At 41.0% G+C, this 72,089-nt stretch overlaps 1 protein-coding gene and 1 long non-coding RNA gene across 2 annotated transcripts; both read right to left on the reverse strand.

Annotated features, from left to right (window-relative positions):
- Positions 1–372: 372 nt before the first annotated feature.
- Positions 373–37,174, reverse strand: TOPAZ1 (testis and ovary specific TOPAZ 1). The gene is made up of 20 exons (XM_068674478.1): positions 35,803–37,174; positions 31,834–34,294; positions 27,856–27,923; positions 26,209–26,339; positions 24,976–25,037; positions 22,959–23,071; positions 20,570–20,640; positions 19,907–20,044; positions 15,227–15,290; positions 14,060–14,211; positions 13,760–13,852; positions 13,395–13,510; positions 11,844–11,910; positions 10,402–10,576; positions 8,760–8,860; positions 5,219–5,384; positions 4,526–4,690; positions 3,463–3,666; positions 3,002–3,185; positions 373–1,303 (listed from the first exon to the last, which is right to left on the reverse strand). The coding sequence occupies exons 1-20, from the start codon at positions 36,920–36,922 to the stop codon at positions 1,090–1,092; spliced, it is 5,865 nt and encodes a 1,954-aa protein (XP_068530579.1). The 5' UTR covers positions 36,923–37,174; the 3' UTR covers positions 373–1,089.
- Positions 37,175–68,222: 31,048 nt separating this feature from the next.
- Positions 68,223–69,525, reverse strand: LOC137852597 (uncharacterized). Its single transcript, XR_011093950.1, has 2 exons — positions 69,298–69,525; positions 68,223–68,816 (listed from the first exon to the last, which is right to left on the reverse strand). It is a non-coding gene; the product is annotated as an uncharacterized lncRNA (long non-coding RNA).
- Between the last annotated feature and the right edge of the window lie 2,564 nt (positions 69,526–72,089).

Genomic DNA, 72,089 nt, shown 5'->3' on the forward strand with positions numbered 1-72,089 from the left:
TAATTAGCAAAAATGACTTAGTTTCTTACTGCTGACTACATTGCCAGTTTTAATTTGTTGAAATCTCCAAAATTGCTCTTGCCTGTAATGCTGGAGTGGCTGGCAGAACGTCAGTTCAGATTTCTCATCTGAAACCTCGTATCCATCATATCCAGCACTCAGCTACTAGGGAACAAAGCAGCAGAACGCTACTGGATTTGCCTAAGTGGATAGCCTTACAAATGGGAGAGCCATCTCAGAGAACACCGAGTGGTAGAACCCAAACTCTGAGCTAGTGTCAATTGTTTCTCAAGGACACGGATTTTAAAGAAATGCCATCTGATTGTTACTACTGAACCTGCTAGTTTTTATGAGGAAAGCAGGTGAGATCCCGACAGAAGAACGATAAGCTGCAAAAACGTAAGAGCTTCTATCCCAGTATTTTTCTGTACAGGTGGGACAGTGATCTCAGAGGTCATCAGACTCGAATCTTCCTTCCTCCAGTAGCCTCCTCTAAGACAGACTGGATGAGCAGTGGTATCAGATGGAAGAATTCCTGAAGAAATAGGAATGCTACAAGCAGCTTGCTACAAGCCTCCAGCTCATCATATAGTTGGCAAAAAACTTAAAACGGTAAAGTCAATTATCAGATGTGAAGGCAGAAAACACTTTTCTCTAAAAGCACCATCAAGGGAGAGAGAAAGTTTTCCTTTTCAGTGAAAATGCACAGATACACAAATGGGAAGCCATATACAGGCAGTTATCTAGACACAGCCAAACCTTCAGCTGTGAGCGACTTGTGTAGACTCTCAGTTCTGTGAAGGAAAGGTATCCTAAGTCAGGCACGTCTCATGTGGGAAATGATTTTGAAGGTATTTTATTCTCACTGCTTTTTACTGTGTGTAAAATGCTCTTTTCGTCCTACTATCTGCATCATCATCGATATTAAATACATAAAAATACAACTTGAGTTTTGAAGCCCTGCTCTAAGTCAGTAAGGCTGAACACAGTGGCAAATACCTTTAGTAATTTTTATTAGTTTTAACAATGATCGCTTAAACCACTGAACCCCCTCCCCCAAAGTCTTTATTTTTATTTATTAATTAATGACTACTGAAACAGCCAGACCTTTCCAGCCCATTTCATATTCTCCTGAAGCCACTTTAGAGCAGATGTATGCTCCAAGCTGTAAACTTCTTCCATATTAACATTCACTGTCATACGCTTAAGAAAAAGCCTTGGATCAGACACATGAGCAGCCAGGCTAAGTCTCTCCATTCCTGCTTGATAGTCACTGTTATTCTGAACTGTCTGGTCTTCACATCTGTAAGTGAATTTTCACAAATACAAAATTATGCAATGTGCAGGCCCTCCCTCTGCCATTTGCCTCATGGTTTATACTGGCAACAAGATCACAAAAACATTAAACTAATGCCTTGTGTTCATTTATGATAGATGTTAACTTCTAGACAAATTTTAGCTGATTATTTTGAAGAATTTAATAAGACTTTAGAATTTAAGAAGTTAAATTTAATAAGTTAGACATCTTTTTAACATATTTTGCAGTACTGAAACGTAATAGGATTTAATGCCAGTGCAAAGCAGGTCTGCAATATTCACATTTCATGAAGAAATGCTCTAGTCAGGGCTGGCAAATTCAGTAAAGGAATGTAAACCATTTTATGAATTGGATATTCCAAGAATTTATATAACATGCTTGAATCCAAAAGGATTACTCATGCTTGGCATGTAATCACTTTTGGAATAAGGATGTGCCTAAGTGACATGCCTATGTTTTTGCAAGAGCAGAATTTACTCTTTAAGCAGACAAGCAGAGGTATGACAGCATACTAGCAAAACTGTCATCTAGTATAGGCTGCAACTTCTACATCAACAAATATTCATAAATAATAAATCCCTCTATGGCGTTTAATTTCCTTGAGTGTCAAATTAGCTGAAGAATATATCCTAAGCATAATCAGAAAAATTCTTCTGATGAGAAAAATTCTCTAAACGATACTGTTGTTCTGGCCAGCACTGTTCTCCTAATAATCTGATCATACTTAAAACTGAGTGTGATTTGTCTTTTCTGCTGCATGTAACATATACGTTTCTTTTTTTACAGGACATGATTATTTTGACCTGAAGTAACCACTGTTCCAAACATAAATTTAACATTCCTTTAAAAGACAGCACAAAAACTTAAACAAATTGTGTGTCTTTAAAGGGAAGATTTTCAAAAAAGACAAGGTAAAAAAAAAAAACACACCAGAACAACAACAACAAAAAACAACCACCATCTAATTTATCCAAAAAAGCCCACAAAATTAAGAGATGTATTTCTCAGGATGGGTAGAGCTGAAAGAAGACATAGCACTCAAGTTTGAGATGCCCTCATTCATCCTTCTTAACAAATGCAGCTTTGCTATGCAGTTTCACATCTTGATTCTGAGCCAAACACTCCCAGAGAAAATAGGGTCTTGAAAAACAAATTACAGGCATAATCCAGTGACAGTGGTTGGTGGTTTATGGACAAGAAGGAAAAGCAATGAAACAAATTTTTATCTTGCAGTTACTCAGTCTCACAGGAAGGGAAAAAAATCACACTTAATACCAAGATACTCCCTAGAGAGAGAATCAAATAAAATGGTTCCAAGCACTTGCCAAAGAACAGCCAAAAAAGTTGCATTTGCTTTATGAAAGGAGTTAACATTTTGACTGTGCCTTTCTCCTCCGATGCTTAACCACAACCCAAGACTCTATAGTGAACTTATCCTGTTTTTGAAAATACAGGAGTACACATTCAGCTAGGGAACAGAGGCCAGTATCACTCAGGAACACATGCTACACATGTAAAAAATAAAACCAGAAACATTTACTGTTACATCATCGGTTTGTAAAAAAGGATTAAAAACAAGTTTTTAAACAATTCTCTTTCCTAACCAATAGAAAATAAACTCTCTCATTAATTACATGTTTAGACTGATAAGTACAATAAATAAGGTACATGTCTGACACAAACCTTTTCAGTATTATTCGAAGAGACTGAGTAGTAGCCCCTGGACTTTGAATATCGCTGGCATTTGAAACGAGGAATAATTCAATGGCCAACAGCATCTCAATCTCAGACACGTAAAAAGGAATTGGCAGGATTTTGTGATGTAAATTTCCCTCTAGTGGCGGGTAGCAACCCAGTGACAAAGCAGCTGTGAGTAAATGCAGAAACATAAGAAATTAAGATTACCAATACTGAACATGGATCTGTTTTCTTCATGCCCCGTAATAGCCACTGATTCATATTCCCAACTGTCACTATATCCCAATAAGTATTTTGGTTACAAATAAATTCCTGACATTGACAAAGAAAGTGCTCGTCTTCTTCCTTGCAAGAAGACGAGCACTCTTACCCTTTTCTCCCCAAAACACGGAGCTGATAATATTATCCAAAGAAAATCTTGGAAGGATTTTTAAAAAGCAACTTACTTTTGTAGTAGGTTCTAGCTTTACTCCACAAACAACTTCTTCCCAAACCTGTGATTAATCCCCTCAGTAAAAAAAAATCAACAGCTATATTTTTTGAAAGCATGAAGTCTACTGCAGAAGATGAGACCCCAAGGTTCTTGCTCTCAAAACAGGCTTTTATCAGCAAGTTAAAAATGCAGCCATACTGAGAAACATCAACAGTATCTGAAATGAAAAGAAGAATATTTACTACTCAATTCAAATCAAATCAAAGCCTACTTGCAGAATCGCTTCTCAATGCTGGGGACCAGCACCAAGATCAGGCTTTTTGCTTCTAGGAGCAAGATGGCACAAGGTTGAGATGATTTATTCATCAAAATTCTTTCCATATAGTTATACTCATTTCATTTACATTATGAGAGAGGAAGTATTAACGTCCAAGTAATGATTTGCTCTGAAAACCAAGAGGATCAGATAAAAATATATTCACTTGCCTAAGTCTACAAATAAAATCCTCACTTGATCTCTCAAAATTTGCACCAATAAAAAAACATTTTGGTCTCTGAAGATCTGCTTCTACTCTAGACGGTCTTCCACTAAGGCAATGCCTAAAAGCACACACTGATAATAGGACTGAGACCTCCAGACAGGAGTCAGCTGAGGTTTCCTCAGTGGAGCCTAAGTAACTACCCATCTCAAGCTGAAGTACACATCGGAACTGTCAGATAAATTGAGCCCAAAAGAGCACTGAGTTCAATGTATAAAAGTCTAGGGTGGCTTGCTCAGTTTTCTATCCTATTGTACAGGCTGTGAATGCTCTTTAAAAATTTAGTGGATCTTCCTTGTGGGCCTGTGTAACTGAGCTAACTGGAGAACAGGACAGGCAGACAAACTGTGTGCGTGAGTGCACATCTGTGAGACAAAAGCTGCAGAGTTCACTGACACTACCCTCTTTGGAAAAGAATGAGCTTGTATAAATCCATCTTCTTCAAGAAATGTGACAAGGAAAACAAAGAAAAAAAAAAACAGTACAGAATAATCTGTTACATTTTTAGCTCTTAACACAGTACCTCTCCTTACTTACCAGTACTATTTTGGAAACCTGGTAAATTCTGCAGAACTTCCAGTGCCTGCCTGTATAAACTCTGCCTCATGTAGTTGTGCACTAGTGAATATAACAGATTATGCCGATTGAGGATGTCCTCTTCATCACAGGGCCACAGTGGTGTATTTGTGGTCCATTCTGACTCTGCAGCAAAGAATGGCATAGTGTCATTTCTATGAACTAAAGCTGCTGGATGCTGTGACTTCTGGCCTTTAAGGGTATGCTGTAAACTGTAGCAGAAAACAAACTTCAAAACTTATCATAAAATGCAGTTTTTAATAACTTCTTCCTTATCACTAAGACTTCTCAGATGGATTCTCAGAACCCTTTAATTTTAAATAATCCCTTTTATTAAATATCACAATAGTAAAATGAACTGTCAGGGGCATATCTAACTATATCTGTATACAGATATGTATGTATTTATTTAATAATATAAAACAAACATGAATAGAACATTTTAGATCCTCCATGTTACTTTATAGAACACCTCCTATTCTTGTTTATACACTTCTGAGTTTCTTCTTTCAGTAGGTCAGAATTCCAAAAAGCCAACAACTATGTATTATTTTAATTTACAGACCAACTTGTAACTTGTAGCTGAAAGCTTTCACCAAATGGGGCAGTTCAAATTTGAACGTCAAAACTCTGTTCTTTGTAAGACAAGCTTACCTCTCAATACCCATGTCGCTCCATCCAAACTTCCAGTTTTAAGAAAAATTTCTGCAGCATTATTAACAATTTGGCATCTTGATGCTAAGTTCTCTGCACCCATAAGTCCCTTCAAGACTGTAAAATTTATCTGTAGCTCATGCAATTTATCCAAAACCTTCCTTCCCTAGCACAAGAGTGAGAAAGGAAACAGGGAAGGTCTGAGAAAGCAATGACATTAATACCTACACATTATACAGCACGTTTAATTTGGTGACAAAGTTTTGTACACATCAGTTTAGTGACATTATCCAAACTAGGGGGGAGTGAGAAAAGGATCACTTAGTAAAAATTCTAATGAACAATAGCAGATTTTATTTGTGATTCTGTAGACAAAACAAAACAGTCATTGTTCAACAGCTCCCAGCACACTATTCCTTTTAGTATGTTCACAGTATATGTTCCTAGACAGTATTTTAGTATGCTTTGTAATTTATTTGCATTTGCTTGCTTTAGCATATTAATATTTTCACTCTTGATTCTGTTCAGCCCTGTATAACTTATGTAATTCCAAGAATATAAGAGTATAAGGACTTTTCTTTTTGCAGTAGAGACATAATAGTTAACCTGAAATAATTCATCCAGCATAAGCCAAACAGAACAGATAATTCTACCCAGCAGGACAAAAAAAAAAAGGAAGAAGTTGTGCCCATCTGACCAACAGTAAAAGAACCAACAGTTTTATCATCATATACCAAGCTGAGTTTTAGTCTGGTTTCCTATAAAAGTTTCCTGTCAAGCTTCTTTTTCTTCCGCTTTTTGGCTGGCTTTCTCAGTCACAGATAAAAGAAAGGTAGCAGTCTCAAAGATAATGAAGATGTGACCAACCTAAAAAAGCGCTGATGAAGCCGAAAAGGGATACTAAATTAATGTCCCCAGCAAGGCAAAGACAGGCAGGGTTTAGCACTTTAGAGGGAAAGGGAGCTTTAGGAAAACGGAGATGTTGACAGAAAATGAAACATACTTATTAGGAAGCTAACTTTTTGAAAATGCCTTGTGGGTATGCATGTAAGTACTGTGAACTGGCATACGCCCCAAATTGAAGACTTTTAGATACCTACAGGAATCTGCAATGGTTTATCTCAACATAACCTGTAGAAAAATACAAACGAAATGATTGCAGTTATCATCTATGGTTAGATCACATCCTTCATCCTGTCTTATTTTCTGGACCACTTTTTTGAAGAAGCAAGACAGGGCATCAGGAAGATAGCCCATAATCTCAGGATTACGGACCTATTTCATGGCTACAATGGAGCAAAGCTGGTTGGAAAGAAGCAGTAATGACAGTTCTAGTTCATCCCTGAAGCAGAGATCAATTTGGAGGTTGTCAGTTCTGATAAAAATCACTCAGAGCCACCACCTCATTCACACTCCAATATGGTCATCACAGGTTGTCTGTGAGGCTATTTGAGGATCTTGGAGAGCAGTCTATTGAGAGAGGGATTTGACACCCTGTCAAAGGAGTGATGATCTTTTGCTCTACACATAAAAAAAAAAAAAAGTAGTAACATAAGAACTGCCTGCTCTTAGTAACCTCTATCATACAAGAGAAACAATACGCGTGCTTTTGGCACCTTGTGCCTCTGATGTCAGGAAATGAAGATGAACTTCCTGGGAATATGAGATCGCGGAACCAAGTATCAAGATTTCCCTCACAGGAGATCTTGGAAAATAGCTCAGTGTGAAGGTATTTCCCTGCAAACACTGAATATATGCTGCCTCTGCTGAAGATGACAGCCAGAAAACAAACCAAACTAAGCTCTTAAATGAGAAACAAGAGCGCTAACCACTTCTCAATGGCAAGAATTTAGACCACCTCAACAGAATCCAGGAATCTCCCAATGATTCTACAAGTGAGTTCTGTGGAACAAAAACACTTTTAAAAATTCTAGTGCAGTATTAAAAATCTGCTAGTGCAAAGAATCCTTGCTTCCCTTTACTCTCAAGGCAGCATCACACTTGATCAGGACCTGTTAGAGACCCTTCTTCTCAACAAACTGATGCTGCAAAACTTCTGATTCATCAAAATGGATGTACAGTGTCTAATTCAAGAACCTTTATCAGCTATCCCCTGGGACTTGGGGTGGCCCTGGAAACAGACAGCAGCGCATGGGTTTCATGTAACAGAATCCTTCATGGTCATGCCTTATAGGCAGTAGTTCAAAAGACATTTTAGCTCTTTAATGCAAACTAGAAAGGGATCCCCAAGAATAAAAAGACAAAAGGGGAGAGGGAGAGTTTAATTTTGTTTGTAAAAATACATCTTTGAAATCACGTATAGGATGAGAAGTGTACCAGTACAGAATAATTATTACTTGTAGGGATCAGCCCTGATGACAGAAAGGCAAGTTCAGAATACAATCACTGACCAAAACACATCCCAGAAGCACTGGTGCTTCAAATTCTCCCTCCCATTGGCACTGGTCATGCTGCATTGTATAGGGGAGGCAGATTGGTATAAACTGCTTCCTTCCACCATGAAAAATAATTTAATGTCGGAGCAGAACTTGCTGCAGTGAGTTTATGATCAATTACTGGATGAGCCCTAAAGAGCGAAGACATCCAGTGAAAGGTCTAGTCTGAACACTGGCTCATCGTAATATTGGACAGCAGGAAAGGACTGTAAAGGGTATTTCTTGGTGGGGTCCAACTCTTTGAGAGATTCACACAACTCATAAATCCAAATCTGGCAAGATGTATGAAATGAAAAAGAACCCGGAAGAAAACCACTTTCAGTAACATTCTGGGGAATTAGCACTACCCAGTGCAGCAGCAGGAGCCCTGCTATGCCTCTCTTCTGTCTTCTTGACCTTAGCCGTTCCATCTCAGATCAGGCTCAGAAGAATCGGTGCAGGAAATATTTCTCCAGTTGGGTGTTCTTGGAATTCAGCAGTATTACCAGACAGAGGAAAATGGCATTTGTGGGAAACCATCACCAGCTTGATCCAGAACCTCAGGAAGCCCAGTCTCTTAGCCCTGATTTGTCCCTAGCTCAGAAAAGGCAAAGCTGACCCTGAACAATCAAGTTTCTAGGTTGCAAGACAAAGTTATGACAGACTTGACCAGACAGAAACATGCTCATTTACGTGCTTTTGTCTTGAACCACGCTGCATTCTTCTACCAGGCAGTACAAATACCTTGTGCATCTATCACTATAAGGAAAACAATTTCTACAGCCTGTGTATATTTTGCTCATTTAAAAGCTGTAATTACATAATGTATGAAAAATAAAAAGTGTATTAATTCTCACAAGCAACTCCCTCCACCCTAACCAACAAAGCAAGCAAGAAGAAATCCCCACACATGCAAGGCTCTGAAGACTACTGCCCAGAAAGGCACAATGAAATGCTTTGATCCAGCTGGACAATTAAGAAGCATTAAGAAGATTGTGGGGAGGCAGGTGGCACATCCACATACTCAACTGGAGAAACAGTTTGGCACCAGGTAAGGTAAAGACAAATTCTTTTTCTTCCAAACAGGTTACTATAGCGCAGCATACCTTTCTCCACTGTAGCACTTTGCGATAAGAATTCATCATGCTAATCCCAGTCCTTCCAATGAAAACCCTGTCTGCTTCATTACATGTCGGGTTTGTTATTACTAGAAAGAAAAAATGTGTATTATTTTTCTTTTCACATGTAAATGCTGTTTCAAAGAACTTGATCACAGATCACAGAACTTACACTTGAAAAACAATAGTCATTGTGAAATATTAAATACACTTTCTGAAATACTTGGCATTAAATGTAATTATTTCCTAAGTCTGACAACAACAATAGTTTATTCGGACATTATTTTCTCAAGTTTATCCATAAGATGCTTGGACAAGTCATGGCATAACTTAGTAACATCATAACTTAGCAACATCATTACTTGTAAAGTAAGCTCTCAATCTGGCACTACAGAACTGGGTAATTGCAAGTTTTTTCAAGCCATATTATTTAACTACTTTGGAAGCATTGTTAGTACTATAGGACAATGGTTTCCAGTGTGGGATGGTACACAAACAATTCTTCCCACACAGGTGCGGGAAAGTATTTTTTGTGCCATTGATCAATTAAATAAAAAATTTAAAGTAGTGTTTATTTCATCCTTTTTTAAATTTCTGGTTTGATGTATGTTTTATAATGCACATAATAAAACATACAGTGCAGTACTGTATGTATATAATTTATAAATAAATACACATAGATTGGGGGTAAGTGTTCACAAATCTGTTAGTGATAGGGTGTCTGTCAGTTTGGAGACCACTGCTCTAGAGAAGACAGACCAAGTTTCAAGCCCCATCAAAGCCTTTTGTCCGTGTCATAAATGGAAGCTGTTTTATACTCTGAGAGTCTGTAACCAGAAAGGTTGTGTCACATAACTGAAATAAATATTCATCAGGTTTTAGTAGTTAATACAGGTTGAAAAAGATGTGAGTCATCCATTATACAAAGCTGTAATATCCCACTGACACTTACTTCACTGAGCCTCCGTCTTCTACAATCTTATTAGGAGGAAGGATGCAGATAAGTAAATGAAGAGGCATAGAGAGGAAAGTAGAAAGAAAACCTGCCAGAAATATTAAAGAACTAGGTGTTTTGAGGACCCTGCCCTTGCAAAAATTATTGGTTCTTCAGGAGACTGAGAAATTCTGAAGATCCAAATTGCTAAAAACCAAAGAAACCAAGCTAACCAACCAAATGATACATACCTGATGTAACCCTGTCCAATGTGTTTTTGTATGTACAAGTACATGCAGCCGTATTTACAGCTCTGAAGTTTACTTATGCTATGAAGAGTGTTGCACTTCAGACAATAATTAAACATGCTTGCCTTTGTCCTGAGAACAGGACATTCTTCCTTAAAAGACCAAGCGTTTTGGTTTCTCTTCATAATCTGACAGAGCTCAAGTGTGCTTTTTTCAGAGAAAGTAGTTCTTTCAGTGTAAGCATCACAGATTTCATTTCTACCAGAAAATGACGTCTGTTGATAATTTCACCTGACTGTATTTGTGCCTGAAGAAATTCTGAATGCTGTATTAGATAAAAGTAACTGATGTGAAGAAAACAGTCAGTACACAATTTTATTTTTGACCTCATAAAAACCCTACCAAGAGTAGGATGAGCAATAAAGCATTTTCTCCATCTTGATTTTACCTGCATCAGCAAAATCGCAAAAAGGAACTCCTGGTCTGTCTTTCTCAGAATCTCTTGTTAGTATTTCAGTAATACATAAAGACAATTTCTGAAGATCATCAAAATGTTCACATCCAGTTCTTGCGTTAACATACAACGTTCCCATCTTACTCCAATCGTTTTTTTCCTTGCAATGCTATGAAGAAGACGAATGACAAATATAAGCAAGCCTGCTTCCAGAACACCAAACAGAAAATATACTGAAATTCAAGAGATAATCCTGAGACAGACTTAAAGCAGAAAACAATGCAGCTAATACATACCCTGTGTCCTGTGACATTACTGAATGTATTCTGATTTATGACATTTCACTTTAACAGAGTATCACCCATTTCTTAAAGGAACAGATCTGAGAGTCCAGAAAAAATTAATCTGAAGAGATTATAACCAAATACAGACATTTCTAATGACATGACGATTAAACCTCAATGTTTTATATTCTTCTCTCCCAACACTTTTATTTTTATAACATATTACATATTTTTATAATATATATCATTAAAATTTTGTTAGCATCACCAAACCCGTTTTCTTTCGTCAAGGATTAAGTTAACTTGAATCCTCCTATCACTGCAGGCTAGGACTAATCAATGTCTCCTCATGAGACATTCAGTACTCTGGTGCAACTTTTCTGAGAGGTTTAGAGCTCAGGCTACATTTCTGTACTGTAATCTAGCACAGGCTGCATATGCACATGCACGTAGAATAGTTAAATTTAAACCACGTGCGTCAGGATTCTACTGATAACAGCATAGGGCTGTGCTGCAGGGTCTGCAGGTAAGCCAATTGAGATGAGGTATGTGACACACAAATGCCAACAAGGAATTACAGAGGTTTTCAGGAACTGACTAGACAAAATTGTGACCAGTTCTGGTCACAGTCCAGGTTCTTGCCTTCTTAAATTTAGGTTTCAGGATCTGTGCAATGAGTCTAATAATATGTAAACTATACTATAGTTGTTCATAAAAAGTAATTCGTCTCTCAGGGTGAAAAATGCAGTAGCCTATTAAAGAAGTTATGCTGTAGTATTTTCTTATTCTTCAAAATAACCTGCCTGTCAGAATTACGCCTTTTTATATAAGGTATTGACTCTGCTGAATTATTAAGTAATTTTTGATGAGGAATGACCAATTAAAAGCACAACAAAAATGCTGACAATTCTAAGATTTTTGAATTAGATGCAAAACTAGGATAAAAGCTACAAGTATGTAAATTAAAATAAGTACGGACATCACAGAAAAGCCAGGCAGTTTTTCCCCGCATGTTAATCTTTCCCCAAAACTGTTTTACATGGAAATGTATTATCACATTAATTTAAAATGATGTAAAAATTGCTATTTTATGTAGGTTTAAAAAAGTCATGGTTTACACATTCCAAAAGGCTTGAAAAATGCACACTGTACCTGAATTTCAGCCATAATCAAATTGAAGTCAAAGAGCCAGCTGCTTTTAAAATGTCTTTCCTGATATCTTCAGGGGGAAAAAAAATATTAAAACTTAATTTTAACACACCCTATTGATTAACTATGAACTATCAGGTGATCAACAGTTCATTGTATTTGGATCGAAAACTGATGTAATTTTTTATTTGATTTACATATAATACGCAAAATGGACACTGAAAACAGACATTCACGATGATGCCAAAGGGAGTCAGTACATATGTTATGCAAATAACTGAAGAGCAATATTTTCAACAGGTAATATTCCCTTCTCTTGGTATAAATGTAACTGAACAGGCAGGAATAAGACTTACAATACATTAAGTAAATGCAGACCACACTGTACATGTGTCTGACAAAAAGGTTAAAAAAAAAAAAAAGTTAATTACATGAACCAAAGTGTAATTCAGCTTCAAATACCTCAGAATGCAATGGTTTGTTCTGATGCTGCCACTGGAACAGTGAATCCACCTACCCAGTGTGATGCTATCATGTAGACACACTTCACCTACACATGAACGAGCTAGCATGTGTAGTTGAAGCAGTAAAGCTGCTCAGACTTCCCAGACACAAACTCTTTCTCAGTTTGTGCCGAAAACACAATACATACTGAGGCAACTTGGAAAGGGTCATTCCTTTGTGGAATGTGATTCCTGGTCTGAAAAGTGAAATCACCACTAACACAGGTGGTAAACTGCACGTATAAAACACTGAAATCCATAGTTGAAAGGTATTGTATGGGAAAAGTATGAAAAGCAGCAAACAATTTCTGGAGTGCTTTTCCTTGAAACAGTGATGGCTTGCTTTTACAAAGTAGATGCCTGCTGCAGGTTTGGTTTCCCTTAAGAATCAAATCTTCCTTTATGAACCATAAATTTAGTTTCTCAACTTGTGCATGCATATATGATGCAGGAAATTTAAACAAAAAAAACTCGGGCAAGAGATGGGGAACATCAACAGTTTTGGAAGAGGTTTGGGCTCCGATTTCATGTTTTGTCCAGCATAAACTAGTGGTACTAAAAAAAAAAAAAATCACCCTCCTTGACACTTCTCTTGTGGAGGCACATATGTTTAAGATGCACAGTAAATGAAACTAGAAGACTACTTCAGATTATAACTAACAATTTTACTGCCTACATGATTTTTATTGCAGAAGTACTGCTGGCCTAAAATATGCATTAAATAATTACATTTCTAATTTGACTACACTTGTACAAATTTCTCCAAATAGTTGGGAACAGCAACCCATCAAACTGTACTATGACAATATTCAAAAGGCTAATCATAACGCAGCCTGAATCTAAGGTTTAAGTAATGATCCTTGATCTTTGAAGCATGGCAAATTGACAGCATTTGAAAATACAATTAGGCACAATATGGTTGTATTTTCCTCCAAACCCCTAAATTTACACTTTCTAGTCACCTTTTACGTTTTTACATAAATTTATGAAATAGAACTTGAAGAAGGAACTAGACAGATATAATTATAAAAATAGCTTCTTAAAGGCATACCTGGATTTTATATTCAAAACAACATTTATTTCCTGGCTGGAAACTTGCAATTGTTGAAGGAGTTTAGTAATGTAATTAAAATGTTCAAACTCAAGAAACATACCAGCATCAACGAGCTGTAATATCAAACAGGGGGAAGAAAAGTAAGCATGCAAGAATTGTCATCGTGTATATCCACATGCAAGCATCAGTGAAAAACATATCACATTGAATCTCAGTCAAAAACCCATATCAAACACTCAGCTAGCCACAATTTAACTTTTACAAAATACCATTGAAAAAATATTTAAGAACTACCTTGCATTTTAAAACAGGCAAGCTATTTTCAGAAATTCCTTTAAATAGTAGTACAATCAAACTCATACCTTACGAAAGGTACTGATTAAAGTAGGCACAGCATTTCTTATATTCAAAGAAGCCACGTGCTCGAAAACTTTCAGAAGAACATCCACAGCTGGCTATAATTTAGACAAAAAAAGCACAATTAGTTTTATGACTTTGTTCAACTAGAAAGGTTCGAGTTTTTCAAATAGGAGCTTACAATTTTTTTTTCTTCAAGAATTGAGTACCAAAGTAAAAACAAACTTATTACTACAAATGGTATTGCCCCCCAAAACTGAGAAACTATGGATCAAAAATGTTCAAAATATTTCAAGGTGACCTACCAGTATATTAATCTGTACAGCTACCCGCAGTATCTGAAACACTTCTTGCAACAAACAGTTCTTGAGCAAACAAATGAGAAGATCATTCAGCACTTGAAAAGCAAAATCCTCACCAGGAGTAACTTCTCTGTAATACCTGACAAATATTTGGACTGAAAAAGCAATTAAAATAATTTCACTTTGGGGGCATTGATGCTTTCTAGACAGGTTATTACCTTAAATTTTAAAAGCAGTGTAACAACTCTTAATTATCCAGAATATTATGGCACTGGGATGTGGAGAAAAATAGGTAAAAAGAAAGTTTGAATGCAACGTTAACATTACTAAACCAAGACTGACTGTTCTGAAATACCTCGTATCATTGAGCTGAGCTGAAGGTTTCAAGAAAGCTTAGCTAATTTAGCGCAGCACAAGAATGCACAAAAAACAGGTTAGATGTGGTAGCACATGAAGGTAGCAAGCTCCTGCCAGACGGGAAGCTCTATGAAGTGCAGTGCTGTCATGGTGGACGGTGTTACCAGTTCTTCCAGGGCTAACCATGACAGATGCAAGTACTCAGTATTTCAGTAAGGCAACATTACTACACAGGGTGCAACAGGATCCCATGTTCATACTGTACTACATCCTAGTAAGCTTTCAAAAACATAGGTAAAAAGAGAACGACTGTCCAGACTAAAATTTAGCCCTTTATGACTCAACTCATAGGCTCACATGGATTTATATCAACTCTGGTCTCTAAAATATGTTGATTTTAATTGTCTGCATATATAGCAGTGTGAAAGGACTAAATTAAAGCTGTTTGGATGCTGTAACAGCACTTCATTTAAAGAGCTTAATTCTAAAGTTTTTGGGTATGTAATATTTAGTCAGGGTGTTGTTCAAAACTGCCTTAACAAAATCTCGGTCCCGTTAAACCTTTCCCCTTGCCCCAATATCTATTCTAAAGTCTACATCATTTTCTAGGGAAGTAAGATTTTTAACAACCTCCTGAGATAACTGCCTATCTAAACACACATCCTCAATGGGAAACTGGTACATGAAAAGCACATGGATTCCTCCTAAATAAGAACTTTATTCATTGTTGGAAGTGTCATCTGTTTTTCTCCCAAGTCTACTTGTTTTAAATAAGCTAAATATCAGATATACATAAAAAGATACTTATCATACCTGCACGTTTTAGAAGGCCTGATTCATTTATACTAATGTATGTCTTAAGTATTTCCATGCAAACCTAGAGAAAGAGAAAAAAATAAGTAAAACATTACCTCAGTTTATGCCAAACGATCTACCCACAAACATGAGTTGTATAAGGAAACAACCTTTACATTGCTTCTATTTGACCCTTATGTACCAACATAAGGTATAAGAAGGTAATTGGGTCTGAAGGCAAAGGCACCATCAAAATACAGCAAATCAAATAGAAAATAACATAGATGACATACATAAACATACGTAACATACATAAATGTTTGGGAGAGGAGCTGCTGGAATCACAGCTGTATGCACGTGTGTGTACAAAAAAGGGATTTTGAAAATACCTGGAATTAGTAAAAATGTCGCACACTAAGCAAACAGAACAGCAAAGAGGTAAAAGTGAAAACATGATAAAAATTACACAAATGCACCACGTAGTAAGTCATAAAATCATCGAGAACTGATGTTGCTAACACTAAGACAAAAATGTTTCAGCAATCAATGTCTTAAGCTGCTTTAGAAATACATTAACCTCAGCTTTGTGATACACATTCTGCTATAGCTCTGCAGATGAAAAGTAAAAACTACACAGATTAAATCTTAAAATTCCAAGTTAGGAAAAAAAAGAACAACACAAAAACAAGAACCTTTCGCATCCCCTTTGTCACTTCTGAAAAATGTACAGTCTCTCTGCAAAACGATTTAAAATGGGTCTTACATCTAACACTATTTTGTGAAATAACAAACAATGAAGGGACACAATCCCCCCCCCCCCCCCCGACTGTAGATGTGTTATTGCAGAATTGAATTGGGTTTATTTTTAAACGAAACTTCACGATTAGACAGGATCCACTCATTGAGTCTGTTACAGTGAATGAATTACCATGAAAGCACTGGCTTGTGGCCAAGACATCTTTCTTTTAAGACTATTAACCTTTTCAGATCCCCAAGGCAAACAACACAAAAATTGTACATTTAAATACACCGACTATAAAGGTTATTATTTTTATTTTCAAACAGCATCACAATGTTGTTGAACTGTGGCCTAAGCCACCCCTTGTGGAAAATCACGTCGAATGTTTGATCTTTGATATGTGCGTGCTGTCACTCTTGCAAGGGGTTAACTCTTTTAATCCAAATCCAAAATCCCAGGTGGCTGAGGGCATTTCCAAAACAAACTTTAGCACATGCTTACAGTATGTAAATTAGTTTGCTTTCTTTAGGAATCTGTTTTCCTCCTCCTTTGGACTGACTGCCAAAAAAAGCCAAGATTGCATCTGGAGCTCTGACTGTTCCAACTATTAGTGAAATTGCTTGGAAAATCCAGTTGTAGTAGGATTTAATCATGGGACGTGTTACACTACATGCATAAAAGGAGTGAACTGTGTGCTTCAGTTACAGCTTCTAGGAGGCTTCAGTCGATTTAATTGTTTAAATTTAAAGTTAAAACTGAATCTATAGACCACGTAAAATGTGAGAATCTCTAACCTTTGAGTTAATTGTAATAGATTTAAAATGAAGGTGCATGAAACTAGGAAGAGACAAAAATACATTAAAAAAAGCAGCAGAGATCACACTGTTCTGTCACCCACCAGCTGATTCCAGAAATCACTTGGTATGACAATTTAATAAGAAATGTAACAAAATGGCCATTTATATTCTAAAAGCAGCTGGCTGCCCAGTCAAACGGTTTTACTACGGTAACACAGAGGTGCTTAAATTACAAGAACAGTCACCAAAATTCACGGAATCTTTCAGCATCTCTCCATGTGCGCTCTGATGTTTATCAAGAGGGAAAACCTCACGCTGCAGCCCTTTGCGCAGTGAGATCAAAACCAGGATCCTTTTTACAAGAGGTTCTTTTCTCACAGGACACTAGCACCTGTAGGATAGACATTTCGTACTACATGTGGCTGAAGCTGAACAACACAAAATTATCTGTTGTCCTCTGTATCTTGGTGACACAAATCCTCAGTCAGCACAGGGGACCAGAAGATACATACAGCAAAAAATCTCAACTGTCAAATTAAGGTATCTCATCAGGATGTGACATGCATCTGTTGTCCTTGGAGGCAAATGCTTAATCCCTTTTTTGCAACCAAAGGGAATAAAATGTAAGAAGGAAGTTCAAGCTACTTATATATAGTCAAATAAGTCAAAAAGAAGGATGCTGGGCACCTTTTTTCCTCCAAATAACAGTTTTTTTCTTTCAGTAAGTGGTAGCAAAGAACACATCTGCAGAACAAGACACCTGATACAAGAGGAGATACTTCCATGTACTAATAAGTCATTATTTTAATAAACTGGTTTTGCATTTCTGCATAAAAACCACCCCTAACTGATGACAATACTGCCACTCCAATCACACCAAACCAGCACTATCAACTAACTATTTTTGCCATTTTAATTTAAACGTCAAAAGCATTCCTTTTTACTAACAAAATTGTAAATTGGAGTGAGATACTCTTGGACAAACACAAAACCTTTTATTTTTTTCATTTTAAAGACAGCAACTGCACTTAGCTTTCTGAAAATGCCTGCAACTACTGAAGCTGTTAGAGCTGCAGAGACACTGATGGTCCACAGAGACGTATGAAAACCTCAGCAAAAGTGTATCATCATTCTGTGCTGAACGATGCTCCAAAACCCTTTAGATTTATCAGACATCGGAATCAATACATTATTTAGTTTTGTATGACCTTTTAAATATTAAGTGATCGGGATTTTTCAAGCCTTATTTCCTGTAACTGCTGAATGGACAGGACGAACCAAGCTGTAAACTCTCTGAAAGACAGCTATTCTTGGAAGGCTAACTGATGTCTAAACCTAGTTAAAACCATGACCTTACCTCTGGGGAGTATTTAAAACAGTCTTAATAGTCTTGTTTACTTTGCCTAATATAAAAGAGATTTCACTGTGTGAAACAAAAGGCAACTTTCTTTAAATAAATAAAACTGGTAACTTGCAGAAGGTGCTGAGCTCAAGACTATGCTGATTTTCAAAACAAACAATGTTTTCATGAATTAGATCACTGCTTTGCTGTGTGACTAATCACAACTGTGAAGAGTATTAAATCTTAGCGGGTTAGGCCATCAGGCATCAACACGTTACCTAATGAAAATGAAGGAAGCTCCATTATGGGGAAAGATAATTCTCTTCAAAAATTCTGCTAACAATCATCATTGGAAACTTAATACTGAACAAGTGGACTGCTGGTCTGCTTAACAGTTCCTAAAGAGATTTATTTTTGCCCTAAAACTGACTAGATGACTTCTTTGTTGCTGCTGTACCTGTCTTCCATTTATGTACTTTGGTGCCACCATGAGGTGTACGGCCTATTATCATTTTACATAGTTCCCCCCCAAAAAATAAAATAAATAAAGCAAAACAAAACAAAATGAAAATATGCTTCCAGACTACCACCAAAGTTAGGCTACGTTAGGTGGGCAGAACTGTACTTGTGCTGGGGTGCTACACCGTAAGTAAAATCATATGGAAAGGATTTTAATAGCTTAACACAAAAATTATCGTTTTGCAATGTATATATGTAAAAAGAAGCGCTACAAACCGTGGTAATTCACACAAACTAGCTGAAGATCACTGATATTCACTGCAGCCTGCCAAAAACATTTCACAACTGAGGCAAAAGGAAAACATACCATAAAGAATTATTTTCAAATGATCTTAGTATTTTTAAGATGTCATATAAACTTTCAAAGAGGTTGCGAAGCATCAGAAAAAAAAGGCAGCTTTTTTCAAAACATAACAAGGAAGGAAACAACATCAAGAAAACACCAAATTACAGGGACTTATTTTTAAAGTTCTGACACAGTACATTTATTTATTTATTTATTATTTTTAATATTATTTGCCTCTATCATCAGGTTCAATGAAAAACACACATCAAATTATTTTTTACATGCTTATTTTGTAATTTCTTACTTAAGGACAGTAATAATAAAATTCTAACCCATATCAACTAGATAAGAAATAATCTTGTAAGACCTGATGAGGACAAGTTTAGGCATTTGTCTTTGTTGTTTTAATGTTTTATTTCCTTCTAAGTGACCTACATACCTGCCGAAGTCTCAGCTAATGCCAAAATCTTATTACATGACAGCACAATGAGCTTGCCTTGCACAGTTCTTGGAAGTAGATTTTTTTTGTTAGGGGGTTTGAAAACACATCTACTTTGCCCACCACCAGAAAAGTAATATTGCCTGCAAATACGGGAATTTCTGCTCCATTGGAGGAGCTCACAGCATCTTTAAATAGACATGCACCTGTTCCACAAAACTTGCAGAAAGTTACATATCATATATGGCTTCTGAGTTTAAGAACTTATACAAAAGTTTGTGTTTGCTTACAGGGCTCTGATGCTTGGCATGGAAACATCTCAGAACCTTCCCATTCTACCAGTCTTCATTGGTATGGCCTAATTCTTGCTCTTTTGTTGATGTCTGCACTCAAAAAGTCTGCAAGTTCACAATTCTAGCATATTTTTAAATGAACTTCAAAAGATGAACATCTTTTGATCCATCAATCTCTGACATTTACTCTCTCTCAATATATAAATGAACACAGGAGATGTTGTTTGGCTTAAAAAAGTGTTCACATTTACAATCTGCTTCTTTCTTCAATAAATCTCTTTACCTTTTCATGTCTTTGTTCAGGAACGTGCCGAAACCAACATTTTGCCCTTTCACAGCCACGCAAACTCATGAAATAATATCTGCAATATTTACGGGGCATATCAATCATCTCCAGGATCTGCTGGACTGAATGAGAAGCCTAGAAATAAAATTAAAACAAGCAGAAAAAAAAAAAATTTTTTGAAAGCATGCATGTGTTTTTTTTTGTTCGTTTTGTTTAAAGAATTTCAAAATATCAAAGTATTAGAAGAAGAAAGATGAAAAACTACTGCACTGCATGGCTCTGGATAACAAGATGATAATTCTGGGCGGGTCAGATTGTCAGATTCCTTTACCCTTTTCAGTGCCCAGCATAATGGATAATGCAGTTTCTCCTAAACATACGAAACTTTGTCTGCTTTTCACTTCTACAAAAACAGTAAAACAAAAAGCATTTTTCGTTTTTGTTTAAGCTGGAAACAGAAATCAGCGAATCTCTAGTGTGAACAAATCACTGGTTTTGCTCTCAGAAACTGTATTTACTCATTTTTAACGTTTTTAGAGGAGTAGAAACATAAATCTAACAGGTTTGTAATTTCTTACTGGACATGTGGAGAATTGTCTCGATATCCCTAATAAATTTAGTGTCGAAGTATCTGAAATCACTACAGATTCTGCAACTCACTTTTGCATTTCTGTCTGTTGTCCATGGCTCAGAATCTCCATTGTTTAGCAATGGCAGTGAAATGTCTTTTCCTGAAAATGTACAATCTAAAAATTAGTATGAAGACAATAAATGGATCACGTAATAAAGTGAACCATACTGAAACCATTCTCATTTATCTTATTTTTCCTTATATTTAGAAATCTGTCAAGTCATGGCAATGATTAATGAAAATTTGATTAATACAATCTAAAACCAATAATGGAACTTGTACTTTTCTTAGTTATCCTAAAACTGAGACTTTAACCAAACTTCAAGAGTAAGGACCTAATTGCAAATATTCACAATTAAACTTCACAACATTATGCAAAGTTTCTTATCTAACTTTCAGAGACGAGAAAAGAAATGGAATCAAAATATCCAGAAGTTTTAATTTTAAAAGGAAAAAAAAAAGACTTTACCAGTAATCTTTGCACTGCCACGTCACTAACAAAAAGTTTAAACTATCTTTCTGAAATGAAATAAAACCTTTCATAACCTCTATGTTTCAAGCAGTGCAATATCAAGCTCAAGCCCAATGGAAGTTACTGGTTTCTTAAACATGAAACTTGGGTTTAGATCTTTAATTACTGCCGATAATGGAGATTTCTTTTTCTGAAGAATGAATAATGTTAATAGAGGATAAGAGTTCAATTTCTTAAACTTCACATATAAAGAGAAGTAAAAGCTTTTGAATGCCTTGCTTTCTACGGTGCCCATCTGGCATCTTGAAAGAACTGGGTATTCAAAAGGCAGGGTGCTTAGTGCTCTCTGAAAAACTACAGTTTAAATAAAGAACATCCAATAAAGAGGCACGTTCTGGTAGAGATTTGCACTAGGCTCTTCATTGGTATGTCATTCTAAGCAGATAGGGCCATCACAGGATGGGAAGTAGAAATGGAACAATTAAATATGCAGATGTTAAGTACTGTCATGGCTGCACGATTCTGTGCAGAGATGATGGGGAATTCAGTAAATTTAGGAAGGGACGGATTTAGTGACAGGAACAAGACTGAGAAAACAGCCAGCAGCTGCAGAAAAATGCCACGGTCAACTTCAGCTCAGAAGTCTTTCCTCTAGATTCTTGCTGTCCCCACAGCCTAGAGTTTCTGGCCAGGTCCTTTCAACAACAGTTTGTACTCTCCCTGCTACCATATGCCAAGTTCATAGGGGAGCAGGCACTAGGAAGTGAAACAGCTTGATCCTGGCCTGCACTTTTCTGGGGGAGAAAAGGGCTGTTTTACTCTCTCCCAGCGCAGAAGCTCTTGCTTTGTTAACCATTTCAACTGATACCAAGGAAGGTTTACAAGAACTCTTCAGAATATGAGTACACTTTTAAGGCCAAAGACATGAGCAATTTTAAACCACTGTAGTCTGGAGACATACTTCACAGCTGCTTTTTATAGCATTTATGTTTCTTGCACTTCCTAAACATACTGTTAAGTGATGTGATGATAAAATTGTTCTACAAACTCCGACTGGCAGTGTAATCTGAAATTAAGCAAGAACGTCTGCCACTGATCTCAATTCAGAAAATCCACATTTATAAACATCCACATTAACCAATCATTCTAAAAACATCAATTCCCAAAACAGCTGTTGCAAAGGAACAGAATGCCTATCTATCCATAAGTAATCAAGTCCTGGTTTTTCTCTATCTCATTTGCCAAGTAAAACTATGCATTTATGTAAGGCTAAACATCAGAGTTCTCATGTGCAGGGAAAAAGATACAGAAACTATGAGTATGGTTCCATTACATTATGATTTCTCTGGTAGCAGAAACCCTTCAGCGGTACCTGTCCCAGTTGTGAAATATACCAGGTCAAAATGAGGTGCTGCTTATTAAATCTAGATCATTTCCTTGATGCACTTTAGCAAATGCTTCAGAAACGTTTGAGTTGGCATACACAAGAAATTTCTGATCTTCGGCAAGGTGGGCAAATTCCTTTGCCAAGCATTGCTGACAGATAACAATCAATCAAGAAAACCTGTTGTCACATTCTCCGACCACAAATAAAGAAAAGTAAGTTATTTGCTAAAAACACAAGCTGTCAAAATACTAAGAATACAGACATTATTGTACCATTAAAGTATTTGAGAACTATAAATAACAAGATAAAATGATTGATATTTCATCCAACCTAGTAGGAATCTGCTAAAAAATCCAAAACAAGAATCAAGAAAACAAACCTAAACAAACAAAACCCTAACTTTTTACATGAGCGTGTTTATTTTTGCTTCCATGTATAAAAATAAAACAAATTGCGACCAATGACTTCTGAAATTGGAGAAAATCCTTATGACTTTATAGGCAGATAACACACATGCAAAAATAAATTCTGGAGGGTTCACTAATACAGCATACGATACCATTCTTCCTGGGTTTCAGCACTGTACTTTCATTGAGGACATCTATTTTTGGTTCATGCAGTGGAGATCTTGAGAGCAGCTCACAGTTCATAAGGTCTGTGTATTTACAGTCACTGTTAAGTGTTAAAAAACAAACGTTTGGTTAGCCAAATTAAACATGTGCTTCTCTCATATATTAAACACCTATAAAGAGGGATTAAGTGTGTAAAAAATTAGAATTTCTGTAAAAATTAAACCAATGCTTAAAAACTCACTGCATATTTAAATGGCTAGCAGTCCCAACAACTTTATTAAGGGGGTATTATATTAAATGCCCTTTTACCAGATCTTCTTCCCTTCCGTTAAGAATCTAGGTTCAGTATGAACAACATTTCAGCGTGCTTGCTGTTTGGAGAAAGCAATAGTCTTGCTATCCCCTATGAGAGGCATGTTCTAGCTATTTATTACTTCTTATAGCAAGGATAATAAATTTTCCTTGTATTATCCACAAAACCTTTTTGAAACTTCACACTGTTTTTAATACAGTCTGAAGCAAAAGTGTTAATGTAGAGAAGAATAAATTCCATAGAATAAGACCAAATTCATTAATATCAATCTTCACTTTTATTCCAGTCAATATATTGCATTAGTCCTCAGAGGAAAAAAAAAATAAATCTGTGGATCTCATCGCCCAGAATTTTCAAGTTATCATGTAAAAATTTGTTTATGCTTCTTCACCACACCAGCCTCAGATGTGTTACAACAGGATTTTCATAGCAGCCTACCTTCAGGATAACAATCTCAGATTGCTTTTTAATCTAGACGTCAAACTACACAATTCAGTCAAGAAAGCCGAACTATGTAGCTGAACAATCAAATTCTTTTTTTAACTGACATCATCACTAGAGGCAGGATTTGCTAAAAAGGGACAGTAACCGTGTCTTCTTCTAGGTGAAACTTTGCAATACTGACATTTTTGAGTAAGACTAGAGAAAAGTTTTACTCCAAATGAAGGATTGGAGTAAGCACAGAGTGCTGTGTTGCAACTAAGGGAGTTTATCTCAGCTCTAATGCTCTGTTAAGGAAAGAGATGGATTAATCTGCTACAACTTGCACAAATATTTTTATCCAGCATAATCTATTTTTTTCTGTAGCATAAAGAGCCATTTATGGCATATAGTAAATCTAAAATATTTTAACAGGAGGAAGAGCTTGAAGCTTCTAGCCGATTAAAGAAAAGACGTAATATTCTGTGTGTAATGTACTTCTGGTACACTTCAAGTCTGTCATAGAAATGTGACTGGTACTGGAAAAAAACAGTTCTTCTATGCCAGCCAAACTTTCTTGACTATTGTGAAAATGACTCTGAATGTCTGTGACTCACTTTCTTTCTTATTTACCTGAGTATTCCATGAGTTCAGTTTATTTTTTCTACAAAGTTGTCTTCTGCTTCATTTTTGGGCTGATGTTGAATGGAAGCATATGACTTTGAGGCTTCAAGTTGTTAAGTACAATAAACAAAGTAAGCACAGCTTGAAGCCAGCATAGCAGCTGAGCACATGCTTAACTCCACGTGCCATGTTTTTAAGCGCATTTTTCCACTGCTGCTCAAATATTTGTCCGTCTGAATTTGAGTGAAATCTTTAAATGGTCTCATGAATTTATACAGTCCCAAGAGGCAGAAAAGAAAGCTGAGAGTTTCTTTTATGTTCTAGTAAATGCTATTGTGGCTGGAAGTCTATCTTGCATTGTATCCATATAGAGATGCCAACACAGGTGAGACACTGGCACAAGGTGGCTATATTTAAAGAAGACAAAATACCAACTGTCGTCTGTTAGGCTACTGCTGTAATATGGCTGTAATATTCTTGTACTTAGCACTACAAATTACGCTATTTGACACTTTTTTTTTTTTAAATCAGTCATAATAGAAAAAAATGAATTAAAATGCCAGTGGTGTTTTGGCAAAAACATCACCTTTCGTTTGCAAAGTGACTGGGGAACATCACAGGTTACTTGAAGGACACAGTATATTTACCTTTTTTCTGCTTCACCTTTTTCTTCTGGTTCAAGAGCAGCCACTCCATCTTCAAACCTGAACTGTGAAGATATTTAAAATGTACTTTATGGCTTAATTTTGGTTAAGATTGAGGTTTGGATGAGATTAGTTGGAGATATTTATTGTTGTCCAACACGGCACAGAAGAGCACACATATTAGGACACTGATTTTATAAAGCCACAACACCATGAAGTAGCCCATCTGGGGATTGGCCTGGCAATACTGCAGCAAGTACTGCTCCTCCAGCAACCAACACAATTTGACAGACCCTTTCATCCTCTCTAACACTAGGGACAAAAGAGTGCTGTTCACTTTATGAATCATGTGTTAGGAGCACCAATTCCACTGCTGAAGGAAATGCTTCTATTCTGATTTTAAAAATCGTTTTTGCCAGGGAAACCCATTCCTTACTGTTCGATTACCTCGTAATTGCACTTACCAATTTTTAGCCATCTGAACTTTGTAGTTTAACTTACCCAGTTAAAATAATTATCCACTCCAGATGTAATGAAAAACAGTAGACACTATCAGCACCTACATCTGAGTGGCAGTGAAATACAAATTCCAATCCATTATCAAATAGCATAAAACTTCAGCAACTCTTAAAATACCTAGACTTATTATCTTGAGGAAGGAGGTGAGAGAGTATAAAGGTCAAATAAAGTCACTGAGCATGAAAATTGCTTAACATTCCCTCAGAACTGCAAGGAAATCAGTATGATACTGTCACGGCACTTCTGCCCAAGTAATCAGTCACAAAATGCTTCTCCTTAGAGGCAGGACGGCTGTGCAGTTCCCCAGGGTTCAAACACCATCCTTTCCTTCTGAGGCTGTGCGCTGAGAAATACTTGACACCTACTTTTACTAAGTACGTTATCTAAAAACATTACATATGCACAGTGGTGCTCTCATGTGTCCATTGAAACAGTATTTTTCATACAACTGGTAAAACAGAATTACCTTAACAACTGAGATGACAGCATCTTGTTTCATTTCAAATTTGAAGATAAATTACTGATGTCATGTTAAAAACAAAAAAACTAGTTCCATCAAGCAAAACTTAAAATGTCAACAGCATGCAGTAATTGTAAAATTCTGGATGTAGTATCTCTTAAATTCAGGAATTTAAAAATTAGCAATGAAAACTATCCAAATACATGGATTACCATTTCTTAAACTGCTCAGTGACAGAAAGAATGATTTCTCGGTACCTTTTCATTAATTTCAAAACTCTTTAGAAATCCATCTTGCTTTCTCAGTTGCCCATCTTCAAAAGAGCCCTCTGTAACACCTCGCAAAGGACTGTTTCTACTGGATGAATTATGGGTTTTAATATCTGTAGCTGAAAACGTACAAACACATTACTTTATATTTCCCATACTACAAGACAACAAAACTTTTATTTCCTAGATATTACGAAGACTTACAACCTACGACATTTAAGAACTTGTAGGACTTCTGAAATGCAGAATTTACATGTAAAATTATTTCACTTTAAAGCACAAACCCTTTCAAATAAACATTAAACTGAATCTGCAATTAAAATTCCAACCAAGCTGTATGTTCTGCAGTAGTCCCAGTAGAACAGTGTAACAGGTTTATTTATATCACATTGAATTCAATATTTTAAAAATAAATTCAGTTAGGATTTATTATTAAAACACAGCCAAAGATATGTATGTTAATTTGCTATTCAAATAAAGACTTAAGTCTCTGCTGGAGAAGAGGCTAAGTTAATCATAATGACATGATGGAACTCAGCAGTAAATACAGACAGCTCTGAAAAAAATCAAATTCCTGTGATACAGTGAACTTGATGAGAATTCAGTGCAAGGGAATTCAGCACCTTTTGTAAGTGCCACAGGAAATGAAGAGGCCACCTCACTGCAGCTCTCTGACGCAGTTCTTTAAGTACAATAAAAGGAAAGAAATTCACTATTTCAGCATGTCACAGAGTCACCGGTGTCTGTATCATCATCAGGTCATTTATCTTTTTAAAAGGTTATAGTCAAGAGTCATCACGGACAGATCAACACGCATGTGGTAAGTTAAGTGCACGACTGGATCCTAAGTTACTCAGGCCTGTGAAGAACGAGCTGCTTAAACCTTTTTCTTTATTTTAAGCCCCACAAGAAGACCCAAAGACTTCGAATTCCATTAGAATATGCTGTAAAACAACAAAGATTATTCGAAGTAGAAGTTACTGAAGAGTACAGGACTGGCTTCCAGGTTTTTGTTCAGACACATCAGTACTGCAGGTGCCATGCTCTATCATCTGGCCCTTTCTCTTTATATAACAAGAGGCTTAGCTGTACACTTGCTGCCTATTGCACCTGAGCAGTCTTGGTATCTGAGCTCTTACACCCCCATTAACTACTATTTTGTCTTGTAATCATTGAAGCTTGAAACCTTTTCTCCCAGAAATGCTCACTATTCCCATAGGGAAATTCAATCCTTTTTCTCCAAGATGCTACTTCAGCCCAAACCACTCACTCTTCCTACATGAACGTTAACACGTTAATATAAAAACACTCAATGTCTTACTGTTGTCTCATCAACGAATAGAGTTCCTTTCCTGAAGTGCCAGAGATGTCAAAAGACAGAAAAGACAGAAAAGGACAGAAAAAAGAAAAAGACAGAAAAAAAGACAGTACTATCAACAGACAAGAACCACAGGGAAAGACATGTTCTCTGTAAGAGGCTTGTACCATCTCAAAAGACATGCACTTTACATAATTAGGAAATAAATCACTGTTACAATAAAACATTATTACTGACAAGTTCTCATTTTATGTGGAAAGCACAAATCCCAGATTTTCCCACTGAACATCTTTGTGGTTCCTTCCTCAGACGCTTACCTTTTATTGCCAAATCCTGTGAATTTCCAGCATGATTCAACATCCCAGATTCCTGTACGGTAAGGTCTCTGTTTTAAACAAGAAGTACATTTAAGATCTCCATCTTGCAAAAAGAGAATTCATCTAACCAGTTGTGTAAAATTAAAGTTTTCAGTAATACTTTTAGCTACAGACAGAATCCTTACTTACAATATGCTACCCTCATTAGATTGTTCTTAAATCTCTTTTGACTATATGTCCATTCCTACAGACATACACCTAGACATGTTAAGTAAAAACAAGAGATTTCTAAATCCAAATTTTCTAGTAAAAGCCCATCATCTCATTTCCCCTTTGCTTAAAGCAGGGAAAAAGGGAATCTTCTCTATACAGCAACTTATGGAAATACTGGGCTAATAAACCAATTTGTAAGTATCTATAAAATGTGATTTATAGCAATTTCACATTCAAGACACTTTGCATAACGATGAATCCCAAAGACAGTAAGAAAAAGGTTTACAGAAAGTTACTTAGTTCACCTATTTAAAGCTAAGTTAGAAAAATATTGTGTGTTTCTCCTTAAAAAGTGCAGAAGGTAAAAATAAATTAAAAATCATAAACAGAATAAATAAAACAACAAAGTCATCATCGCAGATTTTGGAAGCTTACACCTGGTGAATGAGACCAAGTGTAACAGCAGCAAGCTACCCAGAAAAATGGAACAATGGGAATTTGCAAGAACCTAACGGAAACGAAAGCTTCCCAGCATGCGTAACTTTGAACTACACGATATGCAGGCACAGGCACCTATGCAAGTCTACAAGAAATACCACAAAACAGAGTTTAATCAAGTTAGAGCAAGTCTGCAGAGATAAGATGGATTTTTACTAGAAGCAGGCTCTCGGCAGGCTTATTTCATCTCTCTCCCACATGACCATACATTTCTATGAAATGAAGAGCTTGAGTGATTTTGCCTACAATTGACTTTTTTTTGTTGTTGTAAAATTGCAGTGCAGACATTTCCAGAAAGCTGTCATCTTCATACAGGTTTGTTTTTTTTAAATGGAAAATATATAACATCATCGAGAGACTGCAATCTTCACGTTCAGGTCAAATGCCATTTCCAAATCCTTACCAGATTCTGCTGTGTAGGCTGAAATATTTATGAGAACCACTTTTCAAGTTCTTGCAAAGAAGGTGCCTCAAACATCTACAGAAAGCTACGTTTATTACAACACTTGGCTTCTGCTCACCAGCCTGACAAATCTAGGAGCACTGACAGAACCTGCAGAAGTCAATGCTTTTTTGAGTTCAGAAATGGAAACAGACTGATCACGTCAGAATTTTTTTGAGTAGTGAATGCAGAATGCTCTTGTATGCTGTTGATGATCAAGTTTAAACAAACCTCTCTTTACAGAACAAGTTACATGAACCAGAGTGCTGTTCAGTTTGCTATTTCACATTTGAAAAGGGAATAAAGTTTATAGATCTTATTTGAAAGGAAAAAAATAAAATGCACGAGTGTCTTCAGGGCAAGAATGGCTGCTGATGCTCTTCCAAAGGTAGCCACCAAATCTTCTGGCTCTGAGCTGCTAGATCTCAGATTTTTGTGTTTGGAGGAAGAGCACAAATTAATGCACCAATGGTGTCCTTTCCAATTGCAATTTTAATATTATTAAACTCCTAAATAACACTCAACATGATTTGAAAAGCTTTAACAACCTAGCTATGTGCTTTCAGAATAACTTGCTGCTAGCAGACATCCAGCTCTCCCTGTTCTGTATCAACGGCAGAGCGAAATACCATCATACAAAAATTAATCTACCTAAGTCCATCCCCATGCACACACGCAGTGAAACAATTTTAGCAAAGATCCAAATCCTTTCTCTTATCATCTGCCCATCATCAGTCTGAAGGGAAATCAGAGCAATGTTCTGATACAGGTAGAGAAAACAGTCAGCAACAGCCACCACCTGCAGGCATCAAGACCTTGCACCTCTAGTTCTAGTTAAAACCATTTTGATTATATTTTTCTAGAGTGTAATGGTTAGTATTAACCAAACACGAAGCAAAACATAGAATCATAGAATCATAGAATATCCTGAGTTGGAAGGGACCCTTAAGGATCATCAAGTCCAACTCTTGACACCGCACAGGTCTACCCGAGTTCAGACCATGTGACTAAGTGCACAGTCCAATCTCTTCTTAAATTCAGTCAGGCTCGGTGCAGTGACCACTTCCCTGGGGAGCCTGTTCCAGTGTGCAACCACCCTCTCTGTGAAGAACCCCCTCCTGATGTCAAGTCTAAACTTCCCCTGCCTCAGCTTAACTCCATTCCCGCGGGTCCTGTCGCTGGTGTTAATGGAGAAAAGGTCTCCTGCCTCTCGACACCCCCTTATGCATATACTAGAATTTACATGAGCTCGAGATGGCTGACAACAGTGCAGTTCTGACTCATTGCTCTATGCGGACAGATGGAAGCAGCTTTCCAAACTGATGCTGCTGCAAAGCAAAATTGAGTATGCATAAAATAAAAAGCCAAACAACGAAATACATACAATACCAGGATATTTCTAAGGAGGGGCCATGAACAGAAACAGCATTTTGTTTTAAAATATGTAGTACAATATAAACAGAACTCAAGGTCAGTCTTCATCTAATGGTTTAATAATGTTACTCCAACTCAATGTCATTACTAAGTAAGGGGAGTATTTATCCTCCCTGTGAACTAATTACAAGACCCAACAGATCTTCAGATAGTAGTGTACATACCAAACTTTACACTCACATGTTGGTTACAGTAGTAAAGGGCTAGGAAGGTCTTTGTTCTTCAGTTTTGTTTTGTTTTGTTTTAGTAAAAAGTATTATTCTATTTTTTTTTTTTTAATATATTCTCATGTCTAAAACCTTCTTAGCACATTGAAGAAGATTCCCTTCCTCTTTTGCACAAGTTTAATGACAGGGAAGGATAAAGATCGCAAAGAGTCAAAAAATTAATGTTGTTGTAAGATGGTGCAACTTTGAATATTATTAGTTTTTGTTGTTGTTGTTTTTTTTTTTTTTTTTTTTTTTTTTAAATAAAGGTAACGTAAAACAACCCATAAGGTGCCAAGGAAGAAAATCAAACACCATCCAATTAAAAACAATAACAAACTTATCTTCAGAAGAAACAAAATCTCATACAATTGCTTTCTAAACTTTGGTTTTCTAAGATAAAAAATTCAAACTCAAAACTCATTTATCAAACAGAGGTATCAGAGCCTAGAGAAAAGAAAATGGACTGGTGAGTTGACGAATTCATCTATTCCACAAGAGAATACTGCTTGTTTTATAAAAGCCTGTGGCTACTTTAAAGTGACTTTTATTATCACCTCAAAACCCAGAAAAAATAAATAAATGCCTGATAATGCATACTAGGCTTCTGCTGAATGAAGATGCAGGCTTATAAACATCCCAAACGTGTTAGCCAAATTACAGATCTGAAGACTATTCACATGTCCAGGGGTAGAAGAGAAGTGGGGAAGGAGAAAGACAATGGAGGGCTGCTGCAGAGACAGCCACTAACTCAAACACAGACAACAAAAGTATAAGCTACACCTAAAAAGCAAGGAGTATTTGTAAGTATCGTACCACTTTACAACTAAAAAACTGCCCTCAAGGGGATACTGCTTAAGCCAGATACTTAAAAATATTGTTATTTACTAAGAATATTACTCTTAATAATTAGCTTTCCTTATACTTTTGTATTTCACATCATCAAGATGAATGATGTGAAAATGTGATCCTTCCATTCAGGGTTTATCCTTGTCCTTACAAGGAAACCAGAGCACAGTTTATCTGCACTCAGAACCCTACTGTACCTCAATCAAATTTTGAGGCTTAATGCCAGCCCAGACATCAGCCAAATTCTCCAAGGAAGCCTACAACTACAACCAAAGTATACTGATAGGAGATCAAAGTAATTGGGATTACTGTCATCAAAAAGAATGATAAGCATACCTAAAATTAGCATTTACTGAACCTCTATTTTCTGAAATCACAGCACACTCAGGCTTATTATTCTGCTTCTCTTCTTTAATGAAGATGCTACCACAGGATGCCTTCGCGGGCCAATTTTCACAGGCTGTGAGTGCAGACTCTTCTTCGTCACTGGCTCCAAAAAGATCAGGGTCGTCCTGAATCACGTCAATGACAAGAACATCTTCTTTGTAAGCTTCCAGAACATCTGGAAAAAAATCACTTCTGGGCTGTGAACAATTCACTCCTGATTTGCCACCATCACGGATTTCTAATGCAGCAGGAGGGTCAACTGCATTCCCTGAACGCTCTGGAAAATTTGGCTTCCACCCACAGTCAGTAGCACTGGAGCCACGTGGAGATGACTCCTGCTGCCTCTCAAGAGCAGGACACGGATATGAGGAGGCGTGTTCAGGGAGCGGGGGCATCTCCTTTGAAAGGGTTTCAGAGCCATCGTGATGCAAGTCCTTACTGTTGACCTTACCAGCATTTTTCTTCATGGAAGCTGTAGATGTAGCATCACTAGCCACAGGAAGGGACTGCTGCTCAGGATTTACTGAAGTCTCCTCATCTGTTTTCTGCCTTTGTGAACCACCAGAGCTGTCAAGGAGCTCTAGTGGGCTACAGGCTTTTCTTCCTGGTGAACTGACACATTCCGATTTCCTGGATTCGGGTTTGTTTCTGCGTAAGGGAATTTTGAAATTTGTCAGGTTTCTGGTGTTCAATGCTTTCACTAGTTTTACGTCAGGAAGCGCCTGGTTCACAACCGGTGCCTTAGGGCTGAAGTTTATTCTGCTTTTGTTACTTGTAGATGGATTATTCTGGACTGTCACAGATGGGCTTCTCTTTGTTACAGCTCCTTTGTTTTTATTTTTTGGTTTTGCTGTAAGATTTGAGGTCGTTTTAACTTCTTGCATATCATCAGGGTTAAAAGCCACAGCACTTCTAACCATATCAACTGGCGATTCCACGTTTTCATTGCTCATTCCACAACTCTCATCGATATCCATAGAAGAGGATTCTGGGGCTTCAACTGAAGTCGGGCATTTGGCATTTAGGTCTACTGCTTCATGTGCACATTCCTTAACTTCTGCCAGTGATGTACACAAATCCAACTGCCTCGAATTTTCTGTCACGGCACTGTTTCCTACAGCTTTGACGCTGCTTGGATCAGAGGATCCCTCAAAGACTGGACTTAGAAGTCTGTTTCCTTCTGAGATGGACCAGTGATTTTTGGGAACCCATTCAGAAGTCCTGGCACAAGATTCACGAGGCCAAACATTTTTACCAGTCATAGGCAGTGTTCTTTGACAGGTAAACTGACACAGTTTCTTATTAGCTTTATTCACTTTTCCATCTGTCATGCTTTTTAGACAATTAGAAACACCAGGGGCCTGAGTTAGTGCCCTCAGACTACCTGAGGTAGCAGAGTGCTGCTGTGCTGCCTCACAGCTTGAAGCTTCTCCTTCTGCTACTACAGAGAGCCTGGATGTCTTCTTCAAGCCACCTTCAAATGCAAGTGATTTGGTACTGTTCTTTCCCTGTACTGATGCCTCTTGTGCTTCACGAGTATTGTTTCCTGTATGAAGATCTGCTGTACAATCCCATGAATCTGACAGAGTCATTTCTTTATGGTTTTGTCCTAAGACAGCAGAGGAGCCTGACGTGGCAACGTCTGCCTTTAATTCACACTTGGTGCATTCATCAGGCACATTTGTGAAAACATTCTGCACGGCTGACATCTCACTGATTTTCATCTTTTTTGCACACTTTCTACCAACATTCATTTTTTTTTCACTCAAAAACTTACCGCTTCGACTCTGACGGCATGGAAGATGCCCTGCTTTATGTTGAGGTTTTACTTCTTCATTAAAGAACGAACTGCTTTTTATGGGTGAGCTTTCTTTTTGCATTGTGTTAGTGCTGCAATTCACTTCACTCTGTTCTACTGTTCTGTCAGGACAAGCAGCTTTTCTCTTACGCTGAGCTAAATGGAAGAATTTACTTAAATCAAAAGTGCTGGCAGTTCCACCAAGAAATGATTTCACAAATGTATTGATGTAACTACAAACCTCTAATCTCACAACTGGATTCTTCCTTGTTATGCAGAGCAAGCTGTTGCAATGCTTTAGGGTGTTTCTGCAATGGTCAGCAACACGTTCTGCAGATTTATTTATCACTTTTTCTGCTGCAGCTACACTCGATATGCACGCGATATGATCAATTCTGGCTTTCCTTTTTTTAAGCTGTGCAACAGACCTTTTTGCTTCAGGATGACAAAGAAAACTCTTGTTTTGAGTCCCACCTAAAGCAACAGCTGCAGGAGATTCAGAGTAGCGAGGTTCCTTCTCATTGGGATCTTCTGAGTTAGTTAGATTTGCCTTACAACTCTTCACAGCCTGTGTACCTGAGTCTTGCTCATTTTTTTTCCATTTTTTCTTCGCTGCTTAAAAACAAAGTAGTCTCATTAAAGAATACACTTAGGGAAAAAAACACCCTAATGCGTTATTTTATAAAGAGGACAAAAACATTCAAGGCTAGCAAAGCACATGACACTGTATAAGCCTTAAACATTTGTTACAATTCACCAAATCTTATTTTTTCATTTTTAATGAGCGCTATTAGCAGACGTGAGAGTACCAAATTGCCTGGTCTTCAGAAAATGTATATAAAAAAAAAGGAACAGAACCTGAAGATGTCACAGGGTTATTGGAAGTTGTGTATTTAAAATAGGCAGAAACCAATTAGAGCAAGTTTGGCAAGGAAACACCAAGGTTATTTGCACCATCAGCCTTAAAAACTTTTGTTTACATAGTACATTCTCCATAATAGGAAAGCTTGTTTATAACAATGCAATAATTTATTTCTGATATATTGTCCAATTAAATCCTGGAAAATTCCAGGACTTGCATTTTTCTAAAATGCTACTTTTTATTTGAGAGCACACACAGATTATGTAAACTGTACACGTGAAATTTCATATGGAGAATGAACTTGAGAAAGTATTGGTAAAATTTGGTTTTATAAGACCTCAGTTTTCAAAGTCAAACATAATTTTAGTATCTCAAATTTTTCAGGAATTGTTATCTAGATGAAATATTCATTAATAACCTGCAGCAAGTATTTGTCATTTGAATATACTCATTTTGGAAGTAAAAAGAATGCCTTACAGACAACTGCATTGAAGATAATGAGAATTCTTTAAAAATCCTCCTTCAAAATTGTTCATTTGATACAATATTCTCTTAATACACCAGAACAAAATATTTGTTTTGGCATCTTTTAGGACTTTGCAGAGAACAGTGACAAAAAAAGCTGAAAGTTCTGACAACAAAACCCAGCATTATACAAAGGCAACCACTAATGCCTGCATGATACACATTTGAAAACAATCAAATAACAAAAAACTGCAGAATTTGCTATCTTTTATTTTAGCTTTGCTAAAACTACTGCCTCTCTTCCTGCTTGTGCCTTACTTTCTACATGTAAACGCGTACACCATGTTGGAGGAGAAAACAAATAAAATGAATTCTTATTCAGGGCCTGCTACTGATACCCCTTCTCTCTTCCCCTTCTGCCCCCAACCAGTTTATGTGGTCTCCTCTCCTTTGTGCTACAGAACTGCTTTTCTACTTCAACAAAAGCCTCTCCTCTTCCTAAAAATTTCTTCCAAGACTGGTATTCACAGTTCTTGAGCTAGGGACTATAAAGTCCCTAGCTCAAGAAGCAGCGAGGTAAGAGCCAGGTTACCAGCCACGTGCTGACGGCCACATTGAGATAGGCCACAGACCACCCCTTCCTGCCTGCAGGACATTGCCCCACACATACACTTACCCACAGGAAAAAAAAAAAATAAATCTGATTTTTCACTTTCTAACGAGGTCTTACTGCAGCACCATGCCCTCGTCCTGGAAGCCCAGATTCTCCACCTGTATTTCCACAAATGCTTACCACTTTTCCTCAGGCTATCTGCTCCTTTCTGAGGGTCTGAGCTCTGCTGCTGCTCTATCACACAATGCTTGTGCAGCTTTCCTCTGGCTGTTGGTTGTTCTTGGCCACTTACACCCTGTACGTGCAGCGAGTCCCTGTTCTTCAGACTCAGAGCCCTCTTCTTGGACTCCAGACACTTTGTATGGAGTTCTACCAAGGCAGATCCACCTCTCTTTCTTGGTTCTTGTAGTTTTGATTTCACCAAAGATGTACTGCTTTTCTTTCTCAAGCATTTATTTCCTTGTTCCTTGGTCTTTTCTGAACCTTTTAAAGAACACAGATTCATCTTCCCTGTGTTATCTACCACTTCCCAAGGTTGAGGTTCAGATAAGGACAATTCCTCGTTCCCCAAACTCTTTTTAAGATCTGGGATTTGCAGTTTCAGTATCATTAAGGAGCCAATGCCTTTAATTCCAGTACTACATGCCCTGTTCTTAGGCTGCAGCACCTCTGCTTCTGGCAAACAGGGGATAATACTCTCTGTGCTGTCAAGCTCCTCCTCCAAGTTTGGGATCTGTAATTTCAGTTCCATATAGGAACGTTTGCATTTTTTTCCTGGGCTCCTCAAACCCTCTGGGAAACCTGAGAGGTTCAGCCCTTCTGGGCTACCGGTCTCTGCTGAGACTTTCTTCTGCAGGGTAATTTGTGAGAGAAATGGCTGTTGACCCTGTCCCATCCTTCTGCTTCCAGTCTTTTCCCAGGAGGTTCCTGCCACCCGATTTTTGCATACGGCTGTGTGGGGTACCTGCATGGTGACACCCTTCTTGCTTGGCAATGCCACCCTGCACTGGATCCCCTGCTTTTTCTTACCGGGGAATCTCTGACTCTCAACTTGCTTCTTCTGCACGGGCAACAGAAGAGCACGCCGCTCAGGGCAAACTCCAGCCAGCACAGCAGGGCGTGCAGATGATGGTAAGGACTGCTCGGCTCCTCTCTTTAGTGCCAGGCGAGAGCTCTTCTTGCCTAACAACACCTCCCTGGGCTCACCCCCTACCCCTGCACCCACAGCACTCAGCCTGGCAGCCACCCTCTCCGGCACCTCACCACCAGCCACCACCTTCCCCGACCTTAACTGCAGCATGGCAGCACCCTGGAGAAGCCACCACAGAGCCCACAGCACCCACTCACCTGCACACCCCTACCCTCACGCCGGCCACCCCGGCCCCGCAGGCGGCCACCCCCTCTTCCCGCCTCAGCCCTCACCTCAGCGGGGCGACACCGCCGCCACCCCCCGGCCCCGGCAGCACCGGGAGGGGGATGGAGGCAGCGGCCCCGCACCTCCCCGCCTCACTCCCCCCGCCGCCCCGTGTCCCTCGCCCTCCTCGCAGGGCACCGCCACGGCCCTCGACGCCTCGCCTGGCCACAGCCACCGCCGAGCGCCCGAGGGAGGCTCCGAAGCCGGGGACGGGGGCGGGCCGGGTGGCGGCCACGCCGCTTGGCTTCGCTCCGCTCCCCCCGGCTGGAGGTGCTGAGGGGTTGCGGTGGCGTTGCCAAATGGCGGCAGGGGTCTTGCTCCACCGGGCCTGAGTCACGTAGCCCGAAAAAAAAGCAAACACCAACCCCCTAACCCCACAAAAAAACACATATATTGCCCACACAAACAACGTCCCCCCCCCCCCACGCCCCTCCCCCCCCTTCCCTCCTCAAACCACATTGCCCAGCCCTTTTTTATTATTATTATTTTATTATTATTTTTTTAGGTCTTTCATCCACCAGAATAAGCCCTGCAGTTCTTCAAAGTCCCTCCAAAACCGCGAGGAAACATGCTCGTGTCTGTACCAGCACCTTACATAAGCTTTGTATTTCAAATACGGCGTTTTCTGAGGAGATACTGAAGTCAGACCGAAATAGTCCAAACACTGTGTAGCCAGAAAACTGCAAAAATTGACGTTTGTATTTTAAAATACAGTAGTATTTGCAAATGCAGTAGTAGTTCCAATACAAATGGAGGCCACCCAAGCTTAAAGAGCATTCACTGTGTGTGAACATGAACACATGGAAACGAGCTTACAAAAACAAGGTTGTACAAAGATCAAATCTTTGTGTGGTAAATGCTATGAAAACCATAAATGCTGTGGAAATCATAAATGCTGAAACTTAAGTTATTAACAGCAAAGTGTTACTTTAACAGCAGCAATGCTGTCAGCATCATGGCAGGTGTTCATAAATGGCCTCCTCCTTGGGTACAGCCATTTTCCACTCACAGATCAAATGGAGGCAGTCGCCTTGACTTAGTGCTCCCTCATGTGAGACCTGGGACCAGAAATGAAGCCTTTTGTGTCACTCCTTTCCAGAAGTAGAGTGCCGTGGGTGCGAAAGAGGAGCTGAAATTAATAAAGGCATCTTTGGATTTCTAACCAGCTGGAATTGGCCCACTGTGCAACTCTGGCTAAACCACTCCTTTTACCTTTCTATCTCCATCCACAGGTAGAGATAATACCTCACTATCCTAATAAAGTCAGGAACACTCTTTTATGTTTTATTTTTGAGGGAGAGAGGGGGCAAACCTCTCAATTAGTGACAAAAAATAAAAGGCAGGCTTGAAAACTTCTTAGGTTACGCACATGTTCAAGCACAAAAATAGTCAGTGAGTGGCCAACTAAAACTTATAAAAGCAGAAAATACAGGGGCTTTTAGTCACTTTTTGCTTCAGCTCAGTATAGTGCTTCATGTCCTCGGGACAGAAAAGACCTGATAAAGGGGAGCCAACTGTACGGCACTTGCCATCCTCAGTGTGCTGCGGGGTTCCTGTTACATGAAACATTCGGCTCTGGCAAAATCTAACCTTCTCTGGTTCAGATGTGTGTAACATAGTCTTTTAAGTTTGGTAGCAAGCCAGGAAAGGAAAAAAAAGAAAAAAACATGCCAAAAAGCAGTATTAAAGGAAAGCTGGAAGAACGGCATTTGATTTAGCTTATTGCTCTCTGGTATCATTTTCAAGATTTAGTATCTCGTCAGTTATTTACAATAATAAGAATTTTAGTCAGACCAGATTTTTATGAAATGAATAAAAACTGTACTTGAAATGAATACTAATTAAATACATTCTTCATGCAAGTCCTTTGAAAAAAGAGCTAGAGCCTCAGAAAGGACATTTTGAAGCAGCTGCGGATTATGTTAAAAAACAGACTGCATTCAGTTAAAAATATTGCTAAGAAGAGGTAGTGTAAACATTATCTTACAAAGCAGAGCAATTTAACCTTCTTTTAAAAAATGCTTGAAATAAGAGGCAGAGATTTAATACACGGACGTATTATTTAAGGAAATTCCATGTCAAGCGTTTATTAAAACTGCAGGTTATTAAAGTGTAAGTAACTTAAAAAATCAAATAAACAGCTTTAGGGGAAACATGAATTATTGTCACATTCCAACAACATCTGAATTAGTAATACTACAAGCAGATGTTTAAACTTTATTGTAAAATTCCGTCTTGTTTGGAAAAAAAAAAAAAAAAAGATAAATGCCTGTTTCTCCTGAGTATTGTAAATTGTGTACCTCAATGCAATATCTAAGCTTTAGACTTAATTCAGCTTTTGCTGATCTGTTTCTTTGTTTCATTGGTTTCTTCTTCATGCAAGATGCTTAAACAGTCACAGAAATACTAGGTACCCAGTGTCTGAAGGTAAAAAGGGAATCCTGCTGCCTAAAACCATTATTTTTTTTTTTCCCCAGAATAACTGGTATGTTCAAAGATAACTGGCAATTTCCAAGAAGAAAAATGCAATTTATGTGACTACATTTATGTAAAGTCCATTAAATTTTTCTTTCTTTCTTCTCCCAGAGGAGCAAGTGTTTGCTCTTAGCCTCCCAACCAACTTCATTTTCAATACCAGTGTGGATTCTGTAGCTGCAGATCTAACATTGATACGTTTGACCAATCTTCCAAAAGATTTTGAAGGGTTAATATCTAGAAACCCGTAAATAACAGCTGCATAGGTGAGCAAATCCTAAACAATTTTTACTGGGCTGTATTTTGGACATTGCTGATATACTCACCTAGCAACAAGAATTAAGTCTTCTTTGTGAGCTAGGGAACTGGAAACAATTAACTTGAAAATTAATTGTCTTTTTGTATTTTTTGGTGAGGTAATGTGAAAAATGTCCCCCAGGACTGCTTCCTTTTGCATCCTTTCCTTACATCTTCATGCTTGGTTGAGGAATAGATTTGTTATCTCTAGCAAACCTTAGCATAAAGATTTTGTCTGTGCTGTAATAGTTGAGACTGAGCTCTGAAGAATGTTCATAGTCTGTTACATTCCTAAAATATGCCAAATTAAAACAACTAAAACCAAACAGGGAAGGGTTTTAGTCCAACATGTCCGCGAAAATGTATTTCTACAGCCTGGAGGGTTATTTAACAGTTCTGATGTATTGGTTTTGTGAAGTTAGCACCCAAAGATACATGTATTACCACAGATATGACTTTTAAGTAACTTCTTTTGCCCCCCTGCCTTCTATTCAAATATATGGCTGTTTTGGAAATAGGTTTATTGCTAGCCTGTTGAACTCAGGAGTTTTGTCTCGTATTATGCATATTATTTGTCTCATAATATGTGTATTTCCCTCTAAAAATGCCTTTGCTTTCCATTCACCTTTGACATGAGTTGTAATGAGAATCGTGCTACCTTGCCTCATTATGCTGAGGTACAATGTGCATGTTGGGCTGATGTCCTCGGTAGCTCAGCTGTGAAGGTGTTGACCCAGTTCATGCTAGCAGCTTTTCTACCCTGGCACTACAAACTCAGTGAGACAGGGGTCATGTTTGGAAACCGCTGGATACACTCGGAAACCAAAGAGCTCACTGCTGATATTGTTAGAAATAAATATAGTAATAATACAACGATTAAGTGATGTGCAACCAGTATGGTGTTGGGAGCAGAGGTACCTCAGTGGAGGTATGTGATCCGCTTTGCAAAGCGGTTACACTGCGTGACATCCTGAGTCATGAATCTGGGCAGTAGCTGGGATTTCAACCTTTATTTTGGTGGCTGTTTTTTTATTATAGGGCTGTACAGAGTAGATTAAAGTAACTGCGTTTTCCACCAGTTTAAAATGAGACATCGGAGGGAAAAGGACAGCTGGTGTATTTCATAATGAACCATCTGGCTTCTTTTGGTAGATCCTCTGATTCCTAATTTATTACTGAATTGTGACAGCATAAAAATCAAAATTATCGATTGTGTGGAATCAGTGTTTCCCTCTGGCACATTTTGTGCTCCTTCAGTTTCTGTCAAAGGATGGTCCTAGGAGGGATAAGGACCTCTCACACTGAGCTTTTGCAAAGCTTGAAAGTCATCTAAACCAATCGCCTTTTTTTTTTTTTTTTTGATAATCATGCTGCTTGACATTTATTCTGGAAGACCTGCTTTCCAGATGATCACATCTGATCTGAACCTTGTAGAAAGTGGCACTAATCAGTTTTAAGTTTCCACGAGGGAATTTCTGCTTTAGGTTCATATTCCATTTTATTCACATTCATTTCTGTCTTTTTTTTTTTTCTCCTTTTCTTTTTTTTTTTTTTTTTTTTTTTTTTTTTTTTTTTTTTCCTAGCTTACACTGCTAGGAGATTAATAAATTAACTAGAACTTGAAATTCAGAAGATAGAGATACAGTAGAGGAATTAATTATTCAAGTAGGAGACCGTAAACCAAGTTTCAATTTATTTTAAAATGCTGCAAATAAAGTATATCTTTGCTTGAACTCTATGGTACATGTATGTAACCACATACCTACCGCTAAATCTGCCTTCAGAATAAACTTGTTTTAGTGGCTGGATGAAAGAGATGTTAGACTTTAGAGGAAAGCATCTGCAAGCCAGCAAGTACATGACGCCTCCATCTCACTGCCAAAAAGGATTTTGAAATGTGATTTGTGAATGAGAAAATTAAAGAAGAAAGGAAAAGTGGAAATGGAAGTTCAGTAAATCAGAGCTAGAAAAGCCGTACAGTAGGGGTGAATGAGACATAGGCAGTGTAATAAAACAGTAAATAAACAGGGAAGTGTGCCATGGAGAAATCAGACTAAAAGATTATAAAATTGCTTCAGAAAATCACCCTTAAAATGAAAGCAAAGTGGAAAGAAAGGAGAGCTGAAGACAAAACATGGTGGGAATTTTTTTGTGGTTTGGACTGGAGAAACAGTAGAGGAGCATCTTCAGCAGTGCTCTAAGGAAAAGGAAAGAGCCTTGAAATTTGGATGGTGACACTGATAAGTGGCAAACTAGAATCCAGATCTGAATCCTAATCAATCTTACCACTGGACATTGAGGTATCCTCAGTGACTGGCTCCTAGCTTCCATTTCTTGTTCTGTGGACATCCATTAAGACCTTACATCTGTGTCCATTTAATAGCGTCAAGGTGTCTGACATGCTAAGTGTGGAGCCTTACAGTCAGAATAGCTTTCTGTGCCTTTTTTTCTCCTTGGGTGCTTCATCCATAACCATCAGATCACTCCGCATCCACCAATAAATTCTGTAGTTTATATTGCTTTTGAACCTGAGGAGTATATTTACAGTTACTGTATGTTTTCAGACCTGAATATGACTTTTTCAGAGCTGCAGATCTATGAAATGGCTGCTGTTTGCCTTTTCTTTCTTTTTTTTAATTTTCTCCTTGGAGACAGTATTGCTCTCTAACAATGAAAATACCTTTTGCAGCTGAAACATATTTTTTCAGCCGTGCTGACTGTATTGAACAGTACTGAGCATGTCCCCGACAAACACAGCATGCAACCTTTTTAAAACGTGGTAGCATCACCACTGCTGAATGCTACATGTGCTGAATGCCTCCGGCATAACCAGGGTAACCTATGGAAAGAGACACCCTTTCAAAAGCTTACTCTTTGGTATTAAGGCTGGCAATAAGTGATTATTATAAATTCAATGCAGTGTTGTCACCACTCAAAGGACAAGTCAGAACATCAACCCAGTTAATTTCCTTCTTGGTGTTGCACTTAGTGTATGTGTTTCTGTTTATGACAGTCTTTCCTTCCTGGCCTCTGAATAAGTATTGAACGTTGGGCAGTTTCATCTAAATTTGACTGCGATGGGATGAAGACTTCTGAGATATTAAGTTCCTCCATATTTCATGAAGATAGATATCCATGTAGATGAAAAATGGTCTGTGGAAAGAGAAAGGCTACTAGGCTCACCCTTTATTAAACATCAGAGAGTCCAGAGAAGAAAGAAATGTCATATACCAGGTATTCTTGTCCTACAGCTGACAGAGCTATGGGTTTTGAGCTCTGCAGTAGGGTTTCAGGCAGGACTTTCTGTCTGGGGACATCTTGGTTATTAGAAGATCTGCCGGTGCAGAGAGCTTTCACGTGAATTACACTTGGTAACAGAGCCTTCTGGCCAGAACACACTTCAGGGGTTCCTGAAGTTGTGCTACACAGGATGGCAGCTGCAAAGTGATATTACTCTTTGCAGTCTGCATAAACACTGCCTCTGGATTAGTGGCTTTCTGAGGAAGTGGTGAGGATGTAAAGGTGTCTCCCTTGCTGGTGGTACCGCTACCATTCGGGCTGTGCCTGCACCTGACATTTGCCACTGAAATTTGGCATCAGTGAAATAACCTCAGCTTTGTGGGAGGGATTTCAGCGAGCTGGCTGGGACTCCTTTGCTCTGTGCTTTGCTGGCAGCTTGTAGCAGGCTGAATGAAGGGGAGGGGAGGGTGAGGTGATAAGATTTTTGCAAGAAGTTTTTTCTTCTCTCATTTTAATTGTAGTTTCTTGTTTATATCCACCACCGTCAAAAAATAACTGCATGTGCTCCAAATTTGGGAAAGCTGCCTTGCTTAATCAACAAATACCTGTGTTACATACTACACTGGGTTCCTCAGTTTATCCAGATCTGATATGAAGAGATGCCTCGCTTTGTAGCTGGAAGGATCTTAAAAAGACTAACAGCAGGGAACAGATATTGATCACAAAAAGCATAAAAACAAATCTATCTTGGAGTTTGGCTCCTAAATTTTCATTTAAGGAAGAACAAATACAGTTTTATCTGAGACAGTATGATTCAGTGCTAGTTTTATGTACTTTTATATTAGCAGGTAGCTAATGTAGCTGCATTCTGTCCTCTGTTTTCTTCCCGGTGTCATGGGAGACGTCTTTTATTCTGGCCACAATTCTTCATTCTCCCTGTCTACTATGACCTCCCAGTAAAATTGCTCCTTCCAGTCCATGCTGATTGGTATCGACCTGCCTGTTGGTGGAGCTGCTGTGAGCCCTTCTTGCCCATAACCTGTGTGCAGCTGAGAAGGACGCAAGGGGAGACACTGTTACAGCACTGAATACTTCTGTGTATCTTGTATTTTTGCTACCAAAATGCGTTGTGCATTAAGAACATGGTATGGCGTCCTTGTATTTTTTTGGAGTCACATGAAAATGTTAAAAAAAAAAAATCTACTGGCCATTTTTGCTAGTCAAATCTTATTAACTCTAGACAAGCTATAACATAAGATGAATATAATGTTGATTTTTTCCAAGAAAACAGAATTAAGGTGTGAGGTACTGGACATGTAAACTGGAAGTACTGTGAGCTTTAGAGAAGAAATGTGTCCTGTGGTTTCTATTGTCTTTTAAGCTAATGAAATATCTCTGTGGTAATGGGGAGATGAGGTTGGTGGCTTTTCCCACCACTTTTCATATTTTAACTTACAGAACTGATTCATTTGGAAAATATCTCAAGACTTGATGTCCATATAAATTTACCATAAAAATGCTTTATGATTCGTAACAATTCCTAATAAAATAATTCCTATCAAACTTAGGAAAAGCCACATTCCTTACAGAAGACTTAAAAAAGTGTAAGCCTAAAAGTGTGCTACCTTGAGTCGCACTGGACCACTGCAGGTAAACCTGTGAATGCATCAAGAATCATCCACTGACCACAAGCCATGTCTCCTTAGTCCTGGGGAATTGATGCTTAAACTCTTACCTGAGCCCAGCTGCTAGGCTTCTTACCTGTCTAAAATCATGGCCTGCCAAAGGGGCAGGAACAAGGCTTGATTTTGGTAGACTTGAAATCAAGAGCCTGAATTGTACCTGTAAACAAAAGAGGAAAGCAACACAACTCCCAAAGACATACTATTAGTTCTTCTGTGCAGCTAACTTTGATGAGGTGACCGTCTCGTTACCAGATGTGATGTGTCTGAATGACTTTTCAAGGCTCTTCCCAGAAATGAGCCTCTTCCTTGGTCCATGTGAATTTACAGCAAAAGATTTTTTATATGTAGTTTATGTTGTGTAATAAATCTGTATATATTTATTTATCATTTATTAAACTTATTTAATTTGTAGATATTATTTACATTATATAAATGTCTTCAAATATCTATTCCTGCTTGTTGTATATGTTTGAGTTTCATATTCTGTTTTGAACCTTGAAAAGAGCCAGGTAATAGTTCAAATTCATTTTGTATGCTCATCTGTCTGTCTGAAAAAGACAAGTGAAATCCCTCTGTTGCCTTCTGTGGGCTAAGAATGATGCTTCAAAAGACCCAGGTGATCAGGGCTAGACAAATGCTGGACCCTGCAGTCCTGTGGGGCAGGATTGTCTTGCCTTGTCTTCTCCCCACCATCCCCTAACCTTTAAACTTCATCTTCAGGTAGTGGTTTGTCATATAAATCCCCAGGGAGTGTCATCTTGTTATTCCTGGTTGTTGAGCAAATTCAAAGGTGTAACCAAAGTCAAATGATTATTCCTAATTGTGAGTGTGTTTGGATATTTCTAACGAACATCTTTACTTCAGTGTAATTATAGACTTCTGTGCACACAATATGTTCCCTTAGTTTAGAGGCTGTATTTGTTAAAACGATGAATTATCACATTGCTGCCTTGTTTGGGAGGTTGGACAAGATGTGCAGCATTTATTTTTGACACCTGTTTTCTGATACCCTCCCCTTTGCCTAAACAAATGTTTTCCACAGAGTGAGATGGAAAGAAGGCCGATGTAAATAGCTGAGACCTTGCTGCCTCTGGGCAATTCTCAGTGCAGCCAAGTGCAATGCATTGCTGAGAGGCTATACATGGGGTCACAGAGAGCAATTTGATGTGTTTTTTTTGGTATTGGTTGAGTGTAGAAAAATAGCAGTTAAGTGGTCCCGTGCAAGGAGCTGCCTGATACCTCACTACGACACCCTGGCACGCAGGTTTGCCCTTTCGTCCCTGAGCGTCCTGAGCAGCAAAGCTAGACAGAGAGAGAGCCATTTCAGTCAGATTCAACTGGGTAGTATCAGCAGGACAAAACCCGATACAAGAATCGCTATAAAGGGTGGAAAGGAGGCAGCAGCCTGAGGCAGCTGTGTGTGACAGGCACAGGCCTCGGGCACGGCCTGAGGCGGCGGCGAGGCTCTGCTCCCGCCCCATGCCGCCTCAGGGCCCTGAAGCCTGGCCTGTTGGCTGACCCTGAATGAGAAACCACGTTCCCCGTGTTTGACCACGTTTTTCTCTCACTAAAGGCTTAAAAATGACCTGAAAGCTGCCTGAAGTCAATGGCTGGCCAACAATTTCCCTGAGGCCTGTGTCTTCCTCTTTTATGTGAGAGTAGATGTGAAAGGCATGCCCCAGCGTGAACGAAAATAGCAGTTCATACAACAAACCCCATACTGCCAAAACCTGTGGCCCTGAACCCTCACCTCAGGTTTTGTGTCTGCTCTCTTTCAAAGCAACAGCTACGCTCCTCGGCCAGCATGCACTGGCCCCATCAGCTGGAGCCTGCGCACCTGCAAACCTCTGCATTTGGGGATGACAAGACAAGGAGAAGCAGGAGGCTTTCAAGAGATGATATAAAATACTACATAGCTGATGTGAAATGAAAGCAAATTAAACCTGCACACCTCATTAGTCATGTAGCGATTCAAAGATGTTGCTCTGAAAAGGAGCTGTATTCAGTGCAATAGTGTTCACTAGAATGCACAACCCATATATTTTCATTGTCCCCCCTCATATATGCTCCCATTTACATCACTGTTTTGGGGACATTTACTTTTTAAACTTCAGGCTCTTGGGTCAGAAATTGCTGTTTTGACTCCCCACAATGAAGCACCTGCTGGTGGAGGCTGCAGTTTGCCACTGTGCACTCACTGTACATGTGGAAGAACAGCAGGAATGTTTGCAGGGGCAACCGAAGGAAAAGTTTAATCATATATGGCCTTTAAATATTGACTAATTGATTTAGCACTTGAAAAATATTTGGGGCTTGTAGATTTTGTCTTCTAAAACTGTAAATAGCTACTGCTAGCAGTCTCCAGCTGGATTCGGGGAACGCTGTTGGTCAGAGTGACCTTCCCTCCTGTTCATTCGTTGTTACTAACGGGAGCTGGAAAAAGAATTAATCAGAAATGTCATTCAGATTATTCAAACTATAGTAATCTTTAGATTAAAATGTACCCTTTGAGAAATGAAGTCATTTTTATGATGAGAAAACTAAACTATGTTGAATTAAAGTGCCAGAGGTTGTTACAGTTAGGTGTTTATGTAGATTTATGCACTCAATTTTGCCTGCTATTTTATGAAATTCTCATGATATAAATTGTTTTGCAGAATCATAAAATGTTTTAGGAGAAATATAGGTTGTGGAGGGTAGATTGGATTTTTCAGGGCTGAATGGCTGCTCTGCTTACAGCCTCTGCTGCAGGGAAAAAGACAGCGGCATCGTGGATTTGCAAAGCCATAGACAAACAGTGACGAAAACATAGTAAAATTTTGGTATATATTAATAAGTCCAGACAGGAAGCATTTATTTGAAAAACATAATGGATAACCCTTTCTTGATCATTGAGAACTTATAAAAAGTTAGTTCTCACTCAAAACCTGAAGAAACAAGCAGCTTTGTCTGTTCTAACTCAGTCCATTGGGATTACCAGTAAGAGTGGAAAAGAGTTTCTTTAACAAACCAGATGAATTGGCTCTCCAAAATGCAGCTGCTCTCTCTGTCATCCTGAGCCACTTTACAGCATGCACAGCTGGTTTGCTGATACTAAATAATGCCTACAACTCACTCAGAATTTTTTTTTTAAAAACAAACAAACAAACAAAAAACCACAACCACACACCAGCCCACCAAACCCCAGCTTGCAGGAGCATCACTAAATAGAGTATTTCTTTATGCAAGCAAAAAGTTTGGCCATTTTTCACTAATGTCTTTCTGGCCCTGCCTGTGCCCCTCAGCAGGATGGGGTGAGGAAATCCCCAAGGAGGGACAAATGGAGATATTTCCCATAGCAGGAGCAGTGTGGTTATCTCAGCACATTGCCTGAGACAAGCCTAAGCCCTATCAGCCCTTCTGGGGGTGGAGAAATTCTGTCCTGGAATACCCTGTCAAGAGAAAAGTTTTCTGATTTCCATTCAAGGTTCAGATTCCTCCAGTGGATGTTTTTCTGAGCAGACAAAAATCTCTGAGAGAAAAAAAAAAATAGCCTGCCAAAATTCTCCAGCTGGCTCTTGCCATTAATGTGGGGAGGAGGCACGAGGTTTTTCATAGCTAATAAAGATGTTATGTCCTACTTTATCATGAAGCTTAGTTTTGACTGTGGGAATGTGACTAATTCTCCCACAGATTTAACGCTGGCAAAGTAACACAGTGATTTATGCTCATTAGCTCAGATCTCTTACCTAGCAGCACCTTCTGCTGAATTAACACTTGCTTCTTGGGTTGTCCAGGTACCAGCTAAGGGTCCCACCTCAGGTCCCCAGGCTCATTTTGGCATCAGTTACCTGCACCAACCAGCCTCTTGACAATTCCTGCCCGTGAAGTCAGCCTGCAGAGATTAGAGGCCACTGTATCGAGCTGACTTCTTGGACAGGACCTTAAAATGCAAACTTTTGGTGGTCTGTTCTCTCTCTCTCTTTTTTTTTTTTTTTTTTGCCAGGTCCTTCTAGCTGTCAATGGCTGTGGTTAATCACGAAGAATAAGCAGAGAAGTGGAAATTTTCAGGATTTTTTCTTGTGTTGAGGAGGGTGGGTGGGGATCTTGTCCAAAGTGTGCTTATTCCCAGCAGATGGTGCTGCACTGGTGGACCTGAGCGAGAGATGGAGCAGAAGAAAGGGCTCAGGCTGGTTGTCTTCCTAGTGCCAGTAATTGTCCACCAGCTTGATACGCAGCTCCTAGGCCACAGATGTGTGCATATATTATCAAAGGAAAGCACTGGGGATCCTGAAGACACTGCAAATTTCTCTGTGCACATGTTGAGTGGAAACAACCTGAATGCCAACAAAGCTGGCTTGCATATCTCCAGCAGGAGGGCACTAGCAGGAGTCAGAAGTCATTTTGCTGACTTGCTCCTGCTTTTAATATTAACTTCTTTTAGTGGGATTTGTCTAATTTTTGGAGATGACAAACTTTTTAGGGCAGCCTTCATATCACTGGCCTGTTTTGTGCCTCATCAAAACACCTTTCGTAATGCTTAAAAGCAGAGTTTTGAATATGTAGGAGGAACATAAAGTATATGTGAGACATTTTCCATTTTTCTGTGCTTTGGAACAGTACCTGATTTTAGGGACCTTATTATCAAGGTCATGGTAACATTATATTAGAACCCTGAACGTTGTTTAGCAGGAAATTTTTAACCCCGGAGTCAAAAGACTTGATTATCAGTGTTGAGTGTAATCAAGTAGAATGAGCACATAAGAAATCTTCACAAGCAGCACAGCAAAGCAGCTCAGTGTTGTTTCCTTTGCAAGGCCATGGCCTTTTCATCGCATTGACTGCACAGATATAGCTGGGCTTGCAGTGCTTTCTCCCCTGCCTTTGTGATTATCACTAAGCAACTGGCCCCTCGCTGTTTCTCTGCTCAGAGCTGTTTTATAGAGATTTGCATCATTTCGAACTTTCTCTTTTTTTTTACAAGCTACCACAAATTAATGGACGAAAAGGAAAGCGCCTCGGATGAGTGACATTGCTTTTTAGAAGAATTATAGATGATATTCTCTTCTCCAAGCCTCTGTGGAGAGAACACGAAAAGCGCCTCCGCAGCCCCCACAGTGTCCTGCTGCTGCGGAAACCTTGCAGGTTTGCAGGTGTTTTGGAGGTGTCTACAAACAATGCATCGAACGTGTGTGCTCGTACATAAACGTCCTAGCTCAGCAGCTGAGCAAATCATATGCTGTCAGTGAAATTCACAGGGTTTCCTACTTGGCCACACAAGACTTGAGTTATTTCTGTGCAGAGCTCCAGTTTATATAACCTGTTTACCCTGTGGGGATGCAAAAAGTCTTGGTTCCTGGGTGAAGCTGACCACCTTCAGTAACAAATGTCTTCTAGGGGTGAAGGAAAATCAAGTGACTCCCAGCTCCCCCTTTTTGTGCTTTAATACACTTCTGAATGTCATGGAAGTATGGGTTGGTGTATAGCGAGAGTCTGTATTTTTAGTTTTTTATTCCACAACTATTCGGGAGTTTTGGTTCATCCTTATAGTGGACTTTCACTAAGAAGTAGTTGGAAATTGGAAGTTTAAATTTCATTTAAAACCTTTACAGCTTCTGATGGTGGATGTCTCATTCGAAGAAACCTCCTTTTCCTGATCAGATATGAGCCATTCTGCAAAGACAGGGTGAAAAATCCCATTTCTGAGCTACGGGCACGGTAGGAAATGCCATTCCCACACCCAGCAGGGTGAGCGTGCTCCTGCCCCACACAACCGAGCCTTGAAGCATGAGGCTAGTGGCAATTCATCGCAGCCTACGAGGTGATTTTTTTCCACGGCGCTCACTCCCAACGCTCAGGTCTATCTCCTTTGCCAGCACTTGGCGCCTGCAGTGGACTAAGGTAGCTGCGCTCATGCCTGGAGTCGCAGAACTTCCCCTTCCAGCAGCGCAGCAAGCCACCATTTATTTTTAATTGCTCCCCACTGCGTAGGCCAATTAAGGATGAAGCCAGCAGGGCAAGGATCACTGGCAAACCCTTTGAAGGGAGCAGACCCAGCATTTGCTTCGCCGGAAGGCTGCCATTCACACATTTGTGCAAGAATGCAAACAATTGGGCTCACTCAGTGGGACGGGAGCGCCGCCGCCTTGGGTTTGAAGCACTCGCCTAGTGCAGATGGCAGCGAGAGTGGCAGCATCGCTGAATATTATCCCCGGGGTTAGAAACTTTCCAAATGAGATTTCCATTCGTGACCCTCCCCGTTTCAGCAGGAAACACCTGCTAAGGCAGCTTTAGGAAATGCCTCTCATTGTCAGCTTCTGTTTGAGCTCTGGGTTTCATAGCCCTCGTGGTTCAGCAGGCTTAAGAACTTGATCTTTTGATAATATGAAAGGGGAAACGTTAGAGGATGCTAGGCACAGGCTTCGTTTTTGGCTCGTGTTTCGTGCTACTGTAATTACTCCTTTAAAATTCTCATCTAACACACTTATTTTCTTAGCTTGTGAACCTGACAGAAAAGGGAGTTGCTGGGTACCCTGAATAGGTTGGTCATTTCCAGGGAGTCCTGGGTGGAGGGCTTGCTGGGTAGGTTGGAATTAGCAACCAAATATTTAAGATGATTTGGGAAAGAAGAGAGCCTGCAAATGTGCTCAGTGATGCTGTGAGTTATCTGTGCCTTCCTGTTTTTGTGGTAGAGAGCTGGCACTTATTTTCAGTTTTGCTCGACACTGGGAAATTTCAGTGTACACAAAATCAAAATGTAACGAGGAGAAATAGTAAACCAAAATGTGGTAAACCCAGTTTTATCCTGGGAAAAGTTTTTCACTTTCTCATCCCAGGATGGCTTGCTGTTCCTTAGTGTGGGCTTGTACCAGCAGCTGGCAGTGGCTCACACATCTGCTCAGCGGTACGGACACACAGACATGGGGCTCAGGACTGGTCTGGTCTCTCCTGTCTGAACCCATGACGTGTAGGCAAATGTTAGTCAAAATAAACCCTAATTCTGGCTTTGTTCTTCTTTTCAACCTTTTTAACAATTATTTGTAAATTATTTTTTATTGTATTATTATTATTATTATTGTTATTTGGAGAGGAAGACTCTAACTGAGAAATCTTATTTTATTAACAAGAAGCCTTTTGTGAAGGGTTTAAAAACTGTGGCCCCAGCTCACATCTGTGTACAGGAGCATTTTCTAGAGAAAGACATCCTCAAAAAATGTTCATTACGCCTCTTACCTGGGCATTTGTTTAATCCTCTGTCTGAGGAATCCCTGTCTGTCCAGAGGGCTCAGGCTGTACGTGCTTCTCTTTACACAGCAGTAGTGTGAATGATGCAGCTCAACTGAGACTGCAATGCCAGCGTGTGTGTAGCTAGCTGTAATTTTATTTGTAAGCCATGTTGCCTCATCCTCACGCATTATAGAAAACCAGCACCCTCTGGCTTGTGTGTAAATCTTTTTCCCCCAGAAAGTCCTCCAGGTGCCCGCAAGGGGCTTATTCCCAGGAGCTGGGGCTATCCCTGGCTCCCTGGATCCTACAGGGCATCTCCCTGCTCTGCTCCTTCCCTGCATGTCCCCTTCTGGGGACACTGTGGCTTTCTGTTCCACTGAAAGTCATTGTGAGGATCGGGTAGTTGATAGCTGCTAGGGCAAGCTAGCTATTAACATTGCTAAGGGGGTGCTTTTTGCTACATTCAATGTGTTCCAGCAGTCAAGTCATGTAAAATTTTAATTATATTTCATCCGTCGTGACAACAAGAAAAGCACTGTTATTTTGCAAAACATTCGCAGCTCTGCTGGGTGTAACTTCGCCCTGATTTTCCAGAAATGAACCATTCTGTACAAAATGAATTAAATGAACTGCTGCAATTTTTTCTCCCCCTTTAGCTACCTACGATGTTAATATATTATAAAAAACAGAAATCCCAAAGCAGTCTTTTCTGGGAAGAAATGCAGCTTCTAAAAAAAAAAACCACATATAAATAATGATGAAGGGAGACATATTTGTGTTCGTCTGATAATGGAATAATTTGATGCCCGCGTGTATTTTAATCTGGCACGTGGTAACTGTACCGCACGGTGACAATCCTCGGATTTCAGAGCTGGGATCCTCCAGCAGACGCGGAGTTGTTTTCGGCGTGGCAGGGAATCGTAGCTGGGGAAGAGACAAAGCTGCTCATTGTTAGCCGAGGGTTTATCTCTCTGATTGCCTGTAGTGTATGGCTCGGGAGGTAGGATGTGACTGAATATCTGTTTGTATGGCTGTTATCGAAATATATGTGCACGCATTTGGAATGCGATTTTTCAGAATAAAGCTGGATGTGCACTTCTGTGTGCAGTTAATCATTCTGCTCTGGGGCTTATATCATGAAAGCTCAACAATTGTGTTACAAATAAAATAAAATAAAATAAAATATTGCGATCGTTTGTCTTGTTTTCCCCATGATTGATAAATTCTTGGTGTATCGATACATCAAAACCAAGCCTGTATAATATACAGAAGCCTGTCGTATCAGAGGAAAACCAAAACATTAAATAAAAGGAAACTCCCAACCTATATTCATGAGCACCTAACAGCATTTAATAAGAGCATCCAATTCAGGCCAAAAGCCATATTTTGCCTTGTATCAACCAAGTTATCTCACGCTGGGGATTTGGCTTGTTAGATTTGCTTCCCCCATTTTTGCAGCCAGAAGGTCTTTGCAAGAAAAGTTTTGTTCTGATTTCTTAATAAGATCAGAATCATGTTCCAGTGCACGGAGACCGACTGGCTCTGCGGTTCTTGCAGTAGCCTGGATATGTTTATTAAGAGAAAAAAGGTTTTGCCTATGGTTTAGAAAGTGCTCTGTTGCTTCTCCATAGCCTGAATATTCATTAAAAGAGCTGAAATGAGCAGGCAGAAGAGCCAGCCTACCATGACCAGCCGTGCTGCTAAAACAGAGTGCAGAAAACACAAGAATGACACCGGGCTTTGGAGCCACCCACAGCAACGGGTGGGCAGGGAGAGGAGGTGGTGGTAGGAATGCAGGCAGGGTCAGCTGCGGGAGAGGCTGGCCAAACTGCAGGAGAGCAGATGGAAAGAAACATCAGGTTTTGGAAATGTGTGATGGGAAAAAAAGGATGGCTTTAATTAATCGTGAGCCGAGACTCCAAGGACATGGGTTCAGTATTTGCTGTGGCTCAGGGTCCCGGTGTCTCAGCGGGTGAACAACCCAGTGTTTCTGTCTTTCAGTTGCCCACGGGCACCTTCTAGGTACCAGTGTATCTGTTTTTATATATTTGGTGTGCAATACCAAATGTAAGGTGTCCTGCACAGTTGGGAATACAAGTGAAAGTGACCCAAAAGACCACCTCTCCTTAAGATGATCATAATATAGAAAGGCTTTTGGTCTACGAGCTCCAAACAACACCTCGGCGTAGTTCTGTGTTTAGTGGGATTTCCTTGCCAAGTTCTCCCACAGCTTTCTGACCACCTCAAGCCTCTACCACCTTTCCCAGAGGCTGTTGATTTCAACAGAGAGGTCAAAACCTCTGTCCTGTCCTGGCACAAATATTTCCCTTTTATTTGTCATCCGATTGCACTATAGGGCCAACACCCGCTATTCAAGACATGTATGTTTTTCTGCTGCCAGAGGAATAGCTTTTCTTTCCCCTGTTGACATCAATCACAGGTGCAAACATCTTCCTGACCCCGTGATGGGGTTGTGAAGCTGCAAAGCTTCAAAACCAGCACTGCAAAGGAGCTAGCACTGCCCTGAGTCTGTATGGAGATGGATACATATTTCACTGTCGAACTGGGAAGTAATCATGTATGGGATGGCCTTATATTAATTCCACACCACAAGAACATTCCCATAAGGTTAATTTTTTTAAAAATCTGTGTATTTTGAATCCCCACTTTATTGTGTAAACACTAAAATTACGACTGTTCTCTGAAAAATCGTGGTGCCCAAAGCAGAAATTACTCCTTCCTGAAAGTATGGTGCGTTTTGCTCCCCGGGTGCAGCCCATCTGATTAGCCTGGATTTGCATTTGATGAAGCTGCGCGTCACAGATTTTGTCACCGGTGATCCTTCTTTCCAAGGGGCAAGACTGGTGATTTGGGCTGAAATATGCTCATTACCAAAACCCACCCGCACGTGACGAGCTCGGCACCGCTGCCTCCACCCCATGCCACCGAGAGCAGGGAATGCGAGGTGCCAGCTGCCAGGACGGGCAGGCATCCCCCAGCATCCCATGGAGGGAGAGATGAGGGAAACAACGTGCTGGAGGATGTGATGCTGTTGTTATATCTGTCCTCTGAGCATGTGGGCTGGAAGGAGCTCTACAGCCGATGTACGAAGGGGCCGAGCTCTGCGGTGCTTCCCGTGCCACAGTGAGAAAGTTTGCATGCGGATTTTTTTTTGTTGCTGTTGTTTGTTTGTTTCTTTAAAAACCCATCCTTGGCAAACAGCAGCTTAAACACCCGCGAGACTAACACGGGGGATTATTCTGAAAGTGCTGTAAAAAGATCACAGCGGAGGGGAGCTGCTGATTGTTCAAAGCGAGGCAGAGCTGGTGCAGCCCATTCATTTCATTCATCCTAAATACCCCGGCGCAGTTTAATTCCTAGATGTACTGTATGCCCTTTCGTATATAATCAGCCTAATTTGTCTTCAGCTGCAAGCAAGTGAACCAAGATTCATTTAGTTAAGCAAGCTAAGCAAAAACATTCTTTGCTCACAGATGGGTGAGGCAGCCGATATCTTAAGATAAATGAAGGGAATTTTGTGTTCTTTTCTTAGCTGGGGGAAGGAGTCCTACGGACAGAAGAATGACAAAACAAATTCTGTCCCTGCACGTTTTTAATTAGTTAAACAGGGGAAAGACTAATAGATCTCATCCTGGAATCTGGAATCCTAATTTGCAATATTGGATGTTGTTTTGACTTAAACTGGCACTTTTAACAAATAGACTTTTCACTAGAGGTTTTCAGAAAGACCATGTGTAATATTAGATGAGAGGTACTTAATTAATGGAGGAAAGCGCCAACAAACTATCAGCCAGCGCTGACTTGTCTTGGATTTGAAATAAAAGGTATTTGCTCTGTGCTGCCTGCCTGGCAATTACCGCTAAATGTGGATGGATTTAGGCCAATTCTTAATGAAAAAGGGGCCAGCTCGCAACAAATGTCCCCCATGTTGTCTTGGGTTGCACTGATAGCGCGGTGAATGAATCAAACAGAATGCAAACATCGAATCGGGCTGACCCCGGGGTACCCAGGGGAAGCCAGAGGTTGGCTCTGACCCTCCTCATCCTTGTGCCCTGTCCGAGGGCCCGGGCTGTAGCCAAATCTGCTGTCACATCTCTCTCCTGGATAGCCAGCGGAGCCGCGGAATAGCTGCGAGAAGGCATCGTGTTGTCAAACGGGAGCATACGCAGAGGAAAAGTGCTGAAAATTGAGACCCTTTTAACCCCTGCAATCACGCTGAATATTAGCAGGACCTTCTACCGACAAGACTATATGGGCATTTTCCTGAAATAGCCTTGCTCCTGACTGCAGGCAGGGAGGGGAAAAATGCTCCCAGGCTCTGGTATTAGCTGGGTAAAGGAGCAAACCCTTCAGGACAAGTTGCCTTGTGTCTCAGTGTTGCACTCTCGCAGTGACAGAAGGGAGCACAAGCAGCCCTTGCTGCTCATCTCCATCTTCCCAGGAGGAATTCAAGCAGGTGGAGGAGCAAGGGACGATGCATCCCCCTCTGCCCCTCTACCTAGGGGTAGAAATCAGCATGTGCTGATGAGCTGCTGGAGAAGGAAACTGTGCAGAGATGAGGTTTTCTGCTTGGTGAGGATCTTCTCCTCCATGCACCTCTCCTCTGTCCTCCCCCTGTCTCTGCCTTGGCCATTCTCTACAAGATGCACACTGTGCATTTTTCTATTAGCAGCACTGTGCAAAATGGGTTAAATCTCCCTGGGGCTGGGTCTCTGCATGCCAAGGTGCTGGGCAGAGCCTCTTCTCTATCAGAAGCTCCTTCAGGACTCTTTTATTTTGCCTCTTTTATTTGCCTCTGAGATTTCTGTTGTCTCTTTCTCCTCTAACCACTGAAGTTTCCTAATGAGTCCCATCGCTGGCACCAAATGAAAGCAAGCCAGCATTGGGTTTCTGCCTTGGGATGCAGAATGGAGCTTCTGGCTCCTTGCACAAAATTCTCACCACATTTCTGTAAGTACCCACTAAAATCTAGAGGTCTCATCAATAGGAAATCGGTGTCCCAGGAAGAAGAGGGGCACTATCAGGTTGCCCCAGGGCAGGTGGGCTCCTGGAGGAGACGGCAAGCGAGTCCCCCTTGAGTGTGGTCCATGGGAATTGTCTGGGCTCACCCCGAAGCAGGCTGAGTTATCTGCTTGGAAAATAAACTCTGTTTAGAGACCTTGTTACTTCTTTAGGTTAGCCAGGCATGGCAGCCAAATGAGGATTTCCCTGCCATAATCTTCAGAGCACAAGTGTGGAATAAGCTGCAGCTATCTGGGAAGGGGCAATGGTATTCTGTGCTGGACACTCAGCAGTGTCACCACACTGTCATCTTACAGCCCTCAGCTTTTTTTCCATGGTAGTGGTGCTCAGCAAGCAGTCCTCTTCCCAGCTGACTCCAGGTACACCAGGGGAGCATCTTTCTACACCCAGCTGCAGCACTGCTTGCTCCCGTTTATCCCCTGTCCTGCTGCCAAAAGACAGCCCACAGCCACTATTAGGGATGGCAATTTTTTTTTTTTTTTTAAATCAAACTTTTAATACACTGAACGACTCTTTCAGAAGCCTGGTAGTGTGTGTAGTTGAAGGAAATGGTTAATTCTGGAGAACAGCTACAACTAGTTCTGCTTTTGTTACACCTGAGATCTATCTACCACTAACGCAGTTAGGGAATGAAACAATATTTATGCTAGAGATGAAAAATGCATCGACTGACCAAAACCTTCTGTGCCACTGAACACTGTATGGTGATCTAACCAGCAGTGAAACAAATAACTTATCACAGCATTGGAATTACATGCACGTAGTGGGAAATTCTCTCTCTCTCTCTTTTTTTTTTTTTTTTTGTTCACAAAAGGACTTGATCACATGCCATTATTCCAAGAGTAGCTGAAATCTCTGCAGGCCTTTGCTCTGTAATCTAAAAAGCCCTTTGCTTTTTACTATCGCAGGCTTTGGCAGCTACAAGAAAATGCAAAATGATGGCTGTGCTTGTATCGATTATCATCCTAATTCTGCTTCCAGTGAAGTCCATCGCAAACCTGCCGCAGCCTCCCATGGGAGTGAGTGCAGGCTGTGTATAATTGCAGTTACTTTCATACAAATTTACCTCCTTGACACTTGAAATTCTGCATGCCTGCTGCAGCTATGCTGTGAGTGGTATTCAATTAAGTGGCTCCCAGAAAAAGGCCGAGCCCCCTCTTGCTCCCATGCTCCCACTTTCTTGGAGCGGGTCCTGCGGCACCACGGGGGCTTTTTGCCACTTCCCCATGTGCTTTCCCCCTCTGATCACCTGTGAGGTTCCTCTGAGGCATCACGGCTGTGTGATGGATACGCTGCCCGCTGGCAATTGCTCATTTTGATGCTCTGCGTGACGTCTCTGCTTCACGTCTGGCTCCTTATCCCGTTATTTATTTTATGACCTCTCTGCCGATTCCGATCATCAGTCACTCCGAGTTCCCTTTGCTGCCCACTTCTCCTGCTTGGCTTGCTCAGTTAGCGTCCGTGCGTCTGCTTTCTGGGTCACAGTGAATGAACATGCACTGGCTGAATGCCTCCTTCTTCAGGAGGTTACAGCTTTTAATATTTCTAAAGCTGTTCAGTGCCTTTGATCAGTTCTCCCATTGTCCGAATGCCGTACGTGTAGCCATTTAGCCTTGCCAACAGGGCACCTTCAGCAATAGCTTTAATTCAGCCAGCACAAGGGGTGGCCACAAGGCCGTGGCTTTATCCACGGTCTATTTTAGGTGTGTGGGTTGGGTGGAGGAACAGAAATGTAGATGTTTCTATCCTCTAAAACCTAGATGACCCTGAAGCTTTGTTATGTAGACGAGCCACCACCAGGGAAGAGTCACCTCCTCCCAGCTTGCTCTATGGTGTGCGACCTGGAGCAAAGCCTGTGGACAATAACCTGACTCTGCTGTAAACCTGGGCAAGGTCAGGACTCCAGTTTAACCTCATATAAGATCCTAGGTGCCTTTATGCACCTACTAATTGCAAACTGGAACCGGGAACATGCACTCCTTACAAGATGACTTTTGCTTCTGCCTGCAGCCAGTCAGCATGGCACCAACTGCGGAGCTGCTGAGGGAAGAGCAGCGTATCATCACCAACCTGTCCTTCCTTTCAGAGATATCTCTGCCCTAGAAGAACGGGAAGATTTCAAATGCTAATGTGGAGAATGCTGGGTGCAGTTCAGAAATGATGCTTTCACAGAGATTAAAAAAATTTATTGTGCTGCATGTCCCTCAGTTGTGCTAGAAAGTGATTAAAACAGGTAGATAGGACCAAATTTGCACCAAATCTTTTTTTTTTTTTTTTTTTCACATCTCCTGTGATGGTAAACTCAAAACAGAGTTTCCAGCTTTACAGGTTCAGAAGCAAAGCACTGTGAAGCCCCACAACAGAGCTGCTTTGTACCCTGGACTGTTCCTGTTTAAATGTGTCAGGAGAAAAGATAGTTTGAGAGGGGGTGCCAGCCTTACCAGGGCAAGTTACAGGCCAGGGGGCTACAGGAGGGCTGTGGAGGCCAGGATGAGAGAAGGGAATTGCATGTGGACATGTGAAACTTGGTGCCTCCATCATGGGGCTGGAGAGGTTTTCATGTGTGGCTTCGAAGTTGTGGAGAATCCATCTGTGCTTACATCTGTGGCAAGCGAGAGACCCTATGAGGCACTCAGTGAAATATAAGCCCTGATATTTTGATATTAAGATGGCAAAAGGCACCAGCTAAAGCACTACAAGCATTACGTCTTAACTCCTCCCTGAAAACAGGCTACAAAATTCCCTTTAACGTGGCAGTCTGTCAGGGAGAGAGAACCAGGCCACTTTGCAATTTAACAGACTCTTGGTGGCCAGTTTTCCCCCTCTTCCAACCCAGATTGGTGGAGGACCACTCGCTCCCCAGAGCTCAGCCCTGCCAAAAAAGAAGCACCGACGTGGCTGTAGCTAGGCCGGGAAGCATGGCCTGTCGCCTGTGGAGTCTGGAGAAACTTTTTGTGGTTGAGACTTGTGGGTTTCGTTCAGCTGACAACCAGGAGTGATTGAAAACTCATTTGCATAGCAAGTGTGCATTAAAATGCGTGAGGCGTGCAGGGCTGTGGCTGGTGGAAGAAAAATGCACGCAATTTGTGGAAACTGTGGATTGTTATGACTCCAGAATTGGCATATTTATATGCTTCGTTGTTCTTAGATTTACTATTTTCTATTTGTCACATCTAACGTGTGTGACATACGTATCATGACAGAGTCTCCTGCTCTTTCACTGCAGACCTTTCAGTGCAACCGATGCCACATCACTGCTTTTTGAAGCAATGACTACTGGGCACGGGCTAGGTGACCCAAGAGAGATCCCATCCAGCCTGAGTCATTCATCATGAGAAACACACTTGCCAGCCTAAGATATTTCCCGAGAATTCATTGCACTACAAATCACAATCAGGGAACGAATATAAATCCCGTGTGATGTGTCCGACTGAGACAGTATTCTTAATCCTTCTTTCACAGTTGTCTAAACACAGCAAAATTGAAGGCGAGATTAAGACCTGTTAAGCAAAGGATCAAAAAATATTTCTTGAGGCATAACATGAAGAAATTATCTTTTTGATTTGGGGATCCCAAATGTTTTCCAGCAGAGGTGAAGAGCCCTTTGGGGATGTCAGGGATGTAGGCATATATTGAATAACAGACAAGCTTGTTCATCTTAGTCCTTTTCTGCAGGACACTTGGAGGAATTTCACAGATCCTGCAAGACTTTCAGACGCCATTGCAGGTGGAAAAATGATGTTAAGAGAACGGACTTAAAACTTTTAATCAATTTTCTCGTTTTCTAGGACTAAGAATTCAGAATATGTCACGGCATGTAAAATGTTATCTCACTGATGACACAATTGTATTTCCTATGGAGAACTGGAAGTTATGAAACTGTATTACAAGTTGGATGTTCCTACATAAATGCGATCTACCTCCCTGTGAGATGTACTCCGCATCCCTCTCAGCACACAGATTTACTAGGCAAGGTCTCTTTGATCCCCAAAATGATGCAGAGCAGCCTCATGATTACCCCCATGAGCTCTGCATGTCAGCTGGGTCATTGTAAAGACTAAAATCACGGGGCTGTGAGGTGGGTTACAGCACATCTCCAGTCCTGTGTGAAGAGTGAGCTAATTTAACAGCGTGTGGTTTGATCCTACAGGCAATGGGACAGGCTGCTGAAGGAAGGATTGATTCACCGCTGCTGCTGCTGCCTGCTGCTAGTCGTGGGCTTCAGTGGTCAGGTAGTGCATGGGATGTGCAGATCAGTGGGGAAAAGCAGAGCCAGTGAATTCCCTTTTGTTCAGAGTAAGAGGCCAGAAAACTGATAGCCTCTGACTTGGCAGAGGTGGTGACAGAAAAGCCCCATTTCTCATGGGGGATAATAGAAAGAGGTTGTACAGCTGCAGGCAAGAATAAGCTCTCTCTGAAAAAAATAAAAAATAAAATAAAAAAGTAAAAAATACTGTGTGTTTTTAATGTTTGTGTGGCACTTGGAAGCTGGAAATTGTTGTAAGTGCTAAATATTATGTTCCCTAATGTGTAAAACGGTGACTAATACTATTACATTTCTGTCATACAGAAGCCCCTGGGATGCAAATTCAAAGAGGCACAATAAATAACCATAAAAAAAAAAAGGGTGGAGAACAAACTCCGTCTTCCCATTTCGGTGCGAATGTGCTGACTGGCAGCAGGCTTGCCCAGGCACTTCTCCGCTGTGCTCAGGCTGCAGAGCACAAACCCAGCTCAGTAAAAAGGAACTGCAGGAGCCATGGGGGCAGAGCAGCCACGGACAGAAACCCAGTCCCCAGGTGGTCCCCGCAGATCTGAGGGTTGCAGATCCAACCCTTTTCCCCGATTCTTTCAAAATAGTGAATATGAGTGGCCGTGCTGCCCTGGTAATTTCATTCATAAATCTCCGAGCCACTAATGTAGAGCTCTCAGTGTTTCATCCTTCTAGGTTGTGATAACCCTTTAATTTCACCCTCCACTACTGAGACTTTAGGGAAAGAGCTGGATCCCTCTCAACACCCCTCTGGCAGCCAACAATCTCTGCAAGCTCCATCACAGGGACAGTCCCAGCTCAGCCACTTCTAACGTCCCATGCAGGTGGGGAAGCCTTGCCCAAGCCCCCCCAAACATCCCTGTGCTCCCACAGGTCCCAACCACAGCTCTGCAGGCAAGGGGCAGGGGCCTGGAGACCACGCGCTGTGTGGAAAGCCCAGCCAACGGAGAGAAAAAAACCCATCGGGTTGTTTCCCTAAGCCGACATATAATAAGCTGAGCTTGATGAAATGTGCTGCATGAATGCATCTTGCACGTGGCTGTTTCTAGGGGAGCAATTTTTTTTTTCTTTTTCCTTTTAATTAGCCAGGCTTAAATTAGCAGCAACTACTGTTGATATTCCTCCGTGAGCAGCTAGAACACTTTCAATCAGGAGCCTAATTAATATGCAAAAATGTGATTTGTTTTGATTTCAGTCTGGAAGGGCTTCTTTCCCCCCCAAGTTTCCATTTCAGAGTCTTCTGCTCTAAATGAAGGTGAAATTACTATGTAGTGGCCATGTAATAGAGCTCATATCGTCAGGGGAAACACGTTATAGGGAGTTTCGGGAACTCTTACCTGGGTTTGTAGTTGTTTTGCTTCATTTTTCTCTGCTAAATAATAGCCTGCCATGGGACAAAAGGGGGACTCACCCAGGCTGCTGCGCTCCCTCACAGGGTAACTAAAACGAAAACAAAAGTTTATTTCCCAAAGGCACTGGGACTCTTCTCATGGACCTCTTCCTCACCCAAACCGTGGTTTTGAACAAGAGGAAGGTACGAGGTTTTTTTATTAACTCTCAAACTGCTTCACCAGTGTATATACATCAATGTATTCATGCTGCAGAGGACCGATGCTGGCCTGTCCATGGTAACACAGCCCCGCCTTGTGCATGGTGGAGGACCTCACTCTGCAAATCAGTCCTGCTAATAACACCAGGTACCAGGTCTGGTGGCTTGTTGGGAGGTTTGAGGGCTGATGTTGCAGCCAGCTTCATTTGTTTCCTCTCTCAAGAAAACCTTACCAACATGGAGACCTGGGAGGCAGAGACAGTTTTGGGCTGCAGTGTGGTGAGGTCTCCTCCCTGGTGGGATTTTGTTGGCCTCTTTGTAGCCGGTGTCCCTGTCCGTGGCACACAATCGGCTAGGAGGTCTTTAAATCTGTTTCTGTGCGACCCTCAGTTGGGATGGTCGGGGCTCTGTCATTGTTCCTCGTAAGCATGCTTAGAAACCCTGCTGTGTGTCATAACCCCTCTGTGGTATGTGCTGGGCATAGACAGAGAAAGCCGGGGAAATGCTGAAAGAAAATGTGAAAAGGTCTGAATTTCTTGGCCCTTTGAGCCCCCTTGACATGGCAGGAAAAGCAGGAGGAGAGCACCATGCCTGGCCCAAAGCTCATTCCTTCCCCTGCTGCTGCACCTCATGTACATAAATGCCTTTAGCAGCTGCAAGTACCACTAGCCATGGGTTTTTCCTTACATTCAACAAAAGTAAACTTTAATTTCAGCACACCAGAATTTTTGCTCACTCCCATTTAGTGCTATTTTTATAGGATTTTTTTTTTTTTTTAAGTGGTTTGGGTATTTTTTTCCCTCTGAGAAAATCCCAGCATTTCTCACTGCTGATCTCAGTTATATTCAGGAACACTCTGATTTTTTTCAATTAAGCTGTTTCCAAACTTGGACTTTTCCTTCTATGAATGTATGGGGAAAAGTGTATTTTTTTTTTCCCTGACCAGCTTTAAGAGGCCCAGTAGACTCCAGTCATGTGCTTAAATTAGAAGAAGAGACCTGATTCTTCAGATGTAGGTTAAACTGATTCACGTCAGCTTTGAGCCACGGGGATTGTGCACAAGAGTGATTTACACTGTGTAAATTATCCGGTATGGCACCATTTGCCTTAGGCCACTTATGTGGTTAGAAATGAGCCATGATTCCTCCTCTGGATGAGTGGTTCAAAAGCAGAGGATGTGTTTGAGCTCCAGAATGGGGTGTGCAGGATCAGGACACACTGCTTTGAATGGGCTCGGTCCCCTCTTCCACCCCCGTGGGGTTGTGAGGAACCTGGAGAGAGGAGTGATGGGACAGACTGATGGACTGAAGACAGACAGACTGGAGGCTGTGGGGCTGGCACGCAGGGAGCATGCTGTGGTGCTACAGCCCTTGGAAGTGATCACAAAGCCAGTGAAGATTCACCAGATATTGCCCTCAAAAGGAATAGTCTTGTGATTATGGGGGGAACAGTCATGCCTCTGAAAGACGTTTGCTTCTGTGGGTTAGGACAGACTTTTGATGTGTGTTTCCAACATGCCTTTCTTCTGCTGTGGTTCCTCGTATCTCCAGGGTTTTATGGTGAAGGAATTAGAGCCCTGCATGTCCCCGGAAATTAAAACAAAAACTGGCTTCAGTGGTATTTCCCCAAATGCGTTTTCATCTCATTGAATCTGTCCTACCAGCAGCCCTGAAGCATCAAAGATTTCATTTTCATCTAGTAGCGATCAAAAGCAACATCAGCAAGGAATAAATACACAAAGCCATGCTGCAGGGATACGAGCTCCCATGACAAGGCGGTGCTGTTCAGTTTATTAAAATAGAAAGCTCATGTGAGGCTGCTCTTGGTCACCGAATGTTTCAGTCATTTTGAACATCTGTGTTTTGCGATCTGGGATTTTTCTGGATCTTACCTTTGAGGGAGTTGGTCTTTGGGTAGCGTGAATGAAGATGTGGACACAGTGAAGGTGTCTGAGTTTGTGAGGCACCCAGGACACGGGCAACCCTGGCAGGGGAGCTGAGGCTGGAGGCATTGGTGTTAAAGGGTTACTTTCCCCTGAAAACACACACTTTTCCCCCATGACAGGATAATGCTGTTCCCTTGGCAGGGCCAGCGGCGGGGAGCATCAGCTCTGCTTCCCTGACCTGCGATCAGGCCGCCAGGATGCTGCCATTTTGATTTCCAGGCCTGAGGACAATACGGTTTTAATTCACAGAATAAAACTAGAAAGGCTTTTTCAGCAACACGGCTGTCAGAATGCAATGAAACACTTTAGGATTTAGACTAGCAGAAAGTGGGAAGGGACCAAAACCCATTCCCGGAGGAAAACAGCCGTTTCTTGTCACTGGAGAGCTATCACGGGAGATGCCGCCGTCGTACCACAGCTCAGGCTGGCGGTCCCCGAGGTAGGACAAAACAAACCACAAGTTTAGATGGAACAACCAAATAATGAATTAGATAAATTAGACTCTGACGAAGGGCAAGGCTGTGCAGAGTGGGAGTGCTGCCCTGGAAACCAGCAGCTGCAGTGCCGAGGTTCCTGGGGCGCACGGGGATTTGTATCCTCAGAGAGTTTTCCGTAACGTGTCTCCGGAGTTGGGGTAAGTGCCGGGCCACGTGGCTGTCACTATGGAAACTAGTATTTTTACATCCTAAGGAACAGGCATGGAAAAAACCCTCACAAAAGCCCTCTGCCTTTTGCCGCTCCCTGAGGAAGAGGTGCAGGCCCGGCCTTGCGTGCTGCCTGTCACAAGCCCCAGCGCCTCACCTTCTATTTATTTCTCCTCCAGTATTTATTTCTCCTCCTGCTTAAACCTCTACTGGACTTTTCAGCTCTATGACCATGAAACTCAGCCACAGCTTTTGGTGTAAGATGTAATTTGCAGCGTTAGCAGCCGCTTCAGGTGGCAGGAGCTCTGTGCACTGAGCTTGCGGATGCAAGCTAGGCTGGGTACTTCTTTCTTGTTAGTGAATGCTTGGAGGACTAGGTCTAATCAAATACAACATAAAAACTCATTTATTGAGGCACACGGAGCTAGCCTTGTTAAAGAATGGCAGCAACTGTCTGCCAAAGAAATGTAATTTGGGGAATTTCCCTTAAAAATAAGGACAAGGAGCATGACACAGCAAAACCTCTTCTGCTTTGGCTTTTAGGCAGGGAGTATCTCCCTGAAGGATAGGTTATAAAACTTCTTTTAGTCCATATGATCTGCAGAGACTGCTTATTCTCATCTCTCATTTATATCAACCTTGGAGTGAAATGGACTTTTAGCTTTACTTTGTGACTTCTACACTATTTGTGGTACAACTTTATTGTATAATGGGGGTGTTTCAGCCCCATTTATTTGTATTTTTGAGGCCTGACGATACACTGAAAGGACTCTGATTTCACTGCCATGTATATATAATACAAATACTTGTATTTGTGAACTGTAACCATTGCTGTCAGTCATTTACCACAGGGAGACCTGGGCAAGGCAGACTGACTTCACATCCTCAGCTTCCGCTGCAGGGATGCCATCCCCATCCCTCTCGGCTTCTTTTTGTTTGCTCATTTTGCCTCTTTTCCATTCTTGTGCTCTCTTTGCCGCTGGCCATTGTCTTGCCACGTGCTGAAGAAAGTCCAAGTTGTACAGAAGTGATTTTGAAGCACCAAGTCCAGGCAAGGTGTCAGAATAAATCAAGGAGGGTTTCTTAGGTTATTTAATCTGATCAGCCTTTCTATCAAAGACCTGCTTTGGCTTTTAAAATGGTAGCTGTGAAGAAGCCCCTTTCCTTCCTACCCAGTGTCACCTCTTGCTCACTGAGTTAAGATGCCTGAAGACACTTTCCGTATTTTCTCCCTCCTATTGAGCTGCTTTTATAGCACTGAAATAAAACTTGACTCAGGTTTGTGGATACAACAGTTCAGTCCCACTTCCTTTTTGTTTTTTAATGTTGGTATTTCAATGGTCTTAAATATCATTTTAATTTCATATTAGTTGTTTGCAAAAGAGGAAGCCCTATTAAAGAGTTGAAAAAGAAACCCATTAATGCCACATTTCATGAGGAACTCCACAATAACAAAGCAGCATGCATGTGAAAACACAACATGAGAGCTGCTTAGCCCTCCTGTGCCTGTCAGCATGGCTTCTGCATGCAGGAGAGAGTGCAAAATTCACCAAGATGCTACTCTCTGAAGTGCTGCATGCACTGCTGGCAAGTGGAAGAAAGAAACAAGAGTCAGTCATTCAAAATAAGAGAAAAACAGCTATAGTACAACACAGATGCACTGAATAAATAAATCCATCAGATTCAGATTTTAAAGGGTTCAAGGGTAAAATTAAGTATTGTTTGCTTAAATATAAAAAGCACTTTCAGAGTAACAACCCTTTAGAAATAATAATAATAATCTCACGAGATTACAGCCCCATGTTTCAGTTTTGATAGGCTTTGCTCTAACCCCATCACTGAACTAAGACCACAAAAGTAGGTCTTTCAACAATTCTGATGTGGTATTTTGGGAAGAAACAGACCACAAGTACCAAAAAAGATCCAGAAAGCACCAGGAAGCTCTCCATGTGTATCCACAGACTGCAAGGGCTTCCAGTCTGGGGGGCTACCAGAAACCCAGCACACGTGAGGGTTTTCCATCCCAGCAGCCAGAACTCCCGTTAAAATGGGGAACCACAGGGGCTTACTTAAGAATAACACTCACACACATTTAAAACCCATGTTGAGCTATTTATTCTGTGCATTCACCTTTCATTTGTAGTACATGCTAAAATTAAGTACTTCTAACTGCTGAATGGAGCAAACAGAAATTGCTTCCATCATCTAAAGTTGACAGCCGGCTATTCAGCCCACGATCCTCCCTACTGGATGGCACGCTCAGGCTCCTTAATGATGAGCAGGAGCGTTTGATTTTCAGCAGCAGTGCTACATTATGGCACGCATTAATTTGCTAGGAAATCACTTCAGAAGAGCATAAAGTGTGATGGATTCCAGTTAGAAACACAGAGTACAATAAAGGCCCCAAAGGTACCTCTGAAGTGTGACTTCCCAAGAAATTCTTTAACAAAGGGAACCGAAAATGAGCCGTCTTACCCATACTGTGCCTTCACACAGCACACTTAGCGAAGTACGGAGACAGTCTGCCAGGTCACCCGGCAGTGGATATTAAGCACGAGCCTATTTCAAATGTTATGTGTATTTACAGACCAGCTGAATAGGTCGAACAGTTTTCTAGTTCACAGTGTAAGATGAAATGATATTTAATTCCATATTTGAATAGCTGCCGATGTAAATAGAGTGTATGAGCAGGGGTTATTGAGGTTATTTCACTGTCACCTCCTGTTTCTAAAGGCTTGTGTATTTTACCCCATGAAACAAACCTTACAGTGAAAGGTATCTGGCTTTAAAGCAAGGTTATAATAAACAATGAGACTACTACACAGAGGACACATTTTGCATTAGCAGAGGACAAATTTAATAAAACATACTTCTTGCACATCAGATTGACAAATTCATGCTCATTCTTGCCATGGTGCCTGAAATAGAAACGGGGTCTTAATTTCCCTCTCGTCAATGTAAAAACACCAGTGCTAAGCTGCATCACCAGACTGCCCTCTCCTAATGAACGAAAGTGCCTCCCATACATCTCCTGCGTGGCTTTTTGCTAGGAAGGGAACGCAAGGTTGCTTCTGTAGAAAGCCCACCTGAAGAGGAAGATTAGGATGTGTCTAACACAACCACCTTTGCCACTTCACGCTTGCATTTCCAGGCTGTCCTGTACTATCGCTCATCTTGTGTGTGTCCTGACACCCCAACAGTAAAAGGCACATCTTGAGCCCAAGAGAATGTGGCTGCTTTCAGAGAGAAAACTTGAGCAGAGTTTCTGTTTCACTTACTGGGTGCACACAGCCATCAGCTTTTGTGGACCTCCATGAACACGACGTGGCTCCAGGTGGGAAGTGCTGCCCTGCAGCCCTTAAAGCTAAGAGCATGTGGGCCTTATGGTATGAGGGAGGAGGTGGAAGAGCCTGAAATTCAGACCTGAAACACATGGCAAGTGTTATAGGGCCCCTCTGGACAGTGTGGGTCTAATAGCCATTTTTTGGGGGGTTGTCAAGCAATGCAAACTCAAACATTTCCTCCATTTTAACAACAGCAGACGATGGCACCACTTCTGGCCAACCCCACTCTTTATTTTCGGTACTTTGTCGTTCATTACAACGCACCTGGGGCTGCTGCAGTGTCATTTCCAAGGAGCCTGGCTTCTTCCCCGCTGCCTACAGCACCTTTTACAGGACGACACGCCACGAGGTGTCCGCTGGGCTACACGTGGAGCACGCCGGGGCTGTGCTCACCCCGCAGCTTCCCACCACCCGCCAGAAGCCGCGACAGGACTGCCCCGCGCCACGCAGTGAGGCCGGGCGCCTCGGGGCCAGACCCGCAGAGATATTTAGGGGCCTAACTTCTATTTCAGACTGCCGTGGGAGGCTGGTGCCTAAATAGGAGTTGAGCACCTGATTACCTTTGCAGGTCTGGGCTGGGGGCAGAGGCAGCGAGGCCGTGCTCCCCCTTGCCGTGTGCCCGTCCGTCCTGGGGAACCTCCGCTCCTCCCCGGCCAGCGGTCGAAGCGTGGTGCGGTGCCACCCTGGTGTTGTGAAGTAGCCGTTCTCCGACTGGCGACGGCCTGATTCACAACACCAGCTGCTGCACGGCACCCGATGGGGCCCCGGGTCCTCCGCGCTCCATCCATCACGTGCTGGAAAGCAAAGGGACAGAGTTAAGTCCGTCGACCCCACAGGTTACGTGCCCCCACCCGGTTACAGTGGTATGAAAGTGTGAAGCTTGTTTCTCCCCCAGCAAGTGCCACTCTCGAGATCTACAGCTCTGTAGAGGTGGTTGCTGCAGTGCGATACGGGTACGGCTGCATCCTTGCTATTCACGTCCTGCCTCCACCTCAGGAGGATGGAGGCTTGCAGGCAGGGGAAGTAACCTAGAAACTCAGCCAAGCCCCAAGAGACACGGAAGAAACAGGCTGCTGCTTCTTCACCGGTGCCAGGGCATTGTCAGAAGGAGAACGGTGCCCCAGGGACTGTGTGGCTTCCTCGGCACCGCTCTGCCACTCAGCCTCACACCCCTCAGCACGCACCTTACCCGAGGCAGGTGAGACGCCTGCACGTGCCTGGTATAATGCCAGGAGCTGCACGGTGTGCTGGCATTTGGGATGATGCACCCTGCCCCCAAAAGGGACCCACGAATACCCAGTCTGCAGGCCCTTTGTTCCTCTCCATGGCCCCATCCCTCTGGGGCTGAGAACTAAACGCAGGAGTCCTTCAGCAAACCGGAGAGAAAGCAAGTGATGTGAGGCCTGGCAGTCCTCCAGCTGCTCATTTCCAGTAGTTCTCCTGAAATGTGTTTGATGTGGAGGCAATACACTTCTGCCTTTGGTGACAAGGAGAGTGCACCCCAAGCCTCCCCACCACACCTTTTAATGCAAAGGAAATCCCATACGTTGTCTTTCCATTGCAGAGATGGGAGATGTGGTCGCAGTAGGCAGAAAAGATACTAACGTACGCGCTAACAGGAGACATCCTGGAGAAACAAGCTCTACAATGGAGCTGCTGGAGGAAATGGAGATGATTCCCCTGAGCAGATCCTTCCCTGCGCGCTGTGGCAGGGAGCACACCGGCTGAAGCACGCCGTGTCACACCCAGGGTAAGGCCAAATGCTTTCTGTGCATCCCTTCTTCCATGGGAACACCAGAGTCTGCCACTAGGACTGTGGGTGGGAACAGAAAAACAAACGATAGGAGCCTTTTCCAGGGTTGTTTAAAACCTTATGAAAGCTTTCGTGCAACCTGTGCAGAAGTACAGCAGATGAGTGAGAAATGAACGCTTAATCAAAGACTTTCTCTGCCCTTACTGTACCGCAGATGGATGCGGGTTTTCTGCCTCTTCACCTCCTCGAATAGTCCAACGTGGTTTTAGAGCACAACCTGAAATATCCATATTCTTCCATTTTTACGTAGCATGGCTTTATTCATTCATCTGTGGGGTACAGTTCCCACGTTCTCTAACACGCCATGGTTGGAAAGCTTTCCTACAATTTCCACTAGGTTACACGTATTTAAGTGTACAATTTCCTCAACAGCTGAGTAACCAACACCTACAGCACTGCGTTCTCCCATACTGGCTGGCTGGCCCTACAAGCCCTGAGGAAAAACACCCAAACCAAATATTTATTTTAGGATGACACTAGTACGTTAGGAGAAGAACCTCATCTCCTAGAAACAGGAAAACTAACTTCTCTGTCTGGGGGGAGACAACCCAATCACCCAGATCACTCTCCCCATGAATTAGCATTTTGCATTTAGAAACAGGAAAGGGTAACGAGAAACCCTGCCAACGAGATGCTTTTTCTAACCCAAATTTTTGCCTGGTGAGCCTGGGTATCTGGGTCTGTGCAGCAAATGCAACTCCACCGCCAGGGCTCTGCTATCGCTGTTAATATTCCATGCAAATAGATTTCCTTGCTTTGGTCACAGCAGTCTATTAATTCAGCCCGCTTGTCTGGTACATCTTTATCCTCTGCAGGTTAATCCTGCCAAATTCCTTTGCTGTAGTACATGTCACACAGCATATAATATCCAACAATGCAATTTTGCTAATCCTGTTTTATCAGCTTTGTTGCCCTGTCTGGTCAATCCAATAGCGAAAAAAAACGCAGAGAAGGTTTTTGCCAAGATCTCCCTTCTCTTTTTGCCCTCCCCCCCCCCCAACTTTGTATGGTTTCAATTAAATGGTTTGAGAGCAGAACACAGTGTTTGGATATCTGCCAATGTCCTTCAGATGCAGAATGTCAAGGCACTTAATTATATAGGTCTCCAAACTCTTTCAGATGCCCCACCTACCCAGTCAGCTGAATTTACTGAAGGCAAGTGTAAAAAATCAGCTCAAATCTCTTTTTAAAACACTCTCCACGCATTAAGGACTTGAAGATGGCTGAATAGCGATATATTTATCGCCCATTATCTTACTAAAAGATTAAACAAATGAGTAAAGACTGTCTCATTAACAGTTCTTTGTTGTCTTGTTTACTGTTTAGTGGACTCATTAACATTAATTATTAGAAGAGGAACATCAATTATTGCAATAACCTTTGTCAAGCCTAGTAAACCGGCTGCTGAACAGCCAGCGGATCCCCGTTCATCCGGCAGGATTGGCACGCACAAAGAGAGGGATGTGAGGAAGGACGGCGGCCACGCCGGCTGCAGCTCGGAGGCAGCTCGGGCACCAGCTCGGGCACCAGCAGGACCCG

The sequence above is a fragment of the Anas acuta genome, chromosome 2 (assembly GCF_963932015.1).
Source record: "Anas acuta chromosome 2, bAnaAcu1.1, whole genome shotgun sequence".
In the NCBI taxonomy this organism is placed as follows: Eukaryota; Metazoa; Chordata; class Aves; order Anseriformes; family Anatidae; genus Anas; species Anas acuta.

Excerpts from the sequence above, each read along its gene's own strand:
- TOPAZ1 (XM_068674478.1), bottom strand. The coding sequence starts at position 36,922 with ATGCTGCAGTTAAGGTCGGGGAAGGTGGTGGCTGGTGGTGAGGTGCCG. Across the intron at positions 10,577-11,843 it reads TGATTATGGCTGAAATTCAG|CATTGCAAGGAAAAAAACGA; the intron begins GTACAGTGTGCA and ends TCTTCTTCATAG. Across the intron at positions 5,385-8,759 it reads AAGTGCTACAGTGGAGAAAG|GGAAGGAAGGTTTTGGATAA; the intron begins GTATGCTGCGCT and ends CTCTTGTGCTAG.